Genomic DNA, 71,907 nt, shown 5'->3' with positions numbered 1-71,907 from the left:
TTGTGTCAGTAAGACCTAGACCCATGCCTGGCTCCAGCAGAGCTGTCTCGGCCTAGCTTTCCCTGGAAGACCCCATAGGGATGAGCCCTTAGGAGACTCAACTTCTAGATGGGGACATCCTGATTGTGACCTTCAGTGGGTTGGAAGGAGAGCCAGTAATAGCTGCCTCTGCCCCTCCTTCTCCTCTTCCTCCTGCTCCTCCTCTTCAAAGTGGAGGATAAAATCCAAAAATCGTCTGGCTAATCTAGGCCTGCAAGCAGGCCTGTTGGACAGTTGGGAAACCTCTCACGTCTCAACCCCCCACTGTGTGGAGTTCCACAGATTTCCTCCAGCTCTATTTAAGTGAGAAGGTTTTGAGTGGAGAATTATTCTGGTTATTAAGACAGGCTAGCAAAGATCTCTGCCAGTCTTTATTTCGCTATGAGACACACTTACACACGAGGGCTCTTTCCAAATAGGAAGGATAAGTAGAGCCAAGCTTCATGACTTGTCTGATTGCCGAATGGCCGGCCACACAAACATTTCCTCACGCCAGCAAACGGTCACAACACAGTACAGAGAGCCGCTGGTCAGTTCCAGTGGCCACCATTAACCACATTAGAGAAAAGAGCCCTGAAGAGTTAGCCCTCCGTGGTTTTAACTCCAAAAGATGTCACAAGAAGAGCCACAAATTATTATTGCTGACAATTTGTACAATTTGTCCCTGGTGAAATGTGTGTGTCCCTACACTGCACCGTTTTACATAACAATATGAAATATTAAAAGCGAAAACCGTTTTGTAATAAACAGCAGTTTTGCTGATTGCGGCTGATTATGTTAAGTAGCTTGTTCTGCGGGTGTCAGAGGAGACTCAATAGCTCCCGTAACTAATCTTCACGACTGACCTCTCCCCTCCGCTGATGAAGTCTATTCAGAAACCTGCTGCCCTTTGCTCATTTGCCAAGCGGATATTTCTGAACTGTTTTGATCATGCATATATTTTCTGAAGTTGTTGTGTATGGGATTTGCGTGTGTGTGTGTGTGTGTATGTGTGTGTGTGTGTGCGCGCGCGCGTGCGCTTTTAAAGACATATAACACGAAGAAAGATCCCTGCCATGTTTGTTTCATGCATTATTAAAAGAAGAAACCCACTGTATAGATGGTAAAAATCATGGGCATTTACAAACTTCTCATCAGGTACCAACAAGTCTTTCCGTATAGCTAGAGACGGCTCTCCTGCCCTCTGTGTGAGGAAATAGGGTGTTGATTTTTTTTCTACCTTGCTCCAACTTTCAAATAAAGGGCATGTCTTTCCAGGGAAGCACGCGCTCCGGCCATTTCATCAGCCTCGATGGCTGGTACTTAGGGGAGAAGAGCTGTTCAATCACGAAGCAATTTCATTTTTCTGATAAAAGTTTTTGATTTAAATGGGATTTCATAGAGAACATTTGAGAGTGTAGAGAAATCTTCCGCCGGTGAGTGCAGCTAAATATGTAAGCGCCCGTGTGGAAGTGCCTGTAATTCCTAGTTTGCTGGTCCTCTTTTTCCCCCCAATCCAGAGATGTTTACAAATCCTACGGGTGGGGGGCTGGTGGAGTATCGCCGCCGAAGGAAAGCAAAGCTTTAAAATGGGCAGGGAGTGAGTCTAGCCCAGATTATGCAAATCTAGCCATTCCGGGCAAATACAATAATAAAGACCGAAGCGGGGTGGGATGGTGGGGGGCGCAACAAAGGAAAAGTGAAGTGCCCAGACCAGGCTTGCTAGAGGGAGGAGGCGGGTCCGGTACAACTAGGTCACAGCTTTCTGTGGCAAAGGCTGGCTGAGGCAGGTTGATAAATATTTCCCGGAGGATCGGATGCGGGTTGCCACCAGCAAAAAAAAAAAAAAAAAAAAAATCCCTAGGGGGCAGTACATAATTAACAATTTGAAGACGTGGCCGCTCGTCATTGTCTCAAAGGGAGCTGGGGAATCCTGTCTCCCAAAGCCTAAATCGCGAGTGCCCATATTAATCTCTCGATAAAGGATCTTGGCCTTTCTCCAGAAGCTGGGAGCCACCTTTACTCTTGGCAAGGGAACGCCGCGGCTACAGTGTCATTTTTCTTTGGTTTTATATATCTGCGCTACCAAACCTGTCCCTCTAGTCTCTGGGAAGCACCTGAAGACCCCACTCCTTAACAAAGACACAGATAAAAATCAAGACTGGGGAGAAGAGAGTCGTTTAGGCAGGGCGCCTGGCTGAGTGTTGAAAGACTTTTAGGGCAGGGGCATTCCTACAAACTGATTCACGAATGAAAACAAAAACCTGAGAGAGATTCACAGGGGTGGAAAAGGAGTCAGAAGCTTAGGTATGGTTTGAAATGCAATTTGGTTTGTTTAAAGACATGTTGGATTTCGGTGTAGGGGACACGGTTACCTACTAGAGGGACGGGAGAGGGCAGGAGCAGAAACGTTACATTTTTAAGCCTAAATCTTGGAATGAGGCTGCCATTTTTTTTTTTTCAACAGAAGTCAGCAATACCTTCCAGCGCATAGATTCAGAACTGCCAATTTTCAGTTTGCTCTTGGCTAAACCTTAGGAGCTGTGTTAACCGCAGCTTCAAGCCACGACGGGATCGGGAAGGAAGACCCTGGCTCCCTCGCTGACAGGGGCAGGGAACCCTGTACTGCCGAGGAGTTTCTTAGCCTCTCTCACGTGTGTCTTAGCTCCACTACCTCGGAGTGACTTCAGATCCCTGCCACCTGCCTACCTAATCAGAATACCGCGAGGGTTAATGAGATTGCGCTCCGAAGTGATTGCTTCATCACACAGCCCGCAGTATTATTATCCCACATAAAGGCACAGCTGCAATATTGTATATTGTTACATACCAGACGCTAGGTGTCTATTTTTAGCGCCTTGGAAATGAGGGCGTCTTAGAATTATACGGGGGAAGGGACCCGGTGATACTCCTCGAACCAGGCTCTGGCCTGAGGCAGGTGGATGCCCTATCCACTCAAAAGGCCCAAGGGTTTCTGCACATCTTCACCTGGAAGACAGGGATTGCTTTGGTGCTGCCTCCAGACGACAGTCCAGTGTCACCAGGGCGTGGGTAAGAGTGACTGCCTAAATCTCTCTCTTTTAGCTTAAATCCACCTTTCTTCTTATATTGAAGATGCGTGTGGGTCTCTACATGGTGGCGGGAAGGGATGGAATTCACATCCTATGAATCCTTGTATCCTTCAGGCCACCTCCTCATGAGGCACAAGCACATGGGGTGGCAATTCAGTCGCTGTAACCTTGTACGAAGAAAACACAGCTCCTAGCACGGTTCCAACCAGCTCGGGGCCTGTAGTCTCGGTCCCTGGAGCCCCAGATGACATCAGTCCATGAGTCCTGCAGTATAGGATATCATTATTCAGAAAGTCACCCTCCTACCTTCTTCTCCACAGGCACCTTAAAAACCTCTGGTATTGGGATGGGGTCTGAACGTTCAGACTCTCCCCAACTTCATACATAGAATGGTAAGATACAGTCGGGGGCTTTGAGAAGTAATCGGACCACGAAAGTGAAGCCCACAAGTGAACTGGAAAGAACCTGTTTGCTCCTTGTCTATCTCCTGGCAGCTCCCAGAACTCCTAAAGTCCGTGGAATCTTCGATGTGAGGGTCCTCACTGTGCTAATGAATGGCCCAGAAGTATGGCAGGACCAAGGTTTGACATATTAAAGAAGACAGTTGGCGGAGAGACTGGAAGCCCTTTCCCACCTGGGCTTCATAGTACAAATGGAGCATGCTCAAGAAAAGCCCAGGATCTACAAATATGGAGGGGGTGGGTCTATGTAATGTCCTGTAAGAGGTCATGAGCTCAGGTCCAGCACTTTGGGGCTTCTCCCTCCACTCACCACCCCTCTCCCGTTTGGGGGCACACTTTCCCTTTCTTCAGCGGTTTCTGTTTCCAGTTACACTGTCGCTTTTCCATTTTTAATTATGTGTTTCTGTTCAGTTCTTTGCCATGAAATTCAAGAACCTGGATATTTAATCAGGTCCCCGGGAACTCAGAGGAATACCAGCTCGCTCGAGCACGTGGCTCTGGCAGGCCTTACCTATCTTCCCTATTCTCTCCGCTGTGCTGAAAACCATTAGATTACATTCCGGAAGCTAGCCGCCAAGGTCTGTTCCCTTCCTCCTCCGGAGGCTGACTACCAAGGTCCAGCTATGGAGGTATTGAAGTCCAGCAATCGGAAGCTCCTTCTGGCTCATCTAATTAACATGCCCAATTAAAATTAAACATCTCATCCTTTACCTTTATAAACCGCCATTTGCCTATGCGCCACGTCTGACCCCTCTATCCAGAGGCAGTCCTTTGTCCCTCTGGGACAAATACCGCTGCCCACCTTCCCCTGTCCCCCTCCCCTCTTCCTCGCCCCCATCCCCTATCTCCTTTACCACTGCATCCTAGCCCATTCTAACACAGCCCTCCCCTCTTCCTCTAAACAATGACACCTGCAAGGTCATTTGCTGCTCTTGCCTGCCTGAGTCAGAGAGCAGCCCCTTTAACTTTTCTTCTCCACTTAATAAAGGGCCTCTCTGTGAAAACAAGTGTTTGGGTGTGGTTCGTGCCTAGGAGGGAGGCCACTATATGGGGTGGGATCAGGGGGGTGGAGGGACGGGGGTGTTTCAAAGTCCTCCCTATAACAAAATCTAATCCCACGTATCCCTGTCTCCAGGTCCAGGGGCTAGTGGAGAAACTGACCTCTAATGGTAGGAATTTAATAACCCCTGCATTTGTAATGAAGCTTTTCTGAAACCCCTAAATGTTGACAACTTACCCTAATGGGGTGTGGTGAGGGTGGGCTTCAGGGGGTTGGAGTTCCTGTAGAGGACTCTAAAATTCTCTGCCCTTCCCTCACAGCTCACTTGTGCGTGTCTTTATTTGTGTTCTCTATAATAAACCAGTAAAAAATTAAGTGTTCACCTGAATTCTGTGAGCCCCCCAAGGAGGGGGTTTGGGAACTCTGATTTAAAACCACTCACAAGTACACATAGAATAACCTAGGCCTTGCAATTGGTTTTCAAAGCATGGAATGAGGGAGGGGAAAGTCTTAGGGGCTGAGCCTTCAGCCGGTGGAGTCTGACACTACCTCAAAAGACAGCGTCAGATGAGAACTGGATTACAGAACATCTATCTATTGTCCATAGCTGCAGAACTAATTGCTTCCTTGCATGAGAGGAACTCCCCATCACCTGGTGTCAGAAGTGCTGTGTGTTGTGGACTCCAGTAGGAGGAACCGAGTTTGAGTTGATTTTTTTCCTTCTATGTCAACATGCCACTTGAATGGAATTAGTGAGTTGTTGTCGGATGTTTTTGTTCTTACTCTCTTGTCTTTTTTTTGGGGGGGACCACCAACCAGCTCTCAAATAAAGCACACATGGAGCCTTATTTTTAGGTATGAATGCCCAGCCTTAGCTTGGCTTGTTTCTTGCCAGCTTTTCTTAAATTATCCCATTCATCTTCCGCCTCGGGGCTTTTATCTTTCTCTATTCCTGGCTACCTTTTCTTTCCTTCTTACTCCGTGTCTGACTGTGTCGCTGGTTGGCTGGGTGACTGGCTCCTGAAGTCCGCCTTCTTCCTTTCTCGTTCCCTGATCCTTAGATCCTCACCTTCCAGTTTTCCCTTCATGTTTATCCTCTCTGCCTGCCAGCCCTACCTATTCCTGTCTTCTGCCTTGCTATTGACCAGTCAGCTTTTTATTAGACCATTAGGTGTTTTAGGCAGGCACAGTAACACAACTTCACAGAGTTAAACAACTGCAACATAAACGAAAGTAACACTTCTTAAAATAATATTTTTAGAAGGACAGTGAGTGTCCTTCTAAAAAGACACAAGGCAATATACTTCCTCCATCCAAGCCTACAATAAGCTATTTCTGTTCTTTTCTTTTTCTCAATGGACCCTGTAAAATAATTACCTTGTCATTGTTTCTTTCAAGGCCTCAGAATTGTGGTAATAATATCATTGGCTTGTATTTGTGCTCAATGTGTTTTGTACAACAAAAACATGAGTCATGAGTGGGTGGGTTTGGCCATTGTCAATAGTTATTATGAAACAACTTCCCCTGAACTTGAATGGTGGCTCATTAAGACTCAGAAAGGAAGTACAAGTCACAAGGTTAAGAAGCAACAATCCACAAGTCTCAGGAACTTCCTGAAATTTACAAGGTCTACAAAACCCCTTCCCAAGATCGTATAAACAGTGAGGACCAGTGGCTAGAGACTTTCAGTGGCTTGTGCACTAATTTTAGTTTCTTGAAAGTCATGTGTAGAACTCTGAGGATGCAGTTTTTGTGTTATTGCCAGTTTCCTGAAAGTCATATAGAAAACCTCAGGGATGTAGTCTTTATGCAATTATTCAAACTCAAGTAGGTTTTTTGGTGATACAGCTGCCTTGGATATATGTCCCTGGAAGTAATCCCAATAAATGTAATGTTTTGCTAAGCTAGACTTGGGTGAAATGATTCCTTTGGTGCCTTATCTGGAGTAAATAGATTTTTATTCATGTCTTCCCAGGAAGGGAAATCACATAACTGTAGCTCACCTGAGTTCACAGTGATGGTCTGTCGAAGAATGGAAATGGAAACTCAGAATCTGCCTTCCAATAAGATGTAAACTTTCAGTTGATAGTTCGTAGGTCACAAGGCTCCTGATCTCACAAGTCTTCCATGGACCTTACAGTGCATTGGTAGGTAGCGCTTATAAGCTAAGCTACCGTATTTGCTTCCAGAGTCCGCCTGTGCCCACCTGGGCTTAGGCTTAAAGCCTTGAAGATGTTTCATCTTACCAGGCATCACACCCTGGCCTTCTCAGTTAGCTCCCAAGTCAGAGGAGAAAGGAGGAGTATCCTCTGCTGGAGGGCGGGGGAGCTGGAGATCCATCTTAAAAAAAAATGTTGGAGAGCAGTGAGGAGTCCACTCTCAGCTTATAGTCTCTTAGCTTTCTTAACGATTGTGATGAGGGGAGGGGGGGTTGTCCCCAGAGACCTTTCTTTGTTCACATATTTCCTGTACTTGCATTCCCATAGTGCAATAGGGAGTTATGTCCCTAGTATACTGTGTCAGAAACACAGATGAACACGTGTGTGTCTTTCTGCAATATCAGAACTTATTGAACAATAATTCCATATGATAGGGATGTTTCCACGGCAGCAATTAGCCAAACATTCCCACTTTCTTTGGCAATCCTGGCCTAGGCAAACATGGGTTCTTTTATCCCAATCTGAATTGTTAATAATGATCAGATCACATATTATATAGTAAACTGTCTACAACAATAAATTATCTATCATAGTAGACTATTTGTCTGTCTATCCATCCATCTTGCAGTATCAGTTCACCTGGACAAATTTATAGGGTGATATACGTATTTCAGTCATTTCTCAGCCCGTGCCATGTGGGAACCCTTGGACAGTGGTGTCCACGTGCCCATCAGGTGTGAAATCATCTTCCTCCTCAAAACAGAGTCAAAAACTGTTTGGAAAGTGGATTTCCTGAGGACAAATCACAGTCCAAAGCACTGCTGTTAACACAACATGGAGTAACTTAGGGCAGGGCACAGTCCGATCTCCACGACAATACTGCTTGTCATTTCCTTCCATTGCACAGCTGCTGTGTTTAAAGAGTTTCACCTGGGATGGCTCAGTGTGACCCAGAGTCCTTCTTTCTTCAGTCAAGGGAATGCACTCTTCACTGCCAGCAGGGTACAGCCAAAGTCAGGGAGAGATGCGCATCCCTGCTACTGCCTGCAGGGGCCCAGGAGAGCTTGCAGCACAGAAATGAGGGCTGCAGGTGGGGAAAGAGGACAAATTAGAAACACCCTTGCTCTCGGGCTGGGCTGCGCCTCAGTTATAGTGTGTTTGTCTCTGGGTTCAGTCCTCGTGGCCCCAGAAAAGAAAGAAATACCACCAGTATTTAGAACCCTTTCTTCTTGGGAAAACAACCTCCTTCTGGCCCAGACCATCACACTATCTGTGCGTCAGAGAAAACTGTTCTCCTTCCTCTCCCTCTTTTCGTCCAGTGCTCAGTTTCTCCCAAGGTCTACAGCTTCTGGTGTCATAGCGCTAGGGGGCCACACACTCCCACACTTGAGAACCCTTCCCAAAGCTGCTCCGTCCACCTTTGGCACCAGTGGCAAAGGGACACAGAGAGGGTTGATCATCGCTGGACCCCATTAATGGCGTCAGTTTTGCATGCTGTGCATAACAATGGAAGCTTAAAATAAGTACAGTCTGTGTGCTCAGACCCAGGCTCAGTGCTGGTGCTAACTGTGGATACGCCATCTAGCTGCTGTTATGGGCATTGCTCCCTCAAGTGAAAAAACTAAAGACTGAAGCTCAGAGAGGTTAAGCAGCTTCCCAAGGATCCACAGCAGATTGGCGGTTGGGAGATGATTCACAACCTACTAAAGATGCTGTGGTCCCTGGCAGAAGCCCATGTTGCTCAAGGATGACCTGGGGGGGGGGGGCAGCCTTTGGTAAACATGGCTGGGTGTTTGTCTAGAATAGCAGCGGCTCCAGAACAGTGGTTCTAGACACTCAGTAGCTTTAAGGTCCGCCCCCCCTCCCCCACCCCCAAGTGAGCCTTGAAGTACTTCTGACCACATCCCAGGATTTTCCAGGCCACAGACTGCTTCTAAAATCCAGCATGTATTCGAGGCTTCTGGGCCACATTCAGCTCAGCAACGTTCATCACCGGGTTCTCTGCCATCACCTTCAGTCAGGCAAGGTAGAGCTGAGACTGTCTATAGCCTGGGGTAGGAGGGATGGCACGGAGCTTCTCCGTAGTCACCTTGCTTTTCTTCGTTCTCAGCTTCTATCTAGCTGGAATGGTCTCTTGGGATCCTGTTGCTCACTGCCCTACACTGCTTCCAGTATCACTGGTAACTGGGATCCAGCAGAATGGTATCTCGGGGATCCTGTTACCCACCACCCTAGGCTTCTTAATGAGATTGATCTGAGGACAATCTGGCTAGGATTGAAGCCATTTGCAATCATAGGGGCAGGTAAATCTTACTCCAGTGTCAACGTCCCGTCTTGCCAGCACATTCCCAGCCGCCTCAGTGTAGTCTGCGTTCCCATGCGTCGGAGTGTGTTCTGAAAGTCCCGTCTCGCAGACGGCGGGAATGAGAATGTGACAGCCATCAATTTTAGACAAAACCAGACAGCGTGAGCCTCTCTGAGCCCCTCATTTCCTTCTGAGAATTGAACGAGCAGTCTTCTCGTGCTCGGGCTTTATCCACCATTCCTTCCTGGAGTGACTGGTGAGCAGGACCAGGAAGAGCTGAGGTCTATCGCTGTGGGACCCAAAGGAAGCCAGAGTTTCAACCAGATGACACATCACTGCAACAGCATCTGCTGCTTAGCAACCAGGACCCCTGGGGGTCCTAAGGGAGATTCTTGGTGTAAGGACCATCAGGGGGATGTGGTGAGACACAAATGAGCAAGAGCCCCCATGCTACTGTTTGCTCATTTTCTTGCCATGTCCCCCTGTGTTTGGTTGTCTCTGGGGGGCCTGCTCTTTTCTGATGGGCGGTGGAAGGAGAGTGGGGTCACTGGGAGAAGTGGAGGGAGGGGAAGCTGTGGTTGGAATGTATTGTATGAGAGAAGAATCTATCTATCTATCTATCTATCTATCTATCTATCCGTCTATTATGAATCATAGATGGGTAGATAGATGAAGATAGGTAGTTAAGTGGATGGATGGATAGATAGATGATAGATAGATAGATAGATAGATAGATAGATAGATGAAAAAATCAAGTAAACAAGGCCGTAAGAACAGAGCAGGACTCCTGGCTCTTTCAGCTCTTTGTGTTTCAGACCAAGTGTGTTTCTTTGCCTCTTTTCAGAGCTCTCTAGTACGGAAAAGGCTATCACGAGTCTTCTGTAGGTCAGACCATTTCTAAATACTTGTTTTCTTAAAGCCTCTTACAGATACGGTGACTGCAAGGGCAGCCTTTTTCCTTTGTCTTTGTCCGAGAGAACCATCTCAAAGCTGTGAGTCACCTAACAACTGGGGTTCATTGAGAGTCCATTGCTAAGGTGACTCATGGCTGTGTGACCATCATGGAATGCACTGTCACAGAGCTACCTGGCACAGCCTTTTGGTGCAGTTGTCAAGCGCCTGAGGAAAGACCAACCCTTTTTGATAACTGGGTCTCTGGCAACTGAGCACACACATGCTGATGACTGGAACGACCCACATCTCCCTCAGTTACAAAAACTGGTTCAAACTAGATTAAAGATGTGCCCGGAAGACCTGAAACAGGAGACCTTCTAGAAGGAAGCAATGGTCAAGGGAGGCCACAAACACAAAAAGTAAAAGCAGGAGGGAGGAGTATTGTGATGGACCCAGCCGCGGGTTTTTATGCCTCTGGATTATTTGGGTCTAGGATTGTGGAAGATCTTGGAGTTTTGCATCAGAAGAACCGTTGAACCTAAAGAGCTATTGTGGGAGATCAGAAGCTAGGAATGCTGGGAGAAAAGCAGACAGCAGAGGTCTTGTTTGTGGGGGTTCATAGGGCAGCAAGGACCTACAAAAGAACTGAGCCAGAAGCCACCTTTGTGATGTGTTTTCAAAGTATTTGTCTGTGCTGGTCGTTCTAGGGCTAGGGATTCTTCAAAAAAAAAGCAAGAACCGATGACCTAGCAATTCTATTAGTGTATATGTGCAAAGGCAAGGAAGTTACGTGCTGAAGGGATTGCCACATTGCAGCAACAGTCACAGTTGCCCATGGCATAGAACCAACCCAGGTGTCTGCCAACTGATGAGTGGATAGATAATATTTGGTTCCTACACAAAATGGAACATCACTCCGCTGTAACAAGGAACGAAATCTGTCCTTTGCCCAGAAGTTAGGTTAAGTGAAGTAGGTTATGTACAGAAAGATAAGTTATACATATGTGGAATCCAAAAGTTGATCTCAGTGGTTAAGATTACAGGGGTGACTGCTAGAAGCTGGGGGAGGGGCAGTGGGCAGTAGGAATGAGAAAGGTTGATAACGTTTTCTTCTTGATAGTTGAGTCACCCCATCAATTCATCAAGCTTTTTCTTTTTCTGGTAGACTGTCCTCAAACTCACAGAGACCCACTTATCTCTGTGTCCCTTGGTGCTGGGATTGAAGGCGTGTGCCACCAGCGCCCAGTACATTTATTGAGCAATTTCTATATGCTGTCATAGATGAGCGGACAATGGCGCAGTTCTTTCCCACAGTGATCTTCTAGTCTGAGGAGAAAGACTAGACACTGGCCACATAAACACAATGTGAGGTAGAAAGTCTCCCGCATTCCAGGGAGCAGAGGAGAGTACCTGTAGTCCACAGGATGCCGGAGAGAGTTGCGGTCTGAGATGGACCTTGAACGCCACGGAGATGTGGATATGTTGTGGTGCTCGGAAGAAGGAACCATGTAAGGAGTGAGGTGGGATGTTCAGAGATCCACAGTTTGCAATGTGAGCTAGTGAAGGGCCACACCAGGACTGCCCACAACGCTGGGTAGGTGATTCATTTGCTGAGATATAGTTTACTGATGATAAAACCCAAAGAATAAACTTGACCAACATTTAGCATACCCAGAGACACAGACAGCCAACAGCACAATCTAAGTTTAAAATATTTTTTATCGCTCCCCAAGCTTGAAACCTCATACACATTGGCAGTGACCCCCCCCCTGTCTTTTCTCCACAAATCCTTGCCAATCACTATCGACTCTATGAGTGTCCAGACTGGGACCATGATTTCTACATAGTTTTAAAAGGGGTCAGGAGCTACTGATAGGTTTAGCAGGTAAAATGTCACGCGATGACATGCGCAGATCTTAAGGGCTCCACTTGGTGACATCTGGAAGCCGTGATTTCATTGTTACCGTTAAATAACATGAATGAGCTGTGTGGTAAGTGTGTACTCATCTGCTGATGGACGTTTGAGGGGTCCTCAGTTTATGAACAATGACAGAGGCAACCGGAAACTTTCACGGGTGTGACAGGCGGTGAGTGCTCGGCTGGAAACAGCCTTAGCCTGGCAACACTCCGAGGGTAGAGGAATTTACTAAGACAAAGGCCAGAAGTGGAGAGTTTGTTAACTACACTGTGGTATGCCTGCAGTGGGCAAGACAACAGAGAGAACCATCTTCACAGAGGCCTCTGAAGGGCAGGCACACAAGCAGGCAATGTTTCAATGTCGTGTGTCCTGAAATAATTGCAATTGGCTTTTACTGTAGCTAACAGCATCCCAGGCTTTTGGCAATGACAGTTCAGTCTTGTATCAGAAATGGCTCAGCACGACGCGTGTCCTAAACTGGCATCCACCTTCTGCTGCTAGGGTCTGTTATGGTTAACTATTCTTGATGGGATAATGGTCCTACACAGAGGCGGCCGCAGCCTTGTTCTGACCCCAGTCTGCTCGGAGACACAAGCAGCCTTAGTCCGAGTCAACAATGTTGGAGCACAACCATCCATCCCAGAACAGAATCCGCAGTAAACTCCTTGGAATGGGATTTCTGGTCAGGATTAAACACAGAATAAGTGAGTTCAGCAGGAGAATTCAAGGGTCAGGAATGGCAAAGCTGTCAGCCATGCCCTTCCTCCTGACTGTGAACCCAAAACACAAAGAATGCGAACAGGAGGCTGGGGATGACTCGTTCAGGTGCTTGTTGTGAAGGCGTGAAGACCTGAGTTTGGGTCCCCAGCTTGTTGTGGAGACACAGGCCTGTAATCACAGGGCTGAGGAATTAGACACAGGTGGGTCCCTAGGGCTTGCTGGGAGCCAGCCTCCCCAAACTGGCAAGCCCTAGGAATCAGTTGAGAACAAAACTGGTGGAGAGCAATTGAGGAAGACAGTTGATGTATTTATCACTCTCTGGCTTCTGAGTATACCAGCACACAGATGTGTGCACACACAGAACCTGGGAAATAAGTGATGCCTGCCACTTGGTCAGTTAAGCTGCACACAGATGTACACGCACGCGCGCACACACACACACACACACACACACACACACAGAACCTTGAAAACAAGTGATGCCCTCTACTTGCACATTTGAGACAGGGGTTTTAGTAGTAGTGCCTTGTTTCTGCATACTCATCAAAGCATCCTTAGACTCCAAGCAGACAGCAATAGGATCACTGTCCCCAAAGGTCATTTCCCAGCACCTCCCAGAGTGCCTGGCACTGAGCGGCACTAGACAGAACGGCCTGCTGGCAGCCATTTGAAACTTGGGAAGAAGGGCATTGGGGAGAGTGGGTGGGCCAAGGCAGAAGATCAAACACCAAAAATTAGCCCATTTACTGGACTGGTTGATTAGATTAGTTACTTGTGTAATGAGGTGGAGAATTTTATTCATCAGAAATTCTCCTCTAGAATTGCTCTCAAGAAAATCAGTCCATGCATGCCCAGTGGTCCCCCCACCACACTGCCCCACCTCCTTGGGGAATTGTCTGACTCTCCCAGGACATGTTTATTCAACGAGAATATTCATGGATGCACACAGCACAGGAACATCATTGAGCTAAAGTTTAAGATGTGTGGGTGGGGCTTTCTGGGTTGCTATACTGGCTGTGAACAAGTTCACCATCCTCGCGGTCTCTTTCTGGACAACAGCTGAGGCCAACACATAGCCTTTGCTTGCCCACAGCCACACTGGCCTTTGCTAATCCCTGGACCTGTGAAATCCCTGCAAGGCTTGTTGCTCACAAGGACTTCGCAGTCTTTTTACACTCCCCCTCCTATTCTGTGGTGTGGGAAGCCCTTCTGTATATGTGTTGCTTTTATTGGTTAATGACTAAAGAAGCTGCTCTGGCCTGTGATAGGGCAGAATAGAACTAGGCAGGAAAACTAAGCTGAATGCTGGAAGAAAGTTGGTGGAGTCAGAGGGATGCTATGTAGCCTCCAGAGGAGACAGATGCCAGAATCTTCCTGGTAAAACCATGAGCTTTGTGGTAAATATAAAAATAATAAAAATGGGCTAATTTAAGATGTAAGAGCTAGCCAATAAGAATCTAGAGCTAATAGGCCAAACAGTGATTTTATTAATGCAGTTTCTGTGTGGTTATTTCGAGTCTGGGCAGCCGAAAACGAACGAGCAACCTCTACCAACGATTCTGCTCCTCATTGGGATCATAGCAGAAACCACATGCTCTAGAGAGTTAGGTAAACTGAGCCCATGCTCCTGCTTCCTAGGGAACCACAAACTCATGGTCTTTGTGTCTTCAGTTTCTGCTCTCAAATGTTCAACTCTCGGTGTCTTACTTTTTCTGGAGCCCTTACTTCTTTCTGAAGGTGTGGAGCACACCCCATTCTCCGAAGGGGGGAATAATTTCTCACCGTACCAGCTGCTGGCAGGAAGTATTTGTGTAAACAGTTTGCTAATGAGTTCAGGCAGCAGAGGGAGTTTATATTCCCATAACACTGTGTGTACTAGATACTCACCTGTATCTATTCCCCATCTTGGAAATTCCTTGGCCCTCTTGTTTTAGGACTAGCTTCTGGACTCTGTATTCTATGGGTAGATCCCCTGCCCTCTGACCTGTGCCGTTCTCAACCTCTCTTTTTGCTCAATTTCTCCTCCTCTCCCCTTTCTCAATTGCAAGTTCCTCATAGTTCTGTTCTCCACGCAGAACTTGAGTGTTATGTCTCATCCTCACTCCTAGAAGAGCTTGCCTTGGGTTGTTAGTTTGGATTTTTTTTCTCTCTCTCTCTCTCTCTCTCTCTCTCTCTCTTTTATTTATTTTTTTTTTTGCTTGTTTGTTTGTTTTAGTATATGTTTTGTTTTGGTCTTGTCTGCCTAAAGAAAAAATTATTTCCTCTTCAAAATGTATTTTCCAGCTTTGAAATACTTATTGTTGGGCTTCTGAGAAGGCTCAACAGGTAAAGATGCTTGTGGTCAAACCAGACAACCTGAGTTGAATCCCTGAGATCATGGTAGGAGGAGAAAATTGACTCTTACAAATTGTCCTTCGCCTTCCACACGTGTGCTGTGGCATGCATGCACCTCACCTGTTTGTATTTTTTTTTTTTTTTATTTTCGAGACAGGGTTTCTCCGTAGCTTTTTGGTTCCTGTCCTGGAACTAGCTTTTCTAGACCAGGCTGGCCTCGAACTCACAGAGGTCCGCCTTCCTCTGCCTCCCGAGTGCTGGGATTAAAGGCGTGCACCACCACCGCCCGGCCCACTTGTATTGTGTAAGGGTGTTTGTGATTGTATCTTATAGCCCTTCCTGGATATACGCTGCTCTTGGAGAGGAGAAATTCTGGGATTCTTGGCAAAACTGAAACCCAAAACCTTGCATGGGATAGAGCGTCAGTGATGAACGAATCTTAAGCAAGAAAAAAAAATCAGCCGGGCGGTGGTGGCACGCGCCTTTAATCCCAGCACTAGGGAGGCAGAGGCAGGCGGATCTCTGTGAGTTCGAGACCAGCCTGGTCTACAAGAGCTAGTTCCAGGACAGGCTCCAAAACTACAGAGAAACCCTGTCTCGAAAACCCAAAAAAAAAAAAAAAAAAAACCCAAAACCAAACCCTCAATAAAGAAAGAAAGAAAGAAAGAAAGAAAGAAAGAAAGAAAGAAAGAAAGAAAGAAAAAAGAAAAAAAAATCAGACAGAAGGAATTCATGTTCGCGGAGTTAATAAGATTCAATCACCACTAGATGAGATGGACCTAGACTTTGAGGGCTGCTTCTGGCTGACTCTGACCCTGGTGTGCGGGTGAGCTGGACCATGTCTATACTGTCTCATGCTGTGCCCGCTCTGAAAACCAATGCGAAGTGTTGGTTTTCCCAGAGAGCCTCCAACCTCTTGTTGAGTGGGGATAGGTTATCACCTTCATCATTGAGAACTAGAATGGCCTATGACCAACGGGATTTGTCCTCTCTCTCCTGCATGTGACCCTTCTTTCAGATCATAGTTCCTCCAATGAAATCAGAGTTTTTACAAAGGTGGGGCAGAATCACAAATGGTTATGCTCACCATTAGAAGCTTGAAATATGTATTTTATTATAAACACGTTGCCGTTCATCTTAGTGAAAAATGGAGGAGGAATAAGGCTGTTTAGCATAACCATAATACTCTTTGCAGCAAAGAACATGCTCTTGAAATCGCCATAGAACCCTGCAGGTCTCCAGATGCCGGGAGTCAAAATGATGCACTTTATGGGGCTCGAAGCACACTAGAGGTAAAGACGCCTGTGGTCTCACCGGATCTTCTCAGCTTGTCTACACAGTAAGAATCATTATACCTGCACTCCAAGGCTGGGTCGACAGAGACCGACAGAGAACACTTCTCTGGATTCCACTGCCTAGCAAGCACAAATGGGAAACAAGAAGCCTGTCTTTGGACTCTATGTTTGATTTGTTTTCCCCCGAACCATGCCACCTTTCACACTGCGAAAGGACAGCAGAGCTCTGGCTCTGTGTTCGGAATTAAAATGGCATTTGTTTTTCCTTTTTCCTTTTTGCAGTCCTGGGACTCTACACCAGGGCTTCGTGCTTGCTAGGCAAACAGTCGACCACAGTTTGACTACAGCCTTAGCTCCGCTGTTTATTTTTATTTTGAGACAAGTTCTTTCCACGGAGTATAAACTAGTTTTAGACCTGCAATCCTCCTGCCCCAGGATTACAGGCCTGTGTCACCAGGCCCAGCAAAAACTACATGTCCTAGGAGTAGTGACAGTTGACAGTGACGTCAAGCGGCAAATGTGTATGAAAATGCCATAACAAAACCTGTTGCTTTATAGTCTTACCCATAAAGTTAATTTTAACAGATTAAATAAAATAAAAATCCATTAGAAAACAGCAGAGGCTTCACTCAGCCATTCAGCCATTTTGCTGGGCTTCAATTTGCTCCTGCAGTGAGCAAACCTGGGGTTTGTAGCATCTAGTCTAATTAGAATCTAATCTAATCTCGTATGAAGATCGTGTGCAGTCTAGAAAGCTGGTCACTGAGGGCAAGCTTGAGTCACGATTACTCTGAGTGTCCAAACCTTGGCAGAGAGGGAGAATCGGGACCTTGGTGGGTAGTCTTTATTTCCAGAACCGCATGACCTGAGGCAAGGACCACTACTCAGAGAAATAGTGGAGAGTGAGTGGTTTGGGAAAGGGGGATGGCAAGACAGATTTACTGTAGGGATTCAAGCCCCGTATTTCATGAAGTGCTTTCAGTAGTAAAGATGTAGTAAATTTAAGTCGAGATTGGGCGTGTTCAGGGTAGTATGGCCGTAGACAGTAGTAAATTTAAGGTACATGCAGAACATCTGACTCTCTAGGGGTGCTAGACAGACACACAGTGCTGTTGGAAGACCGGAACAGAGGAGGTTTAGGAAGAACAGAACAACCTAAGTAGAAAACGCTTCCAACAGAGGAAAGGGTCTGGCAGGTGCCTTGGAGGTGGGGCAAAGAAGAGGCCCCTGCTTCTCCTCAGTATCACAATCAGCCCTAAAACACCACAGTCTACAGTAAAGCATTTTCTATTTTTTACAAAGAATACCAAGGGCACAGGCAGCCTTGAGAACTGGCAACAACCAGAGACTTTCACCGGCTGACCCCATAGCAGGCAGATGCACATACCCATGTTCTCTCTCTCTCTCTCTCCTGCAGAGAACACAAGTGGCTGGAGAGGCGACATGCCAATGGTTAATTTTCAGAATACCCAGTTTTAACAATGCAAGGAATGGAAAGAATCTTTTATCATTATTACCATGGAATCATTTAGAAATTACAGTAAAATGCTTTTCGCTTATTCCTCTGTAACGGGAATGGACTGTATTGGCAGTTAACAATTATACTCTGCTATTCCCGAGTTCCACACTAACTGCGGTGGACATTAACATTGATGTGTTACCGTTGCCGTTACTGCCTGGGCCAGGTCTGGTCCCCTGGTCCTCGTTTCTCTGTTCTGAGAGGCATAAATGGGAGTTGCAGGTGAGTATCTGAAGACACATTTTCAACCGCTGTCGTTTGTCATTCTTCTGGTTTATGTCCTGAGAGCTTCATAACCGTGGCCAATCAACTCTCACTCTGGGAATGGCCTTAAACAGGTTGGAGCCCATAAGCTGACAGGCAGTGCCGAATGCCTCGGAACCCCTTCATATTAAACAGGCGGGCACAGCTCTGCCGTTCCGACAGCCATCTGTTACTTAGATTATGACTCTGAACAAAACAGTAGCCTGCTATGTACCTACCACTTTACCTGTTATCTGACCGTCCGCCTGACCAAAGGGACCCAGCTTCAGGAGTTTGTTTGGGGACCACCTTGCTGCAGAAGACGGGTCCTTTTTGGTTCTCGGGTTTGCATCTAACTCTTCTTTAGATGTCTTCGTACACAGAAACAAATGCATCCCTTCGATGGGCCTTCTCCTCTTAGGTGACCCATCCTGCTACCATCAAATCTGCTTTCGGGAATTAGGAGATGCCTACATTCTAAATAACTCAGCCTTCAGAAATGTATTTTGCATAAATACTTACTTTATATTATGCAAATTCTAAAGTGTAAAAAGTTGTTGTTTTTTATTTTTTTTAAATCTTGAGTATTTACAATGGGCAAAGGCCACCTTTTACTTAAGAAAAGTATCGTTAACTCAAAATGATTTTTAAGTGATATCATATGTTACTGTTCTAAATTAGTAAGTTATGTCATTTAAAGAGACATCAGACATAAATAAACGGGTTTAAGGTAAATAATGGGAACTATGCATAATGCTTGTTTTATTCAAAATTTAACATATGTCTCAATGGTCATTTTATAATTTGTTTTTATTTTTAAAGCATTTTATTTATGGAAAACAATGAGTTGGACACTTACGAGGCATGGGTAGATGGGTCTCTGGGAAGTCAAGGCCAGCAGGGTCTACTTAGCAAATTTAAGATTATCCAGCGCCACACAGTGAGAGCCCGTTTCAAAAACAGAGCAAACAAACAGACAACAGACAATAAAAGCATGAAAGAATAGGACTAAACCCAAGAATAGGCGATATGGATATGTCTGCTTTATTCAAGTTTTGTGTCTTGGTGCTCCACTTATAATTTGTAAGTGTTGAGGGTTTGGAAAACCTCACTCTCGGCAGCTGCTTTAAGGGATTCACGTGTGAGCGATTAACGTGGATGAACATGCAAGTGCGCTTGCTGTACAGACATGTAGGTGTGCTAACCAGCATCCCTCTGGAGAACATGGCCCCCATGCATCGAGCCGGCTGCACTGCTCCAGTGCAGCTCTTAAAATTCTGGTCAGCGTTTCCCAATCAGATCCTGGAAAGTAATGAGGCGTCGTGGCAGAGCGACACCAAATTAGTAGCTTATAGATAAATATGTGCTCGTCATTATCCGAAAGTAATAATATACGGGGTAAATAAACAGCATGTCGGATGCGCTAATCCATGAGGTATTTGAGATGTTGCATATACGCGTAGTCATTTCTTTAGAAACAACACCCCCAGGGTTGTCGGTGAATAGGTGTATAGAATATCTAAAAGCAAATTAAATAGATAAAACATTCTCTATAATTTTTCAAAGTATGTGAGGAGCCAAAGTAACTTCCCTGAAGAATTTTGATTGAATCTTTAATGGAGCCTGAATCCCAGGGGTTTCAGCATTTAATGCTTCCAGTGACCACATACACTTTCAATTGGCCCAATTCATAGGCGGTAAATACATCTCCCTTTTCTCCGCCACTCTGACTCTTGGTCGTCACCTTTAGCCAAAGGAGGCCCTGGGTGTATGCTCTAACACATCTCTATCATGTGGTGAGTGTTGAGTCTAAAGGATCTTTATACTGGAGCAACAGAAAACAGAAGCGGAACAAGAGAGGAGAGACTAGGAACTCAAATCATCGTCAAACTTGGGTCACATCCAGGGGGATGCAAAATAGTGTTGGGGAATGAGTAACAAAGTCAAGCTACATACTAGGTGTGAGGGTCAGTGGTAGAGAGCTCATTTAGCATGTGTAGGGCCCTGGGTTCTAGCCCCGGCATTTAATTTAAAATTGAAGCATTTAGAGACCCCATAGAATTTAGTTTGATTAGTATTGATTTAAATTTCTTTGGGTGGATTTAGCAATTCCAGCCATTGTCTTTATTTTTGTTACAGAAAGAAGGACTTAGAATATGTAGGTTAGAGGCTGGGGAGATGGCACACACACACACACACACACACGCTTGCACACACATACATACAGAATATGTAGGTTGGTTGAGGGGTGTAGTCCAGTTGGTAGGTGCTTGTCTGGGGTGCACATGACCCTGAGTTCAAACCCTAACCCAGGATAGACTTGCCAGAGACAAGAAGATCAGAAGTTCAAGGTCATCCTCTGTCACGCACCACGCCCCCGTGTCTGTGCTCTGTGCGCTGGCACCCAGTTCGCGAGCTTCGGGCAAGTGGGCTGGAGGTTAAAATACAAAGACACACACAGACAGACAGACAGCGACACGGGGTCATCCTTGAATTCCCCAAGAATGCCCCCTTTATTGTGTTCAAGAGCAGATTATATAGAGATAGCCACGCCCCAGCCAAACCCACCAGAAACCACTCTCCTGCCATCAGGAATTCCTGAAGGTCTTGTGCTCAGAGCAGCTGTAGGCACTCAAATCAGGGGATTACAAAAAATTCAGGATCTGGGGTCTCACTGCTCCCAACAGTCCTCAACTACATGAAGTGTTGGAGGCTAACCCAAACTACATGAGACCCCATCTTTAACAAAATGTAGATAAATTGTTCCAAAGTCATAGCAGCCTTATAGTTTGGAAATTATTTCTTAGGGTCTTGCTATTTCTCTCAACTTATTATGGGTTTGGTGGTCATATATGGCCTTAACCCCAGTTTATAAGCTATTTATAATTCTGTAATAACTGTTTACCAGATATCATTATATCCATAATCTTTTTTAAAAGATTTATTTATTTATAGTGTTCTGCCTGCATGTTTGCCTGCAGGCCAGAAGAGGGCGCCAGATCTCATTACCGATGGTTGTGAGCCACCATGTGATTGCTGGGAATTGAACTCAGGTCCTCTGGAAGAACAGCCAGGTTTCTTAACCTCTGAGCCATATCTCCAGCCCTATATCTATAATCTTACTATATTCATAAAAAAAAGAAAGAAATTCCTGCCCATTTCCTTGATACTGTCTGTCTGTTTTCTAAAGTGATAGAACTTAAATTCAGAAGGGAAGTCTGGCCTGTGCCGCACAACCACCTGGGCTGTTGAGAACAGGGTGTTTGGCCTTGGTGGCCTTTGCTGCCATTCTTGAGTGAGAGAGGTGGCCCTTCATATTTCTAGAAAGAATCAAGAACTCAAATTGCTTTCTTTCCTTTTATGTGTGAGATGGCCCAGTTGTGCCAGGGTGGCTCCTGGGGCTATTAGGGTAAACTGAGTCAGTCAAGCACTGCTGGGCGGGGTTCATCTGCCAATCATGCCCCTGCCCTGCTCTGCACAGCTCACTGACACGGTTAAAGAAATGAATGATTGCTGGATTCATGAAAACGTGTGGCTCATTCCTTCACACGATCAGCCGGGCAGAAACCTTATATACCGAGGCCGGATCATTGCATAGGGACATCTACCTGTCTCCTCCCTGACGCATTGTACCACTCGCTCACAGTGGAAGATGCATTTCTCTCTTTTGCTTTTAAAACCTTTGATCCGCTCCCTCCTCTTTAGCTGGGCTTCGGCACACCCAGCCCATTCATTATGCCTGCTAGTGTGGTCCCTGGGCTTGGGCCCGAGTCAAGCACTCATTTCCACACACTGTGCTTTCCTACCTGGCTGTCCTGTCCGAAGTCCTGTGAGTCTCACTGACAAGCCCTGGGTTTGTTCCCTAGCTCACTCTGTCACACTTCCAGGTTCATCGACCAGACATGGGGTGTGTTCCCCGCAAACTACCCAGGACAACTTTCCAACCCTTTCATCCAGAATGACTTTGGCGTTGTCACCTTCTGTACTTTAAACATTGGTTTCTGTCCCTGCTGGTATCCTAAACAGCCAAAATAAGCATCTCTGATCTTTCTCTGTCACCAGTGTTGCTTAGTTCTGCTCTGTGTCCAAAGCACTATATGTCCATATGCTTGTATGTGTGTGTACCTGCATTTGTCTGTCCTTGCAAGTGTGTGTACCTGCATGTGTGTGTACCTGCATGTGTGTGAGTGCCTGAAAGTGTGTGTATATCTACATGTGTGTGTGTGCCTGCATGTGTATGTTCAAAACAACCTTCAATACCTTCACACAGTCTCCTATTTGTCAATACAAAGTTTCTTTAAAAAGTGCCCATCTCTGAAATGTTGACCAAAGCCGTTAACATCATCATCCATCTGAGTCTCAGGGTTCAAATCTTGGTTGTTCCAGTACTTCCTAGTTCCATGCCTCCCATGACTCCTTTGGTGTCTTTAGTCTTTAGTCGAAGGAGTAGACAGATCCTTCCCCAGAGAATAGCAGGGTCAAATGAGATAACCAACCACACAGGGCCCTGGAGTGCACACAGTGATGGGCAATTCTGGCTATTACCAGACAGCCTTTTTCTGTCTTCACCATGAAATGCTAAGGGCAGCGTAGTGAGTGGCCCGCAGGCTTACATAGAAAAACACTCAACTTCTTTGTTCAGAGTGGAAGTCTTGGGCAACCACAGGCTTTGGTGAGTATTGTCGGAGATGGCACGCCTAGCTTGGAGCTGTTCCACGTTCACGGGGCTGAGAGCTGCCTTCTTTCATCCTCTGTGTCTAATGGGGCCTGAAGGGGCACAGGACAGCTCTCTGGTGATACAGATCCGTGTCAGGTTCTTCTGAAACACAGTTTTTCCAAAAAAATGCAGAAGTGGGTTTGAAACTCACATGGGACTCGGTTGTCACTCCGGGTAGGGTAGGGTTTTTAACGTCTTCAGACTGGAGGGTTCTCTATCAGCAGCTGCTGTTTAGAACTCCCTGTTGGACCACATCCCATGCAGACAGAAAACCCTCCGGGGCTAACGTCTGGCCTGGGAATGCTGCTGTAACCGGGGACGGAGCTGCTCTTTTGGAGGGGCAGCAGCATTTGGAGTGCAAATGGCATCGTTCTCACCGCAGCTGTGCTTCATCAGGGTGATGGCGGCCCACCAAGGCGAAGGCGCCCTGCCAAAGGTGACTTGCTGGAGAGCCACACGGTCCTCTAAGAGAATGCAGCTCCACAAAGGGCTGCTTAACCTGGACCCAGGCTTTCAGGGGCCCGGGAGTGGGAACAGAGCCGCAAAGGCTGCAGTTGTTTTCCCTGGCATGAAAAGGGGTATTCCCACCCCCACCCCCAGATCAGACCGTGACATCTGAACAGCAGCATTCCGTTCTGTGCAAGGCGACCGAGAAAGGTAAGAGACGGCCGAAGCCCTCTGGTATTTTCCAATCTAGTGACGAGCTAAAACAAGGGTAATCACAGATGATTTCCGCCAGCTTTCCTGTGCTCCTGGGAAGGGGGCCAGACCAGGGAAGGCAGGTGTCTTCAGTCCTCCAGGGAGCAGACAGACTCTCCCCCACAGGACGGCAGGATGCAATGTTGCAACCCTTTAGAGGCCTTAGAGCTCCTGTCAGTGGGCACACCACTGTCTTCCTCACAGTGAGCTTTCCCTGTCTTCCTTGTGAAATATTCACTCCAGCATGGTGGGCGGCGAAGGTTTGCTCACACAGAAAACCCTTCCAAGTTTCTCTTTAGAGTGAAGGTCTTGGGCAGCCGCAGGCTTTGGGGGGCACTGTTGGCCATCCCACTGGCCTTGGACTCTCCGCCCCCGAGGAATGAATCGCACGCAACAATTCCCTTTGTCCTTTTGAACTTTCAATTGTGAAATTGTTTTAAATTTATGGGAAGGGAGGAAGAAGAACATACCCTCTACCCCTAACCTAGATGTGTGTGGTAAATTCTATACAGCACTCTGTTCCCATGTGCGCATGTTCATTCTGTTGTATGAATGTGTGTGCATGTGCGTGTGTGTGTGTATCCACACGAATCAAATGAAAGCTAGCTGAAAGCTTCTGAATATCCCCTCCAATGTATCCAAAAGACAAAGATAGGTTTCCATTGAACCACAGAGCAAACATCAAAATCAATACATTAATGTTGATACGTTTTCTCTCCTAATCTAGGATTCCATTTACATTTCATTAATTGTTCAATAATAGTCATAATAACAGAAAAAAAATCTCCTCTGTGTTCCTTTAATTCAAACTAGGATAACACGTTGTGTTTATTTATCATATATATACATATATATTATTTTTATTTTTTGTTTATCTCTTTGGTTTCCCAAATCTGGGACCACCTCGCCTTACTCTCTCCCTGTCTTTTGTGACCTTGATAGGTTTGAAAAGCACCAGATAGTAATTTTGCAGAATTGACCTCCATTTGGTTCCCCTGATGCTTTCTTCTATGACACCGAGGTTATGTATTTTTACATCGAAATATCTGAGTCAAGCTGTCTCCCTCAGTCTCAAGGCAGAAAGGACACAACGTGGTGAGGCTCTCTGTGGTCACTTAGTCAAGGTGTTTCTTCAGTCTAAAGCCACTGCTCTATTTCCTGTGTAATTAATATGTAGATAATCACAGGGAAAGTGACCTTAGGTAAACACTTTACCCTTCGAATGCAACTTTGTCACCCTGGACCGTTCTTGCACAGAGAGAAAGTTACCATGATAGTCGCTGCCTGTTGCTATTTCTGGTTTTACCATTATTCTGCCTTTGTTACTTGACTTTTTGCTGAAAAAAGTGATTTTTTTCCCCCTATTCTCCTATTCTCTTCTGGCTTCCACGCTAGCACACACATGGGCCCATGCACTCCCTGTCCCCAAATACGCTACCCCACGGGATGTCACAAGCAATAAAAAGTTTCTGCATAGCAAAGGCAAAACTAGGGAGAAGGGGAAAACCACCAATCGGGGGAAAAATATTTGCGAACCATATATGAGATCAGGTGATGATATCCTGCCATGGTGTGAACATGTGGTGCCCCCCCCCCCCCCGCCCCCCATGCTCGTATCTTAAATGTTTGGTCCCCTGCTGGGCTGTTTCAGAGGAGAAATGACCTAATTGGAGGAAGTAGTCACAGAGGTGTGTCTTTGAGGGATATACACAGTCCTTGGTCCCCTATCCTCCTTCTGTGCTAACTGTCCATCATGAAATAAAGATGCCCCTCCACTAAACAAACGTCCGCACTGCCATGGTGTTCTACTCCAACACATGAAGTCAAGCGACCATAGCCTGAGCTCTCTGATTGTGAGAGCCAGAGTGTTGAAGGGGCTGCTAGTTAGTGGCTGTGGCTTACCAGCTAAAGTTCCGAGTCTGTCTCCAGCAGTCCAGCAGGGTTACGTGGCTTCTCTCTGACACCGCCTCCTTTCTCCCAGCATTCAGTTTAGTCATGTCGGTGTGTCCTGTTCCCCTCCCCCCCCAAAGCAAGTCCTTCCTCCTTTAAATTGGGTCTGGTATTTTTGACAAAGTGAGACAAAGGTAACTAGGAGAGAAAATCGGTGACAGAGAAGAAAGGTCACAGCTGTGTGCCCGACGCTATCCCAAGAGTGTTATAAGATGTTCAAGGCTTAACACCAGGGCTGATGCGTATATAGATAAATTGCTAGTTGTATATATCCAACTATTGATATTTAATATCGCCCATATAAAATACCCCCACAGGAGAAAACAACTGTGTGTCTCTCCATATGATCCTTCTGTGTGGCTGGCCTATATCCATATGTATCTGTACGAGAAGATGGTCTTATGGCCTCAGGAGAATTTTTACCAGTTTATGGAGCCCCTTTGAGTGCATGAGAGATCTCACAGAACCGGACTGGACCAGTCCTTGCACTCAGCTGGTCTAGTTTAGCTGATAGCAGCAGCTTCAGAAACCTAACAGAGAAGGTTTTTTTTTTTTTTTTTTTTTTTTTTTTTTTTTTTTGTTCCCAGAAGAAAGATATACACAGGATTGGAATGTTAATAAGAGATTTGCAAATGTATATAGAAATATGATAATTCATACTATTTTGTGGTAAGGATCTTGGCTGGCATTAGTGATGCATCATATGATTGCATTAATTGCTGAGAAGAAACTCGGAATGGCATAATTGTGCTTGATGTTCAGGTAATAGAAATGGAATTTAAAGTGTCATTAGAAAATGGAAAGCGTTACTGAGTGAAGAGACTTTAAAAGCACAAGAGTAGAAGCAAACAGCACCGGTAACCCTTTTATGGGGCCAAGGGGTACAGGGAGAGCCCTCCACACCACCATTGACCCAGACTTGGAGGAGGAGCAAATACAGGGTCAGCGGGTCAGCCGCAGCCTGTGGCAGCTCTGAGCCCTTTGGGAGGGTGGCTGCATGAATCACAAGGCTGCAAGCAACTGGACTGGTTGGTGGCTATGGTCCTTCTGCCAGCCTAGCCTGGTGGTGGTGTGCCTGTCTGTGCGTGTTCAGGAGTGGGCTCTCTGTGTGTCACACTGCTTGAGCTTATACTTGTGCTGCTGGCCAGCGAGGTGCCGCTGGCCACCACTGCACTCTCTCTGCTTGACGTTCTTGGTAGGCTGTGGAGTCATTCACTGCTGCCTGCTTCAGCTAGCTGTAAGGACGGAGTAAATACATCTTATATCTCTTGGGATAGCGTCAGGCACACAGCAAACCTGTGTTTTCAAAGTTAAAAGAAATAGTTTAAATTAGGGGTGGGTATGTAGCTCAGTTGGTAGGATGCCTGCCGGGTGGGCATGAAGCCCTGGGTTTGTCTAGTACTGCAGACACCAAGCAAGGTGACAAATACTGCATAAACCCAGCAACACGGGGGGGGGCGGGGGGGGGGAGGGAAGTGTCAAGCAGAAACTCCTGGGGTGGAATGGGAGGCATTTCCAGCATCTCCTATCATTGTTCCTTCCATCTCCCAGCTAGGAAGAGAAATGGGAATTTTTGTTGCACCTATTCCCATGAGCCTTTGCGTTCTATCCATCATTTCAGAAAGTTGCAGAGAAGGAAGGTCTCGTTCAGGAAGTAAGGAAGAAGAAAGGGGGAACAGAAGAGAGAGGGGGGAGAGGCTCTGGGTTCATCAGTTGCCAAAGTCAGACTGGAATCCTTTCTCTGGTTGTTTCAGTGTGGCAGTGAGGTTTGTGTGAGCGGGGGAGATACTATGGCTGTGTGCATCCAATATGCCTTGGTGCCCTACTTGGTGCCACCGCTCCTGTGGTCACGAGCACCACACTCGCATGGACCCTTGATGTGCAGGAGGTCACCAAGACTGATAAGGAAAATCCTAGGAAAGAGCATTCTTCCCCATTGCACCGCTGTTTGGAGAGGCTGTTAATGGGTCCACGAGGTCATACTTTCTGTCTGAGATGAACTTTGCTTCTAACGCAGGAGAGAGAGAGAGAGAGAGAGAGAGAGAGAGAGAGAGATTGATTTCCGGGAAGGTAAACGGGCTGATCAAGGAATAGTTCCATTTTCTTTCTTACCTGAGCTATTTAAGTTCTCCATCCACTTCTGCTGAAAATGACGGCATCAAAGGAAAGAGAAAGGCAGGGCAGCCATAGCTTTGTATGCCTTCTGTCTGTCCTTTCTCAATAGCAAGCTGAAGACAGAGGGTTGGTAGAATGCACACTTACCAAGCAAGAGGCAGAAGGAAGACTCGAGGTGCTTGTGGGACTGCGTGCAGTTTTCATCCGGAGGTAAGAACAAAATACATATGCATGTAAGAGCTGAAAATACAAATTGTGTCTTTCCAACGATTGCACATCCGTGGTAAATATTCTGATATTTGCATTTAAAAGTGACATCGCCCAATATAAAGACGAATGGTAAGACTCGTGTCAATAATTTGAAATTTAGATTTTTTTCTTTCTCTAGAATAACATTAAGCAAATAAGAACGACCATAATGAGACGAGAAAGACCTTGGGATAAAGGAAAATTCTTCATGTTTTAGTGGGTTTAAAGATGTTTTCATTTTGCACAGAGACCTGCAAGTTAGAGAGAGCTAATCTTGGCCCCAGAATTCCTCGAAGGCATCCTCTTGGATTGGAAGACGTGTGAGCGTTAGCACTGGGGATCATCCGGCATACCAGAGAGGGTGCTCTGAGCTGTAGTCCAAAGAATATATAGACACTGTCCCTTAGACAAGAGGATGGCCTTTCTGCCCAGGAGAAAGGATTTGAACAAAGTGAGGATTAACAGACAGATTAATGAGGTAGACTTAGCATCCTCCACCTAAGGCTGGCAGGAACTTAGGTCTGTCCTCTTGAAGACTGACAGGGACTGAACAAGCTTCTTAGATCCTCATACTGCTTTGACCTCCCAGTCAGAACTGACCAGAAACTGGATAGTATTTAGTGGCCTTTGAAAGCTGGGGTGGGAAGGAGCATCCTAGATGTGGCCACGCTCAGCTTTCATTCTCTATAGGAGGAGACTAAGATCCTATGCTTGAACAGGAGAGAAAAGTGACCTGGTCCTCATTTCCTTTTGGGTTATGTGACACCAGACAAGTTACCTGCCCTTCCATGCTCTGTTTAGATAACTTCAGATCATGGTTGTTGGCTCTGAAGTCCCCCAGTGCTGGTCCACTTCTGAGAGCTGGCGTTTGAGTGTGTTTCATTGACCCCGGGTATTTTACTCCAGGTGCCACGGGGTAGAGCTGCTTTAGGAAATCCTTCTCACAGGCGGCAGCTGCATTGAGAGGAGCGGGCTGGAAACCCCAACTCTGCTCTGTCTCAGAAGAGAAGCGACCGCAGTCTGAGCTCATTTGGCAGGATTTTGTCTGCACTTTGGGTAGTTTTGAGCAATGCTGAACCTGACCTTAACTTAACCTCCTGTAAGGAGAGCAATGTTTTATGTAGGTAGTATTTGTATTTATAGTGGTACTTCTTGCTTAGCAGGAGAATAGGAAGCCACTAATTAATCCCCACAAGGAATGAGGTGTTTAGAGTGATTTGGTCAAATATTAGAGCACCCTCAGATTCTGGTGGTCTCTGTAAGAAACCAAATAATGAGCCTTTTATCTGGGTTGTCCCACATGCTGCAGGAAGGATAAAGGAACAGGGGCTGAATAGTGTACCTAACTGGCTAATTTAAAAAACATTGCTTTTATAAGCAGAGGTGTAGGAGGAAGAGGAGAATGAGGAGTTGCAGACAAAGGGGCCTCCTCAGAAACCTGGTATCCATAATCTTAGGGACTCCTTTCATGATTGCCAAATGATACCAAGGAAATCAGGGTTCCCTTTTGGGGCTCTTAGTTTTCTTACTGAGAGAATTTAAGAACAAACTCAAATGGTACCTTAAGAATAATTTTTACTAGAGTTTAAAAGAAACATTTAGAGCTGGAGAGATGGCCCAGCTATTAAAAGCACTTGCTGCTTTTACAGAGGACCCAGGTTCTGTTTCCAGCACCCACATGGCAGTTTACAACCGCCTGCCACTCCAGCTCCAAGGAACCCAGTATCATCTTCTGGCCTCCACAGGCACCAGGCACACACGTGACACACACATGTGCATGCAGACACTGGCACATAGCGCATACAGCCACCCAAAGGGAGGGGAACTTTAGAGAAAGCATAAAGAAGCCCAGAGCTGGAGAAGTGTGCTTAGAAAAGAGAAGAAAGAGGAGAAGTTTTTTTTTTTTTGAGAAATTCAGAATCCAGATTTTATCCTCTTGTTGAGAAGATGTTTTTCCTTTGATGTGCTTTTATTGCTGTTCTAATAACAAGGCAGCTCTCTTTGCTCCTGGATGTCCAAGAGCTGGAAGAGGTAGGCCACTAGGAACAGGTGGCTGGGAGTATGTAAACCTTGGTCCCTTCCTGCTGTTCCCTCTGCTTCCCAGTCACCAAGAGATAAAGAGGCTTTCCCACTACCCCCCACCCCACACTACCACCATCATCCCATCATCACCAACACCCCACCACCAACACCACCAACACTAACACCACACCACCAATACCACACCACCAACACCATACCACCAACACCACCAAAAATACCATACCACCAACACCCCACCAACACCCCACCACCACCACCACCACACTACCAACACCATACCACCAACACTAACACCACACCACCAATACCACACCACCAACCAACACTACCACCATCCATCACCAACCCCACACCACCACCACCACCACCACCACACTATCACCCTATCACTAACACCACGCCACCAGCACCCCACCACCACCAAGATGTTCTGCCTCACTATGGGCTCAGAACCTTGGAGCCAAGTGACCATGAACTTAGCCCTCTGGAACCATGAAGCAAATTCAATCTCAGCCTTTACATTGTTCCTGTCAGGGATTTTTGTGACACTAGGTACAAAAACAGCTAGACCCACAAAGTGTCCCCACTTTCCCCTCTACTGACAGCCTGTTCTTCTCAAACGTGGACCATGGTAGATTGAAGGGGAAACCCTACGTTTCTGTCCCTTGTCTCCTTGTTCCTAGAACAAATGTCTCAGGTGAGCTCTGGTTAAGGGGAAATCTTCCTTTTTCTCCGTGAAGCTCTCTCAGTAAGCGTGCTGTACTTTGATTTAATTTACGATGCTCTTTCCACTGTGAGAAGTTGACTACAAGTCAAGTAATTCTAAAGAAGCAAGCTAATAAACGAACGAGCCAGCACACAGACATGCTATGCCCTCAAAGTCAAGTATCTAAGTGGCGTTGTGTGGCCACTGTGTCGGATATTATGAGCTGAAAACCTCATCGAGTTGAGTGAGTATTGCAGGAAAGTTTCCTCCTTAGGCAAATGGTTTCCTATTTGGGTGAAAACGAAAACAGCTCAATCCCTCTCGGCGTGAAAAGTGTCTGTGTGGGATACATTGCGCTGAAGAGGGTGAAGTCAAGTGTCGGAATCTTGGGTTCTGAACCTGGCTCCGCTAATTACCAGCCATAGACCGTGAACGATGTCCTTATCTGGAGAGGGGAAATGAGAGCCTGTTGGTTTAACCTCTTAGGGCTGTTGTGAGTTTGGAATGAATCGGTATGTGTAACGTGCTTAGTTCCAATCCTTGAATGTAGTCATTACTTGATAAATGTGAACATCATCGTCGTCGTCATCGCTGGCTTCATTTTTATTTTATGGGGTGTGGGGGGGGCGGAGACTGAAGTGGAAATTCAGAAACTCCAAAGAAAGGTCTTTTTCAAGTCATGGGAAAGACTTGGGAGAAGAAATAATAGAGTAAGAATAATATGGAAGAAATATATGTATTATTCTGTTTATCAAAATTTACTGGTCATTTCAAACTCTGAAGCCTTCCTTGGCCAAGCGTGGAAAGCTAACTCTCCAGTTCCCTGAAGGCCTCACTTCGCAATGATTGTAATTACAATCAAATTGGTACTAAGCCAATCGAATGAGCCTGGCACGCCAGTCATACAGGGCTTTTCAATGTCATGGTCTTATTTTTTTTCATTCCTTTAATTTATGGTAATCTAATGTGTGCTCTGAGTACTCTATTAAGCTGGTTTGGTCAAAACCCTTTTAAGAAGTTTCAAGCCCTTCTCAAGCATTGGCTGCACCCACCGGCGAGGGCGGCTGGAAGGTGGAGGACGGACGAGAGGGGAATGCTTCAGAATAGGGGGCCATTATTCCCTTTGTCATATTTTGGTTCCTTTAAAATTGCTCACTTGCATTTAAGTTCCCAAGAGCCATGAAAATTATGCGGAACAATAGCAGAGACTTGTGAAAAGGCTCCACAGATAGCCTCTGAAATACACAAGCCCTTAAACCCTCTTGCGTCCAGTAGCCTCTGACAGACTTTGTGAGAGGCGGCCACCTGCAGGAGTTCTAAAATAGATGCTTCCAGAAAACAGAGAACTCTCAGAACTGATGTGTTAATATCATGCTCACAGCTACTTGACCTCTGACCTAAGTGGCAAGAGCAAGATGACTCAAGCCATGGTGAAAGGGAGAATTGAGCTGTCGTTCATATATTCTGGGCCATGACTGAGAGCAGAGCGGGGTGGGGGGGACAACTACGGAGGGATTTTTTTTAATGGTATCAATTTGGCAGATTGTCTACCCAGCTGAAGTTTACCAAGTCATTAGCTGATCTCTGCTTCACTTTGCCTGTGTGTGTCAGCTTAGATTTTCTTTCTTTCTTTCTTTCTTTCTTTCTTTCTTTCTTTCTTTCTTTCTTTCTTTCTTTCTTTCCCTAGAATTTCAACAGTTTACTTACTGTTTGGGTGTGGTGGGAAACCAGTAATCAGGGTCAGGGGTAAGGAAAATGTGTATCACGGTGATATTGTTTATGGAGAGTTTTTAAAGCATGGAATAAAATATGCAGAAATAAATACTTTTATTTTATTTAAAAAAATGCTTAGAATCCCTGGTAAGAAGGAGAAAAAAATGCTCCAACATAACGAAAACTTCATTAAAGCTAAAAATTATATATAATTCACGATAAACCAATAACTTCTACTGATCAAACCAAAGCGCCTTGTGAGGGTCACATCCCAGCTGCCTCTCTCCCTCCCTCCTTCCCTCCCTCCTTCCCTCTCTCTCTCTCTCTCTCTCTCTCTCTCTCTCTCTCTCTCTCTCTCTCTTCCCCCTTCTTTTCAAACTGTCAACACTGTAAAGCCAATCCAGCTGTGGGGAAGGCAGCTGTATGATATTCTGCCTCCCACTTCGTCAGCCAAATTCCCTGCCCAGTTTTCCTTCTTTGCCTCGGCTACAGGGTTAGAATGATTCCCTGGCCGGGGATGGCTTCTGCCAGCTAACGCCGAATTAGCGGGATCACACTCTCCTAGGCTCTTTGCTGCCATCTCTCCTCCTCATGTGGTCTTTTGTCTGTTCTCTGGTATCTTCTCCTTTTTTCTTTTTTCTAGAAAGATCATATGCACGAGACAATTCAGATCCCTGATAACGTCCTTAAAATATAGTCATCAGCATAATTCGACAGTTCCCAGTTCCCCTCCTCCTCTTTCCCCACTTCCCGTCCTTCTTTTCATTCTTTGTTGACGGCTGTGTACATCCCTACATGGAAGGACACTAGCTCCATGTAACCATTTTTGGACTTAGCCATAAGCAACCGTACAATGAATATCTCTGCACGCATCCCTGTCTTCTTTTTGACTATTTTTCATCAGCAAAACTGTAAGTGGCTAATCACTTTTTAAATTTTATTTATTTAACTAATTTATTTATTTAAATCCCAACCTTAGTCTCCCGTCCTTCCCTCTTCCCACTTCCTCTGCCTGCCCCCAATCCACCCCCTCCATATTTGCTCAGAAAGGGACAGGCCTCCCTTGCTCATCAGCAAGCCATGGCCTATCAAGCTGCCTGCCATAAGACCGAACACCTGCCCCTGTATTCAATCTCGGCAAGGCAATCCAGCATGAGGAATGGGTTCCCAGTGCACAAATACCCCACAACAACCAAAAGTCAGGCAAAGCACCAGGGACAGTCCCTGCTCCAATTACCAGGAGTCCCACCAAAAGACTAACTACACAACTGTCTCATATATGCAGAGGGCCTAAGTCAGTCCCATGCAGGCTCCCTGGTTGTTGGTTCAGACTCTGTGAGATCCCATGAGTCAGGCAAGCTGTTTCTGTGGGTTTTCCTGTGATATCTCCGACCCTCTAGCTCCTACGATCCCTCCTTCCTCTCCTCAGCACTACTCTTCAGGGTCTATTCGCTTTCTAAAGGCTTGCGAATAGTTCCAAACAGTTTTCCTTTCAAGATCTCTGAGTGTCTGACCATCTAGGCCATTTCTTCCTGGTGGAGCCACAAGGATTTCCTTTTTCCTCAGGGATAATGGGGAAATCACTGCAGATCTCCGAATCCCTGTTTCCCAGTTGCAACTGCTGCAGTTTGGAGTCATGGTTCCCTGCCTAATGATGCCAAGGCAATGGCCGGGATCAGATCTCAGGACTTGGGGCACTAGCAGGCTCCTCAGGGATGCTCATAGCCAAGAAACAGAAAAGGCGTCCTTGGAGATTGTGAGTGTGCAGGGTGAGAGGAAGAACAGCACACAGGATAAGGGACGTGTCTCAGGCTTATCCTCTGAGACAGTGGCAGAGGGAGGGGCCACCATGTCAGCTTTGATCATCCATCAGGCTGGTCCCTAAAGGGAGGGGCGGAGGTTAGCGAAAACAGAGACTGTCATGCTGAAGGTCACAGAGAGCAGAATCGTCAGCAAGGCTCCAAAGGAGTTGAGCCGAGCTTGCTGGTTCGGGACCTAAGAATTGTTTTTAGTTTTCAGTTTTTCCACACATTTGAATATCTCCAGTTATTTTTAGGCATAGGAGTCTGTACATGTGCATATGTGTTTATAGATTTAATATGGGGAATGTCCTCAATGGCACCTGTGCAAACTATATAATTTAAAGTAGAGATAAATCTAACTTCCTGTCAAATATAAATTCCTTGTTGGTCATTTCGGTAAGAGTCGAGTGCACATTTTGGAGGCTTCTTCTTTCATAGTTTGAGGGGATGGGCATCTCCGGCAGGGTTTTCTGTCCCCTCTGCCCCTCCAGCAACATCGACCAATGCTGTAGAGAGCCCAAGCCTTCCGGTTGACTCTGTGGCACAGCCCACTTATTGTGTTGGGTATGAAAATAGATCAAAGGCCTGACCTATGACCTTGGTCTTGGTTGGTTGTGTGGTCCTTAATTGGAGATAATCTTTTCCGAATTAACTTCTAGGAACTTCCACGTAAGTGGCTTAAAGTGAAAGCCTTCCAAATAGCAACTCCGCATCGATAATCTGTGGTGATCTCTTTCACCAGGATGGTGGCTTTGGGGAGAAGAGCTTTAGACAATCTAAGCAAAGCAGGGGCATGGAGAAGTCTGACGGAGGAAGAGCGCTGGCCTTGGGTTTGACCTTCCGATCCCTCAGGTGAGATGAGACCTTTGTTCTACCTCTCGGGACCCCATGGTGAGAAGGACTTTTATGTAAGGCCAACCGTTTGAAGGTGAGTTCCCACCCTACGGTTTTCTAACGGTGTCAGAGGCAGAAAGAGCACAGCTTGCCTCTTGAATGTCAGGTGCAGACCATTTCGGAAATAAGCGAAAAGAAAAGAAAAGGAAACAAGAAAGAAGGAAGGAAAAAAAAAAGTCCCTTTGGCTCTCAAAGTAAGAATCTTTGAAATGAAAGTTGAGCAGGGCGTAAACATGGGGGCACACAATGAGCCCAGAGGCACAATTGAGAACACAGGCCACTGCCTCTCTGTAACAGAAAGCCAAGAGATATTCTGTTCCTTAATTAAAACGGAGCTCAGGAGTCGGTGGGAGGCACCTGCACAGCCCCTACCTGAAGATACCAATGTACAGAGAAACCTCCAGCCGGGGGATTCACACAGAGGACATGTGGGCAATTGTGAGTTTCTTTCAAACTCGGCCTCTGTCTGTCATACCTATGTAGTTACAAAATCAAAGGGGATAATAAAGTTCAATTGTATATTCACAGTTTGATATTTCTATTGATAGGTCTCCCACACAAAAAAACCCTCCATTTCGGGAAACTGAATCTGTGTCCCTCCAAGAAAGCTCTGAAAGGCTCTCCCGGGCAGCCAGTCCCCACCCAACAATCCCATCAAATCTCAGCCTATGAGGTGGGCCCGGCGAGGTTCAAAGGTGTCAAATTGGGCCTCCTCTCCCCAGGTTCTGTCCGTAGTTTTAAAATATCCCTCTGATGGTGAAAAGGAAAACACCCTGGCCAGGACAGAACTGAATTAAAATCCAGCTCCTGAGTAGGGGGGGGCAGGAAGAGAGAGAGAGAGAGAGAGAGAGAGAGAGAGAGAGAGAGAGAGAGAGAGAGCGCCATTAACCCAACCATCACCAAATGGTTGAGGGGGAGCCAGAGCCCCTGGAGTACCAGGCAGGGCTAGGCTGAGAGCCACCCTCCTCCCTGCCTTGCACCCATGCCTTAGAAACTGAGACACTGCCAACTCTGAAGGGTTTTCTCATTTTAAAGCCATCAATGTATTTTGCTACTACGGAAATACTCTTCAGAGGCGCGAGAAAATCAGCCCGCAGGTGCCTCTAATTTTTTGAGATTTTTTTTTTCTTGGAAAAGAGGAGTGGGTGTTCGACTCGATTCAAAACCAGCCAGTCTGTTCTCGTGGCAGTGTATGGGACTAGGCTCGTGGCAGAGTGGAGTGTATCTGAATGCAAAAAAATTAAACGGAGGAACTGGGCGGGGGGAACAGGTGCTCTTTTATAAAGGCTAAATTCCATATTTACCAAACTGATTTGCATGAGGCATGTTTTCAATGAAAATATTGCTACTCATTTTGCTGCATTTGTGCAACAGAAACATAAGGACGGAGCAGCAGAGGGGTGCGGCTCTCAAGCTGGAAGCGTGCACCTTCCCCTCAGCCCGCGGTTCCGCAGCACAGTCGGGAGGGTAGCTCTCCCACGTGCTGCTCCCACAGCCAAGAAAGCAGGACTTGGAGAGTCCTGTGACCCAGCCAGCCTCTGGGTCAAGAGCTGGGTGAGTCTGTGAGGGTGGGAATATCTAATCCCAGCTCTTGGATGCTGAGGCAGGAGAATAGTGAGTTTTAGGCCAGCAAAAGGGTGCGGGGATGAGAGTTGTTCATGGATCATTGTCAAGTTAGAACCCATAAAATAGCTCAAGAAAAACTTCTAAATTAATTCCATGGCTTAGTAAGCCAAGCTAGCCCTGACTGTTATTGGCAAGGCTGGGTTTCTCTGGTCTTAAACCTGATACTTTATGTCCCATTCGTGTAAATTCTTCACGTAAAGGAAAAGGGCTGCCTACTAGGTGGCATCGGATTGCCATCAGAAATCAAACGTATGAAGAAACCACCCTCATTTTATAGATAAAGAAGTGGAGGCGGAGAGAAACGGGGACCCTGCCCTGTGCCACCGAGGCCACAGTGAGTCACTTCACCACTGCATGCATGCTGGGTGCTACCTATCCACAGAACACCACAGACGTGCGAGATGAACAGAAATGAGACAGAGGCAGAATAAGGTTGGGAGAATAAGGAACTGAAGCAATGCTCCCGACGGCCATGTTAACAACTGTGGGAGGTGGAGAGCTGACTGCGTGAGTAAGGCTGGTCGCCTGAGTGCTCATATCTCTGTTCCCCAGCAGCAGGGTGAACCCAGTGATTTTAGGTGATTCTCCAAGGGGCTGAAGCGTTCTGAGCTCGTGGAGTATGCTCTCCAGAAGGAACTGGGGGGAGCATTTTACAAAGAGATGGAGGGGCTGGAGGGACGGCTCAGTGTTTAAGAGCACTGGCTGCTCTTCCAGAGGACCTGGGGAGACTCTCAGCACTACATGGTATCTCACAGCCATCTTTAACTCCAGTTCTAGGGAGATTCGGCACCTTTTTTCTGGTCTCCTAGGGCAGCAGGCATGCACATGGTGCACAGACCTACATGTAAGCAAAATACCCATATGTGTAAAAATGATATTAAATCTTTAGAAGAAGTGAAACTCCAAAATATCTCTCTCATCTATATCTATCTATCTATCTATCTATCTATCTATCTATCTATCTATCTATCATCATCATCTTCTTTCCTTCCCTTCCTCTCGCTTCTTTTTTCTTTTCTTTTCTTCTTTGGAGATAAACTCAGAACTAGTCCAGGCCTCCTGTGTGGTTTGGCGGCAGCCGGCGTGTGTGTGTGTGTGTGTGTGTGTGTGTGTGTGTGCCTTGCCTTACAGATGTAGAGGTTCCAGAAAGAGCCTCAAGGGTAAGTTCGTGCCCAGCCTTTGCAGACAGCAAGCATGGCGGTCCTTCCTAGCAGCCTAAGGGAACACAGTGAGGATGTGCACAGGGCACAGCCTCGAGAATGTCATGTGGATATCTGGGGCCAAAGAGAACTTGGATGTCAGAGGCAGCCATCTTTCTTTCCAAGGCCCATTGAGCCCACTCATTCACTGTCTGGCCGATTTTCATAGCTGTGCAAGCTCCATGCTGGGAGCCTCGTTGGTGTAAGCTGAAAGCTTCTTTAGTCTCCCATCTCCGAACATTTGTGCTTACATAAGCACCGAAGCCGACCATGGGGAGAGTGGGCACTGGACAGAGAGAGGGCAAGACCTCCCCAGGGGGGCTCTAATGCTCTCAAGTGCCCTTGGGCCATCAGGAATTTGTCCTTTGAGATTTGCATACTGGATCTGGGGTCACTTAGAGAAATTGTTAGGATACTGTGTGTGTGTGTGAATGGTGTTGAAGGTACATTTTCAGGGTCAATATTTGAACAAACTTCTACTTAATAGGACACCAACAACAGATCAAGGGAGCAATTCCATTCATGTATAGACAGGAGAAACAATGAGTTTCCTTATAGGAGTGTGGGGGAGGGGTTCTTTATAGACTGGGGGCTCCTTAAGGGCTACTACAAGAGAAAAAAATGCTCTCTCCCCCAGCAATTGTTAACTGTCCCTAAATCCATAATTGATGGGGCCTTGTGAACCCTCCTCCGGGATGATGGAAAGATACTAGATCCAATCTTGTGCTGGTTTCCTTGGGAGACTCAAGATTGCTGATGGTTCAATAGGGCAACAACCATGTCACGCCCAGAGGACAACGTTCCAGGACAAATGGGAAGAGTCAAGCAGACAAATCAGGGTCTCACTGGGTGAGCTGACATATGCCTGTGATCCTAGAACTTGAGAATAAGGCAGCAGAATTGCTGCAAGTTTGGTGCCATCCTGGGCTTCATAGCAAGTTACAGCCCAAGCTGGGCTAGAGAGTAAGACCTTGACTCAAGCCAAAGCCAAAACCAAAACCCAAACCACAACTGCAAACATTTTCTAGCTGCCTGCACCCTGTGACCAACAGTTTGGAGTCTCTAGAAAATCCCTGAATTTTAACAAAGCAGGACTTTAAAGGTCCCTAGGCTTAGGAAATCCTTGCAGCCCTCAGAGATGCCCCCTCAGAGATGCCCCTTCTTTCATGATGTATACAGCACAGGTTGCAACCTGTGGTCGCACTGTTTGTTTGTTTGTCTCTCTGTTTCTAAGCCGGTGCTAACGGGATAGGAGTTCAAGTGTGCCCATGAAGAAACAGAGAAGAATGAAGCACCATTAGGATGTCTGCTTCCCACTGATCACCAACCCCCAGATCACATCACCCCAAACAAGTGTTATTGTTTTACATTTGTTCTTTAAGAGCATAAACTTTTGAGTTGGTGTTCAAATCCCAGCTCTGCTGTTAGGAGCTGTGTGGCCTTGAGAAAGCTATTTAGTCTCCCTGGGCCTTCGTTTCTCCATCACTGAAACTCGGGTGTTAATGGCATAGACTCTGTGTGATATAATGACTGAACAATCAGGAGATATGAAGGATTTGGAATCCTGCCTATAAAATAAATAATAAATTTTAGTTCAACACCTAATTAATGATCTTGGGAACTTTTCTAGAAGCTGCTCTGTTCTTAGTGGTTGAATGCTGTCCCGTTATATGGAAAGACAAGAGTATTTTAGCTGGTAGCCTATTGGTAAACATTTGAGTTGTTCCCAGTCACTTGCTGGCAGAACAAGACTGCCTCTGTCACCGAGCATCCACCTGGGGCATGAAGACTTCCAGAAACTAAAATTGCTAAGTCTACTTCCTCACCCTTAAATTATTATTATTATTATTATTATTATTATTATTATTATTATTATTTTTGGTTTTTCGAGACAGGGTTTCTCTGTGGCTTTGGAGCCTGTCCTGGAACTAGCTCTTGTAGACCAGGCTGGCCTCGAACTCACAGAGATCCGCCTGCCTCTGCCTCCCGAGTGCTGGGATTAAAGGCGTGCGCCACCATCGTCTGGCTAAATTATTATTTTTTTGAGATAATATTTCATTCACTCTTAACTCTTATCTCATATTGACCTGGAACTCATGTAGCAAATGCAATGTTGTCTCAAACTTAAAGCAATCCTCCTGTCTCAGTCTTTCAAGTACTGGGATTGCAATCATGAGATACCATGCTTGGCTTTACACTTAAATTTTTGATAGACATTGACAAACTTCTAAGCAGCACCTCTCCCCCTTTTGATGTGTCTCCTCGTGAAAGCATGCGAGATCTCTGCCTTGTCACTCCCTGACCTTTACCCTGTCAGAGAGCAAGAGTGGTTGAACATTGTTTTGAAATGGGCCTCCTTTTTCTATAAAGTTGCTGTTTTTTTTTTCTCATACAGCCCTCTGTTTTTTTTTTTTTAAACCAGAGAGCCCTAGTTACATACTAAGCCTTCTGTGAGTGATTAGAGCTGCCTCCTGATTGATCACACTTAAAATCTCATTAGCCTGTGTGAAAAGGTTTTCATGATGGTAATTTTCTTCAAAATGTTGAACAGAACAAATTTGATCACTGCAAGGATCCGTTAACACTCAGGCAAGCTTATCTGCCGTGCTGGGGAATGAGAGTTTATTGCATCATAAAAATGTTACCTTCCGCTTGTGTTAGGTGAGCGTTGAAATTTTTATGAGCTCTTCCTAACCCAAAGTTATCAATAAATAATATTCAAATCTTGACTGGACTAATCTTAGATTGATGTGACTTATTTGATAAATCAACACCATAAAGAAACTCACGGCTGAGTGGCCAAGGAGAGAAGGCAGATTCTAACTCTGCATTACTGAGTCAGAATCCAAGGATAAGAAGTGGCTGGTGTTTGACCTTCCAAGAGTGGCCATCGTCAGGAAGGGAACAAGCAGCGAGTTCTCCCTGGTGTGGCTCTGATGTCATCCTTCACCTGGGACACAGTCTCTGGCAGTCTCCGATCCACATTCAGAATTCCCATTCCTCTTCAAAGAGACTAGGAATCTTCCAGAAAGAATAATGGCTGGCATTGATTTACCCCAGCCATGGTGTAAGCACCCTCACTCACACTGCAATGACCCTCAGAAATATTGCCATTTTCATTTCATAGAGAGAAAACTGAATTAGCTTGCACAAATTGCACAGCAGGCAAGTGGGTGAAAGGATCGAGCCTGTCACTGAAGTCCCTACTTTTTCCTTACTTGCTCTTCTTATGGCTCTATGCCAGTTTGGGAAGCCTTAAGCGCACAATCCCCCCTCAGCTTCCAGAAGCCTGGAATTACGGACATGCATTCCCCGTGCCTGGTTCCCCACTCTTCATCACACATAGTTGCCCACTAGAAGTTTCTGACTCTTACCACTTAAATTTTGAAGTGTCACCTCACGCTGAAGAGGTGAAATGACCTCGTGGAACACAAAGATGCCAGGCTGGGTATGCCACTCAGTAGTATAGCACCTGTCTAGCTTCTCTGGGATCAGACCCCAGCACGGCAGAAATCTCCAAATCAGGAGCTCAGATATCAAAAGCTCTAGGATGCTCCTGACTCTGAGACCCTGTACCAACAATCATCTTTTTCTTTTCTTTTACTGGGCCTGTATGTACATGTTTGTATGTATGCATGCAAATGCATGGGCGTATGCAGGTAGGGGTCAGAAGTCAACCTTGAAATGCCATTCTTCAAGATCTGTCCATTGTGTTTTGTAGACAGGGGCTAAGCTGGCTAGCTGGTGAGTCTCGAGGACCCATCTATCTCCACCTCCTGAACACTGGGACAAGAATGTATCACCAGCCAGCTTCTTACATTGGTGCCTGAGATGAAGCCCAGGTCCCCATGCCTTCATGGCATGCGCTATTCCTTCAGTTCGTTTCTTTCGTAACCTTCTCTATACCTAAGAATAGAAATGGTACTTTAGGTTATTGATAAAACTACCTTGAATAATTGTATATGTGTGTGCAAATATAATCTATTTAGTTGAAAATGTGTCTGCCAGAGGGATCAAGCCTAGGAGTGGTGGGGAATTCCCTAAACCACTTAGAGAGTCACAGGGCACAGGAGGAGCTTTTTGTCTCATCTCCACCAAGGGCTCGTGTGATGGACAGTGAACTCTTATGACTTCAATTCTTTCTTAGAATCTGTTGCACAGTGAGAAGAATCTATTACACAGTGGTCACAATGTTAACATGGTAATGTGTAAGAATTATCATCATTAAAGAGGACCTAATCACAGTGGATAAAGTGACAGTCCTGTGACTTCCCAGAAATCCCTTGAGTGGTGACTGTGTAAACATTGACTTCCACATTCTTTATTTTTTTTTTAAGAAACAAATTATATACAAATTCTTTGGTGTTTGTGGTTGTTTGAAAGAAAATGGCCCCCAAAGGGAGTGGCACTATTAGGAGGTGTGGCTTTGTTGGAGTAGGTGTGGCCTTGTTTGAGGAAGTGTATCCTGTGGAGGTGAGCCCTAAGGTCTCCTATGCTCAAGCTACACCCAGCGTGGAACACCCTTCACTTCCTGTCGCCCGTGGATCAAGATGTAGAACCCTCAGTTTCTTCTCCAGCACCATATCTGTATGCAGACTGCCATGTCTCTCCATGACCTCCGAACTGTCAGCCAGCACCAATTAAATGTTTTCCTTTATAAGAGTTGCTGTGGTCATGGCATCCCCTCACAGCAATAGAAACCCTAAGACAGTGTTCTTACATAGATGATTGTAGTAGTAGTTCTTATTCCACTTTTAGATATTTTAAGAAGCCACTGAAAGCTAAGGTTTCCCTCCTCTTCCCCTAAATGTATGTGCAAATTCAGGAATGTCCTTCTGCCAATTGAAACTCACTCTCCGGTTTCCATATGGGAATTCCAGGCCACGAAACTGGACTATGGGTCTCCAGTCCAAAGGCTATGGCCTGTAATTTGAAATGCAACACCATTTTGTGTCTCTCTGCTCTCCACACCAAGAGTCTGTCCGCATAAGAACATGCTTTAAAGATGTCTCTCCACTAGCCTCCCCACATCACAAAGCTCAGTTTGCTCTCCATCCACTCTTCACTGTGGTACCCAGTGGAAACTCTCTCCTGTCTTTTAGCTGTTTCTTTGAAGAACACCCCTCATGTTTCTGCATAATTCTCATAGCTGGTATCTTAGTTAGGGTTTCTATTGTTGTGAAGAGACACCATGACCACTGCAACTCTTATAAAGAAAACAGTTGATTGGGGTGGCTTGCTTACAGTTTCAGAGGTTCAGTCCAGTATCATCATGATGGGAGCATAGTGTGCAGGGAGATGATGTGGTGCTGTAGTACCTGAGAGTCCTATCTACAACTTGCAGGCAACAGGAAGTTGACTGAGAAGCTGGGCAGTGTCCTGAGCACAGGAAACCTCAAAGCCCCACAGTGACACACTTCCACCAACAAGGCCACACCCACTCCAACAAAGCCACACCTCCTCATAGTGCCTCTCCCTATGAGATTATGGGGGCCAATTGCAATCAAACTACCACAGTCGGCTTGTTGGAAAGGCTCCATTTGATCTCTATTCAATATATACAAGCAGAAAATGCCTTCAGTTCCCTCCAGATGTGGGCTTCAAAAGGCACCACCACTAACAATCCCTGAGGCATATCCCAACACTTCCAAGATGAAAATTCCACTTAGCACCATTTCAAGGATCAATTAATCTAGATCTATGCATCTACTCCCAACACATTCCATTCTGAGATTCTCCCTTTTCTCTGCTCATGGCTGGTCTTTGGTTGATGGATGGACAGCAAGGTGGCCTGTACATCTTGATTAGAGGCCATCATGTCAGTCTAAAGCTCTTTTCTTTGTCTGCTGCCTTGCTGGGTTGAGGAGCCCAGAAGCCCCTGGCAGTAAGCCCAATTCCAAACATCCTGACATCCCTACCATACTCCCTGATGCCAGGTACTCAGCACAGGCCTGGCTAGTGTTTAGCCAAAGTTGCATGCTGTCCAAATAGTTAAGAGCCTTCTCTGCCCTGGGACACACAACACTTGGGAGTCAGAAGCAAGCAGATTTCTCTGAGTTCAAGGCCCAGTCTGGTCTCCATAGCAACTTCCAGGGTAGCCAAAACAAAGATCTCATGAGCCCATCCAAGAATCTCCACAGGATGTCCTGTCCCTGGTACTGCAAGCTACTGGCCACCCAGTCCATCATTGTTACTGTGATGAGTCCATGTATAAATATCCCTCGCTAGAAGTGCTCATCCATGTATACTGGCAACTCTGAGTGCAGGGAGGCTGCTCCTTCCCCAGTGTCCCTTAGAACTACAGGGAGAAGTCAAGCACGAAGAAGGTTCACTCTCCATACAAGGCCACATCCGTGAATGCAGCCTGTCTATCTTTCTTGTTCATTTGGGCAGAAGGGGTTGCCAAGATGCCTCTCTGTTTCCCCAGAATTTCCCAGCCGTCATTCACACACTGGAACGTGCTCTTGATTATGACTTCGCTTTTCAGGTGAATCCAACCATGGTCTCACACCATCTAGGTCTAGGAAAGCCTGGCCCATGATTCCAGCTGTTTCTCCCCCTGCCCTGGGTCACCCCGCTAGTAAACTGGAGCTTCAGTTGGGGCTCTGTGCTCTGCTTGCTTTTAGCTCACCCCAGTATGCCTTTCCCTTGAGTGGGGAGACGTTTTCTTCTCCAGATGGGTTTTCCTCTGAGCCCACACACATCTCCGGTCCTTCCTCTCCACGCCACAGCTTCCCAACGCAGCTGAATTACATTCTCTGTAAGCATTTGCCCCGTTGATCGGGACATAAAGAGATGAGACTTTCTAGCTCCCAGGAAGCAGAAAGCCAGCGTGAGAGATATTTCTTTTCTTCTGCTCTCACTTGGGACACGGAGTGGTGATTATAATTACTTGATCACACAATAGGCTGGATTATTCTAGCAGGACAAAATGTTCCAAAGGAGTACTTAAATCCATCAAAGCCTCCCTGCCCCACATTTGCTAACTTCACTGAGAATTGTTAACAACACATTCGCTTTCATTTGTCAAGTGTCCTCCCTGACTTCCCATTGTTTAACACTCTGAAAGGAAATTAAGGTGAAATTGTCTGAACTACCCATCTCTGGACCCAGACCACACCATCCCATACACATCCTGGGCCTCCTCTATACTGGGGTGTCTCTGCCACCCAGATTCTCGCTCAGTGAGGAACCCTGGGCTCTGAGGCACAGGAATGGGTTCTGAAAAAAAAAAAGTGTCTTCAGAATTATAGGATTTCCCTGGGAAAAAGGCGAAGTTCCCCATGCCTGTGGATCCTAAGAATTCCATTTCCCTTAGCATGACGGTGTGTGGGGTGGGGAGCAGCATCAGAGAAGCCTCCTGAGAAGAAGGGTAAGGAAGGGTCTCAGAAGCTGAGGCAGCCAGGGCCTTCTAACTTAGGAAAACTGGGAGGGGGGGATACATTGAGCTGGGGGAAGGGATTAAAATCCCGAGGGTGAGAGAGAGAGAGGGGAACAGACCAGGGCAGTGTGTGGCGGTGTTTCTGGGCCAGCATCTGGGAGTCCCTGAAAGTTTTTTGAGAGTGGCGTGGTCAAGGGAGATTCTGAGGTGACCCTGTGAAGAGGAGTCAAGAGACGTCAGAGGCAGGAGGCCAGTCCATGGCACTGAGACCCTAGGGTATGGAAGAGAGTCTGATAGGCACTGTTGCAGGTGGATTGAGGTTCTCCTACAGCATCCTCCCTTCCTCTGTGGAGAGGCCAATTCCAGTCCTATGACAAAAGGACTGGCTCAGGGTAAGGGCACAGAAGAGCCAAAGCCAATCAAATTCTGAGCAGAAAGCCAAAGCCAACCAAATTCGGAGTGGACAGTCAAATTCTGAGCAGGGAACAAGCAGAATAGAAGGCTGAGAACCACTCACTGCCCTAGAGGATAAAATATGTCTCAACCTCCTCAGAAGACAACAGTGTTATGTCATTTGTGACCCCTGACATGAAGGTCTTTGCTTTAGTTTGTATGTAATCAACATTTAAGATGGGCCCAAGCAGAAGGAAACCATGAGATGTCGCCTAGCCTACTGCCAGGAAGCTCCCCGGGCTGGAGAACAATAATGTTGGTGCTGAGGTACAGGCCTGTGTTCTGCCATACCATGAGTAACTGGAAGTCTTCCCCTGGGGAAGGATGGCTTATGTCTCCTCCTCTTGAGCTTGAGCAAGAGTCTTACTTAGCTGCAACCAATCAAGCGAGGTGGCAGTGAGCATGCGTGGTTTCTGAGGCCAGGCTGAAGAAGCTGTCACAGGTAGCTTTGGGCTCTGGCAACACGGACACTGGCCCTGTTCGCTGCCAGGGAAGCAGGGTGACTGCCACCATGCTGTCAGACACCCAAAGAAGCCCGTAGCATCATATGGAGAAACTGAAGAGCATACGATTCGAAAAAGAACAGGACTTGTCTCGCCTGGCTGTGCCAGAGATCCCGCTGGAGGTGAGCAGGATTGACCTATCTACACCTACAGACAAAACTACCTCATCAATCCCTTCCTGAACCCCCAACCCAACAGAAATCATGAGGCAGCTGGGTACTATAGGGCATGCACTTCTAGGCTGAGGGAAGAGAATTATATCATGAGTTCAAGGCCAGCCTGGGTTCAATAGCAAGACCTTGTCTCAAAAAACCTGAAACCAGATCAAAAGGAAAGAGACCAAGAGATCTCTTGTTCTGCATCAGCAATGACCCGAACAGACTGCGGAGTCCTCAGACAGAGGTTTTGACTACTGTGGGCTCTTTGGATAGTCTGGAAAATTGTCAGACCCCCAGATCTATTTTGCCAATTCCTGAGTGAACCTTTCCTCACTGTAACTGACTTCACCCTCTTCGAAGAGCAAATGCTTTGACTTTTCATCTCACAGAGACACTCGGAGAAGCCTGCTCTTCAGCACCCTGCCTCCAAAAAGGGCAATAAAGACCCAGGCTGGCTTTCTCTCGAAAGATATAGCTCTGTGCAATTAGCAGAACTCAAATTCTAATGTAAATCGCTTGCATTTGGTTTTAATCATTTCTCTAATGGAGAGAGAAAAAGAATGAATTATGTATTATGCTAGCTTTAACCAGGGGAAGGGTAAGACAGTCACATATATACCAATGTGAGGCTTGTTATGGTCTTAATTTTCCAATAACAATGAAAAATTTTTGACAGTGCGCAGATTAGGCGCTGGATAAATGTTCCAGGAAGATTACATTATGTAGCTTTTGTAACTCAATGTGGTGGAATATTGCATTTTCTGGCCACTGAAAATAGAGTGAAATGCAGTTATTAGGATCATTGCAATATCTATATACACGTTCTCAAATATAAATGGCGCACTATAAACATAAATCATCCAACTGCGGCGTGATTATGTTGGAATAATACAGCGGAGACACAAATGAAGAGAAATGCCTTCGAACTGCTCTTCCTGCTATGAGACCGGTACCTCTGGCACGGAGACCGGAATCATAATTGGAAAACTGAGTAAATACTGCGGCGATAGTTTTAACCCGAGAAAAGCACCAATTTCTTCTAAAGTGAAATTGAAGCTGCACGCTCCTATTTATCTCGCCAGGCACCTTCCTCTGCACTGTATAAAATAGCCAGATCACTAGCGGAAACGAGCTAAGATGGTAGCCGCAATTGGTGATAAAATTTAAATCTGGCAAGGTGGTTAAGACGAAAGAGAAGCAACGGCTGAAGAGCTCCAAATAAGAGGCAAAATACAGGGATCTGTTAATGTTTCATTGTCTCCGTCAGCCCTCAGGAAAAGCAGAGGCCTTGGTGGCTGGCAAGTGAAATAGACAGATTTTTGTGCAAAATCTGTATTTCGTGCAAAGGGAGGGAACTCCCTGGCCTCCGCAGCGTCCCAGCTGTCAGACGCTGGTCGTCATACATAACGGGCTGGAAAGTGTGGAAATTGCTCCTTGTCTGGAAGCGACCAATTCCAACAGGACCGTTTAGCGTGGCCAAAGCACTGTGACATTTTTACCAAGGAAAGCAATGGAGATCCTGGACGGGGGAGGCAGGGAGAGAGGAAGGGCGCAGAGGGCCACTTAACACTTGCTGTTAAACAAACCCATCTCTCCCTTTCTCCGGGAGGGGCCCATGAGGAGCCTCCAAGTTTCTGGACCCATCAGGCCAGCACAGCGCCTCTCCTTGGAGAAATCTCTTAAAATACATTCTTTCCACCTTCAAATGTGACCTTCAGTCACAGTGAAACCGAGTATAAAGAGGCTCTCACAAGCTTCTTCTTACTTTAATCGCTTCCTGGAACTGTGACAGACGCCTAAGGTAAATCAACTTAAAGGGGAGATAAGTTGATTTTGGCGTACAACTTCCTTCATCGGCGCCATCCATGGTAGCTTGGCTCCATTGCTCTGGGCTCGTGACAGGGCAGATCACCATAGCAGTGGGTATGTGATAGAGTAAGAGTTTTTTTTTTTTTTTTAAACATCTTTTCTGCCTTAGTAACTAACTCTTGCCTCTTCCATAGTAGCTGTCAAGAACATGGTCTTGCTGAGTAGTGATGGTGTATGCACTCAAGAGGCAGAGGCAGGTGGATCTCTGAGTGAGTTCCAGGTCAGCCAGCAATACACAGAGAAACCAGAGAAACCCTGCCTCGAGAAACCGAACCAAACCAAATCAAGCAGCAACAACAAAACCCCACAATCTTTCATCTTGGAGGAGCCATGGGCTCCTCATAGGTTTCTTGGTGTGACTCAGAGACTGGCAACAGGAAATGTATTCATTGGATATTTTGGAAACAGCAAAAACAAAAACCAAACAAACAAAAACTCACAACAACAACAACAATAAAAGCCCCCCACGACTGCATGTTTGAGGTGCCACAGACTGTCCCCACCCTGCTCCTGGGTCATCACCAAAAAGCAGTGACCTCCCAGAAACAGAAACAACTGAAGGGCCCTGAAGCTCCCTAAAGTTCTGCCGTGGGGGTTCTGGTCTTTCTACACAAGGACAAGATGCTCAGCCAGAGACAGATGGGTTCCTTGTGTTGCAGAGGAGGGTGAGAACCGACTACTGTTTACAGGACAGGGCATCTGAATGGACAGAAGGGCCAAACAAAGAGCCTGTCTTCAGCAGGCCAGGAGCAGTGTACGCACTACCTGAGACCTGGGAAGGAGCCACTCCGGGATATTGCAGGACCACACCCAAGGCATAGACGGAGCCAGGAAGAGTGGCTTTTCCCCACTCTGTGCAGGGGCTCTAGACACGACACACACATAGACCTCAGGCATATAACACAAAGGGGCCTTGCTTCAGGAAAGGAGAATAATACCTAGCCCACACCAGACATTGTTCTACTTCTGATCTCACAGACCATAAGCGTTCGTGCCTCCAAAAGATTGAACTGTCCGCGAGTAACTTGACGTCAAAATCAAAGCTCTATAGTATTGACAAGATTTTGTAAAAGAGACCTCAGAGACACACTGGCTCCTTCTGCCATGGGAAGGGCAGTAAGGAGGTACCACAGGGCAGTGAACTTGCTGGCTTCTGCTGCTAGGCTTCCCAGCCCCAGAACTATGAGAAATAAGTGCCCGTTGCTTCAGTGCCCCTCAGCTTACGATGCCTGAGTGGACAGAGTCCATGTCGACAAGAGTCCCACCTAGGCTTGAGAGAAACCTGGCCGGCTGCTGCTGGATGGTGATACCGTCACTCTCCAGGAGGCTGACAGTGCTGTTGAGTGAAGGCATGTTCTCAGTGATTTCCTGACCCCTTCTTCAATCAGTCATTGAGAGGACTCCCTTGAAACCATGGAGCAAAGCTAAAGATCTTTCTGGCTTTCCTTGAAGTCTTTGCAATTTTTGCTTCATGGGTAAGTGATTGAGGCCATAAACATCCAGAATTTTTATGCTTTTGAAGGAGCTTTATGAAAAGCTCCATTTTAGCTCTGATAACAGTTATCCTTTGTTCTGAAATCTCCATTGCTTTATGGCAAATATAACCAATTTACCTTCCATCATAGTGCTATGAGCAGGTTGTGTCTAATTCTTATGCCATGGTGTATGTGGCGTCCCAGAGTTTCTCTTTTTTGGGCTTTTGTTTATTTTCAGATTGATTAAATTCATCACTTCAGCTACCACCCTGGTCTCTCGGGGAGGCTGTGAACTCCCTCTGCACTGCCTGTTAACCTAGCGAAAGCCCTTCTGCTTCCACCGCCAAGCTCCGGGATCGCAGCCGTGCACCAGCACGCCCAGCTGTGTGTTTGCTTCCAATTCGCGTGTCCTGCGGTTTGGATGTGGTTTGAATTTGCCCACAAAGGTTTCGCCTGTTGAAATTTGATCCCCATGGTGAGGTACCTAGTGGGTGGAAGTGTAATTCATTGTATCCTGTAGAGCTGGAGGTCTTTGAAAGAGATTAGGATTAGATAAAGTCTTCAGGATGCACACCCCAAGGCTTTTGGACTAGGAAAAAGAGGAAGGAGATGGGGAGGAGGAGAAGGAAGAGGAAGAAGAAATAAACATACCCTGGAACCGGGGTCTCTTACTATGCTTCCTGTGCCTTGTGCCTCCTACATCTCCACCAGCAGGAAAGCCCTCTCCAGCCACTCCGGTCCTCCTGGTCCTCCCCTTACAGGCTCGGCTACACTGTGTTTATTTAAACTGTCAAGTATCTTTTTTTAGCTCTTGGGAAGGGAAGTAAGCCTTTGGACCGCATTCCCTGTGAATTTGTGTCTTCTCGACCGGTGTTCCCCATGGCTTCGTGTAAATGCATATTTCTATCTAGAATAATCCTCCTTTGTTTGAAGGGTTTTTAAAGTACCGTTTAATAGTATGAGTGTGCTAATCGTGGGCTTTTGGGCGTTGTACGGTTGAAAGTGTCTTTATTACTGCTACACAGGCCCTAGGTTGATTCTTTCCTCTTTCAGAGCTTACAGGCTGCTTTGTGGCTTTTCCGTTTGCAGGGCTCCTGCGGGAGAGGCTGCCTCGTTCCACTGTAACTCTCTTTTCCTTTTCTCTTTCTAACTTTCTTTAAGATTTTCTCTTTGCCACTGGTTTTTAACAATACGATGTACCGTGGTGGAACTTTTTTCTTATTTCTTTGAGTGCTTGGGTTTTGTTCAGTTTCTTGCTTCTGTACGTTTATAGATTTCATAAAGCTTGAGACATCTTAACGTGATTAATTATTGATTCAAGTACATTTCCATAGAGATTCTGATTGCTTGATGTCTTAAAGCCCACTGAAATTCTATCCATGTTTTGATTAACTCAATCCTCTATCCACTGTGTTTTATTTTTGGTACTTTTACATTTAATTTTAATTTATTTATGTGAACAACTCTCATATCTTGAATTCAGTCGTGGACTGGGCAGTTTGAAAAAAAAAAAAAGAAGCAAAGGCCTAATTATAGAAGGACACCTGCAAAGTGACCTTAGCCTACTGACAAATGCTTTATACAGAGTAAAACTGAATCTGAAGGAAGCTTCTAGAACTAATTGATTAGAGGCATATATATATACATACATATAGACACATATATGTATATACATACATACACATATACACAGAATTTCTATGTACTAGCAAAGAACAGTTAAAAAATTTAAAAATTTTAAGCGTACTTAGAAATTGAGAATTTTAAAGCAAACTGTTTATAATAGTCTAAGGTTGGCTGAACTGAAGTACAAAAGGTCTATGTACTAAACACTGTAAAACCGGGCCTGGGGTGGTAAAAGCACTCACTGAGGACCTGAGTTTGAATCCCTGGGACTCAAGTAAAAAGCATAAGCATCTACCACACCCACACTCCTGTGGGGAGATAGCTGGAAAGTTCCAGGGCCTGTGGGCTTAGCTATCCTGGCCCACCCTGCAGAAGAGAGCAACACAAAGAGACAAAGTGGCAGATGAGGACTGATACCCAAGGTCATCCTCTGACCTCAATACCTGTGCCTGACAAACACATTCACACACGCGAACACATAGACACATACACGGAGTAAAGCCTCTCTCTGAGATACATTGAAATACTCTATTCATGAGTCAGACTGTTCAATCATCAACGATATCATTCTCTTTAAACTCGTCTGAAGTGTCAAAATAATCCTAGGATGTGAAGGCGATCTGGCTGTGACATCCGTCACCCCAGTGATCTCCAGGGTTGGTTCGGCTGATCTGGCTGGCTAGGCGGGTGTCCCCTTCCTCCCTCACCTCTCCATGTGCGTCCCTCCCAAAGCTGTGTGCTTGGTCGAAGAGGATGACCTTCCCCGAATAGAGGAGGACCGGTCTTCAGTCAAGGCTACAGGAGCAGCTGCGCTTCCCTAGAACCTCCAAACAAGCTCTCAAAACGATCCTAGGCCAATCCCAACAGGCTTTGCTTTAGTAGAAATTGACACTCTGATTATGAGTTTTTATGTGGAGTAGAAATACAGAGGACCTGAACAAGCTCACTGCACCGAGAAAGCACAGAGCTGGATGCAAGCGTTGCTTGACTTCAGAATGTGTTATGAAGACATGGAGTTGCTTTGATCAGTAGCAAGCTAACAAATAAAGTTGGTCAATTTTAAAGCAGAATATACAGAAGTACGAATTGGCCTAGGTGGTGGCAGCAAATTCAGAGAGAACAAAATGATTTTCCAATTTAATGATCAACTTGCAGCTGAGGATGGGGGTGGGCAGATGGTCCAGGTCAGAATCACCAATAGCAATTCGGATCCATGGTGTTTTTGCTTTGGGAAGAATTAGTTGCTGCAACAGCACATGATACACAAGTGACCTAAATGGATGTTCAGGAATCAAAGGGGTTGTGCATATGCCAGTGTTGTGTTAGAGTGGACCACTAGGGAATCTGTGTCAAGGATGTAGGGGGAGAATGGATGCTTATTTTGGTGACTCAAAACCTTAAGATAGAGTAGCATGCTTAGGGTGTTTTGACTGTCCATTGTTTTGTAATAAGGGGGACAGAGGAGACAGTGGAACTCGGTGGCCTTGTCCCCAGGCTCTAGAGATCCCAGCTCTTCTACCTCCTAGGTGGCCAAGAGAACCTCGTTTTCCCATCAGCCTCATAGACGTTCCAGCTGTTATCTGTGCCTTGTCACGGGGATAAAAGGAGATGACATATGGATTTATGCTTTCGAAGAAGTCACATGTTACAATGATGCCTGATTAATTTTAGGATTATATGGGTTCTTCGTCAAATAGAGAACTCAAACAATAAATAAGAATAATGGAAACTCATAACTGACGTGGGCCTTAACGACCACAGTCCTGCTTCTCATACAGAGGTCCTCCCTGCTGGAAGTTTGCCCCACATAGCAAGCTGACCACAGTGGCTTAGAATTCCTCATCTGGACCCACTGCCCATTGTGCGTTCATTTATAAAGCCTCCACGCACAGCGGCTCGGGTGTTTTAAGCGAGTAGGAACAGGCCAGCAGAGAGACGCTCACCAGGGTGCCCAATGAGCATCACCTGGTGATGATAATTACAGGACCATGGAGGCTCCAGGCAGAGAGTAGCTCCTGAAGCTCCCCAGGGGGAAAATGAGTCCCTTTCTCTCCTTCGCCCCCTCCCACCCTCCCACACGCACCATGTGTGGTCCTTTCTTCTTTTGTCTTTGTTTTCCTCGTCCAGAAAACATTTATGAAAGTGAAACCAAGTTCCTCTCCAGTTAAAATGTTGAGCGATGTGCTTTACTGTTAAACTGCTTGTGTGTGAGCTTATGGTCTGATTACCAACCTGTGCGGCAAACACATAAGCAGTGCGGTCTTACATGAGTAGGGGATAAAATCCTATTTCTCTCTTCTAAATACTGGAAGGGCATGTTGGAACTTAAATGTTTGTCAAGTGAGCTGGCCTGTTTTCTTCTGTGTTTCCTTTAACTTGGTTCAGAACCTTCTGCCTATTCCCTGAAGTCTTACCTATAGCATCCCTACTCTTCGGTAAGTAAGCCCCTCATGGTGGACTTCTGTACATCCAGCTATCAAGCAATGATGTGCTGGGGGGGTCTTAGTCAACCCGAGCACCGTCTACATCCATTCCTGTCTCCAGGAGGGACATCTGATTTCAGGTGTAGACTGTCTCTCCCTAAAACACTTGCTTAGCACGTTGTATATAAGACCGTTGAGGAATATTTGTTTACACTGTGTGAAGCTTTGTTACTGTGATTGGTTTAGTAAAGAGCTGAATGCCCAATAGCTAGGCAGGAAAGAATGGGTGGGACTTCCAGGCAGAGAGAGGAAATGGGAGGGATGGATCCAGCTAGGCGCTTGAGGCTCACCAGTGAGACGGGGAAACATGATGTGCAGAACAGAGATGAGGTATCAAGCCTCATGGCAAAGCGTAGATTAAGAAATATGGGTTAATGTAAGTTGTGAGAGCTAGTTGGAAACAAGCCCGAGCTAAAGGCACAGTTATCATAATTGATAATAAGTTTCTGTGTCATTATTCACCAGCTGGCAGTCCCAACAAGAAAGTCCTACTACATAAGAAAGAAGAGCAAGAAACCTGGTCCTCAAATGTGCCTCCATTCTTTCTGTGGCAGCCTGGTTCAAACCCAAGGCCTGCACCTGAGACTCAACTGGTCTATTCCCAGCATGCAACGGAATAAGGAGGGGTGCAGTCAACTGGAAAAAATGGACAAACTTCGGGCTTCTTAGTGGTTTCTATTATATGTGGCTTTAAGACAAATACCTTTCAGTTAAAACCATGCACTGGAGGCTGGGGGTGTAGCTTAGTTTGTAGAGTGCTTGCCTAAAATCAACCCCAGAGTTATGTAACCCAGGCGTGGTGGCCCACATCTGTAATCCTGACATTAAGGAGTTGAGGCAGAAGAATCAGGACGTTCTAGGATATCCTCTGCTCCATAGAAAATACGAGCGCACCTGGGATATATGAAAACCTATCTCAAAAATCAATGAACAAATAACCATGGAGCCAAAGAGTGTTCCAACCAGATGTATTCTCAGACTCTCGGCCGTTTTACGCCGTCTGCACATTTGCTCTTCTCCCTGCTTCTTAGACATTATCAAAACATGAGTCGTCTGCAATCTACGGAACTCCCCTTGCTCCCCCAAAGTTTACTTCCTCTTCCTGCTGTACTTTCAAAGGATAACGGAAAACAGGGTGACTGCTTTCTAGTTCTAAGTGCGAAGCTAATCAACTCCTCCCAGGGCAGTTCCTAATGGCATCCTGACCCTTGCTGGGACTGTTCAATATTGCAATGAGAAGTGCAGATTATAGTTCAAATACACCCCCACTCTAAGTGCATTGGGTCATTTACCTTAACAACGTGAATGTGCACTTATTATCATGTTCGGTGTGATTAGTGCATGGTCTAACATTTAAAAGTGCACTTCAGATAAAAGAAAGTATAAATGCATGATTGCTTCCTAATAAATTGAGCAACCCCTTAATGAACTGTGAGCAACCTACAGAGGAACTATTATGCACCAGTCCCAGAAACGGCAAACCAGACAAATAGGGAGAGAGAGAGCATGTGGAGAAAGAAGGGATCTCCCCACCTTTTATGATATGCTAACTTGGTTGGAAAAAGACCTGAAAGAATTCAGGGCACCCAGATAAGTTTGTTAATTTAGCATCCAAACATACACGAGCTCTGTCATTTGGAAGACGTTCAGTATGGCTTAGCCACCATGCCTAAGTGGCGTTCAGGGAAGCATGTGGACAAAGATCCTCGAGGAAACATTTCGCTGTCTGCTAGGTGAGGCACGGCCAATGCAAAGGGTAAGTCTTAGCTATTTAAACAAATGAAGTCCCTCTCTCCTATTCCCATCTCCTGTCCTTTCTCTTTGGGGGTTAGTCAATACATAGTGTGTTGGAATAAACAAAAGCATCATAAAGAAACTAGTTCAGTAAGAAGCATCCTACATCTGTTTTTGATTCCTTGGCTCTCTGATAAACTGAGGTGAATTGTAAATATGAACTAGAAAAGTCTATGTATATGATGACACGGTCATCCAGTAAGAAGCTAAGGAAAAGATGTGCTGTGCAGACCAACATCAAGAAATAATGTGTTGAGAACATACAAGAGGCACATAGATAAGAACGAGCCAAGAATCCTCACTCTGGACAATGAAGCACCCACCCCAGCCACACCTATGCTCAAGACGATGGACACAAAGGGATGGTTTACTTCACACCAGGAAGGAGAGGGAGAGTTCATCAAAGGGATGAAACTCCTTTTAGTTTGGACTAAAAGACTATTGCTAGGCCAAGATAAAATCAGAAAGAAAAAAAAAAGCAGACCAATATCAGGAAGTTCCAGTAGAGAAAGAACACCTGCTTGAGGTCTACTGAAGAAAGGAGGAGGGCCTTAGGGGAAGTCCATGGGGTACCATTGTGACCTGAACAGTAGGGAAGCCTAGACAACAGCCCAAGGATAGGGACAAACCCCTAAAGGAAGACAACGGCTCCTGGTTGTAGGCTAGGCTGCCACAAGGGGAAGGTGCCTGCAGAGGGTCCTGGGAAGGATAACGCCAATTGGGCACATATGTGTGGGCAGCAGAAGAGAGTCCTCAGGACTGAGTGATGGAAAGGCAGACATTCTCTAGATCCGATTTCCAAAGACCAAGTGTCCCTGTGTGTAGCAACCACATGTTCTTAAAATGGGGCATTGCTACCCTTACTCCTACAATGGGGGTCCAGGTTGTCTTCCCTGGAAATGGGGAGGAAATGTGCAACTACTGCAGCAACCAGGACGGAAGAAGTGGCACTATGTAGCTTGAAGGGTGGGGCCACAGAAGGCCGTATGGCTTCACACCACTCCATCAAACCTTCATTTGTGTGCATTTGTATGTCTCCAAAGAGGAGTTGTGCAGTGGTCACGTGAAGAGGGTATAGAGAGATGCCTGTGGAGCCCTCAGCTTCTTCGTCTTCCAGATGGGACTGCCCACAACATGATGCACGTACCAGACAGCCCCTCTGGGCCCCTGTCCTGACCAGAAAAATCCAGAAGGAAAAAAAGGTCATTTTCTGCCGCTTGTTTAGCTATGAGATGACTTGTTTCACATAATTCTACCAGTCCCCTTTTCAGCTCCTCCTGGCCTTTGTCATGCTCTCTTCTAACATTCAGCAAACTGTTTTCCATAAAATACCAGCAGTGTGGATGCAGCCGTAGACAACACCCAAAGAAACAAGGCTGGCTTGTGTTCTAGTAAATTTTTACTTACAAACATTGGCAGTAGGCTGAATGTGGCCTTTGGAGCTGGTCGGATGGCCCCTGTTCTAGATTTAGAAGTCCTTAGCAGTAGGTCTTGTGATGGTAGCTGCACCAACTTTGTTCTCATGGCTGAATCAGAATGACAGAGATGGAGCCTAGGGACCGTGGCCAGGACCGAGGCACACAAGCAAGAGCAAACCAAAGGTCTAGGGTAACATGTCCTCCCCGATCCCACACCGCATGCCCCACCTTGGTAGACATGTCCTCAGAACTCTCCTAAGCTGGAATTCTTCTCTTGCTTCCTTCTGCTTCACTCTGTCCCTAATTGCCCCGTATTGACTCCGCTCACCACCGTAATCTTGAGGGTTTTCCTAGCAGCTCAAAGCATAGCCGGTTTGTGAAAACCGGTCCCCTGTTCCTAAGTGCTCGGAATTCATCTCAGACACCACGAGGCTTCTCTTCTCGCATGATACATGGAGCTCAAGGATGGGTAAGAATGCATCCCATGGTCCAATTCCTATTCCTTGAAACACCACCAACCATGAGCCACAGAAAGGGACGAGTAGACCCGAGTACAATGGCGGATGCCTTTGTTCCTGCCTCCTGAGAGCTGGTTGCCATTGGGTCCTTGATAGCTTGAAGTACTGATGGTGAAGTAAGCCGTATCGAGTTCACAAGTTCACATCACAGAACACACTGAGCAGGAAGCCTTAATGAGAGGCAGAAGGACTGTGAGCTAGCCAGAAAGCTTGCCTCTCCTTCCTCCTGGTTTTAGAGGATTCTCTAATAAGGAGATAGATAACTGGGAGAAAAAGGAAAGAAACTCAACTCAGTGTAACAGCAGGAGTCCCCCCAGCAATCTTCTAAGCACCTTTCCCAGAAGGCCTCCAGCCATTCCTGGGGACCGAAGACTTAATGAGCACAGCCCTCCCTGCCTGTGGGGCTGTTTTCCCTTGGGTCCCTGCCCTCTGAGATCAGCCGGCCACTCAGAGGAAGCAGAAGAGGGAGGGATTCTTGGCAGCCTTGACCTAGCTGTTGCCTGATGAGATAAATATATCCACTTTGTCTTATGTAAGGGGGTCACTGGAATGTAGGTAGCTAAAGATGCTAACGGGATGATGCCTTTAGTTTCTAGAAAAAATGGCATGTGAGGACAGACTTAGGAACAAAGTTTCTCTCCCTTCCCTTCCTTCCTTCTTTCCTTTCCTTTCCTTTCCTTTCCTTTCCTTTCCTTTCCTTTCCTTTCCTTTCTTTCTCTTGCCTTCTTTCTCTCTCTCTCTTCATCCCGTCTCCATCCCTTTCATTTTCTCTTTCTCTCCTCCCCTCCCTTCCTTCCCCTTCCTCCCTCCCTCCCTTCCTCTTTTTCTTTCTTTTCTGAGTCAGGGTCGGTGGACCGAGCTAACCTCAAACTTCCTTATGTAGCCAAGGATGTCCTTGATCCTCAGATCTTCTTGCCCTCCTCCACCTGCTGAGTGCTGGGGTCACAGGCACACACCACCACACCCCACTGGTGGAGTACAGGGAGATAGAAGTTAGGGCTCCATCCTCTACAGTGAGCTCCACCGCTGGCCCCGAAAGCTCCTGTCACATCAGTTCGCAAAGGAATCACAAGAACAGACTGCTGCCACCCACAAAGGTGGACCAGAGCCTGTCGCTCTGACCTAAGAGTGTGTGGGCATTCAGCAGGAGGCCATTTGGTAAGCCCAAAACACCAAAGTAGGAATGGTGTGGGAACTATCTGAATGTGGGAAAACCTCTTTCTTTCCCTCTGCCTGTCCCCTCAGTTGTGGCAGATTTATAAGAAAACAAGACACTGTTCACCATGAACTATCACCTCATCTCTGAGGAACTGACAGCTTCTTTCAGGAAACGCTGGATTGAAAGGTGGTTTGTGCCAGAGTTCAAGCTTTCCAGTAAAAATGTGTTCAAAAGAATTACTTTGAACTGTAAAAGACAGGGGCTAGACCTCTGTCCTGCAAAACCGCAGAAAGGCCTTCTCCACAGTCAGGGAACTGTTCTGACTGAGTGCTCTATTTGAGCCAGGTGGGGAATGGGTGATCTGGGGAGGCTCACTGGTCTCCAGCCAGCCATGGCCTGCTTGGGGCACCAGCACCGAGCCATAGACTAGCGCTGTCCTGGTCCTGCCATCTGCAGAATGGACCTAATCAAGCAGCAGGGACTGCCTGCCTGGCTGTGAGGAAGTCACTGAGGGATCGTAGACACCAAAGCGCTCAGTAGTCTACAGTGGTCGTTTCCCCAGCATTCGGTACCACTGTAAGCAAAATTCAACAAGGGAAGAGAGAGAAGGGAAATAGGGGTGACCTGGTGCCGGTGATGTCTTTCTCCTTAAACATCCAGGGGTCTAGTAGGCACCTTCACAGAAGATCCCTGCACCATCTGCCTCAGAACAATTACCTGGCCGAAAGAGACCCCAGCTGGAAGAAATGGCCTCTTCCCCACTTGCAGCTCCCCTGGAGTAAACAGTGTTTGCCAGCCACAGATCCTACACAATTCCTTTCTCTTTATTAAAACCCAAGGCTAGAAGCTCAAATTTTCATAATCATGAAGCCAACCTACCAAAGTCCCAGAGGCTCAGAAAATATCATATCCCTGGGGTTTGCTGTGGGACAGCTAATCGCAACTTTTTTATTGCTAGAAATGGAGGCTTACATTGAAGGTCAAAGAGCAGGAAAGAAAAAAAAAGGCTCCAAATACTTTAACAGACCCTGCAAATATGGAACTCAAATCCAGTTCTGGAATGGGAGACACGGGGCTGGGAAAAGCTAGAGTCGCCTGTGAAAGTTTGGTTTGGACTTGGGCTGAGTTTCAGCAACTTGTGCCCTATCATAAGCTCTGTAGGGGTGTTCTCAGGTGCTGATGTGTGGAACAGGGGCTAGGAGAGCAAGCCCTCACTGTGGGTCGCACCTTCCAAAGCACAAAGGCCACGGGGAGAGCAGCATGTGCCCACCTGCCTTCCTTCTGAGCTCTGTGCCAATGACTGTTGCTGTCATTAGACTCCAATCTCTTCAGCCACACATGGGGACCCAGCACTGGTGACCCTCCCCTTCGCCGGTGACTCTCCCCTTCGCCACGTCCAGATATCTGAGTACAGGTCTGGTTTTGGGAATCGCATGGATAGAGGCTCTCAATGGCGCAGGGTCAGAGGAAGAAGGGAATAGGATACTAGTGATCAAGATGGCCAGCAAGGCCGTCCCAGGAAAGGCCAGGCTATTGCACCATGGGAAGAAGTCCCAGCTATTCGTGAGTATCCACTGTGGCAGCCTAGAGGCTTGCTGTCTGCAGTACCTTTGCAAGTGAAGAGACTTAGTCTACCTTTGGGTAGAAGAGCCGGACTTACTAGATCTAGAAACAGGCAGGATAGTGAAGGGTACAGGGCTGAACGCGACCCTAGGGAACAACTTACTCATCTTCCCCCACCCCCAGTAGAGATAAGAAGGCAAATTTAGAGAAGTTCATCTATTTCCCCCAAGTTGCCAAATGTTCCTACTTATTTATATACTATCGGGAGTTTTCCTGCTGAAACCCACTACTCCCTTCTCCAAATAACTGACTGGGTTTTCTTACTCTGTTTGTTCCCCAAACTGCTATACCTGTTGCCTGGAAGCCTGGTCAAAACCACCCAACCTAGCACAGTGATTCCTAGAGCATGTATGACTGTGCGCACATGTACACACACACACATACACACGATTGTGCTGGCTTTCCCCACACCACCCAGCTTGCTTCAGGCCCCGCCCCATCCTAACAAGCCTTTCTGTTTTTAAGACTTTCAGTGACGGCTCTTGACAGTTTTTCTAGCTGCTGAGTTTGCCTGCGGTCTTTAAGAAGATTTGTTCATTGCCTTACCTTTACAAAAGAATATGCGCTGAGCTCTGCTGTAGGTGACAGCCATTGTTCAAGGCATCATGGTCATTGGGACAGACATGGTGTATTAGGCAAGGGTCTTTCTAGAAACAGAACCAGTGTCCTATAAGTAATAAACCAGGATTATTAGAGTGGCTTGCTTACCCAATAGGACATACAGTCTAACTGCGGTGGTCTGCACCCTGGAGAGACAGAACCAGTAGCTGTTGAATCCCAGAAGCTAGGTTTCTCAGCAGCCTCAAGCAGGTTCTGAAGGGGTGAAAGACGCCCAGAGAGTTGCTGGAATTGAGTCCACACTGAATGGCCAAAGTGGCTGGAGTTTGGAGTGTGGCCAAAGAGGTGAAGGACAGCAGCAACAGTAATGGACACCGAGCTCAGAAAAAAAAAAAAAAAAAAAAAGGCGGATGGGCACACCCTGCTCTCCCATGGACTTGGTGTTCTGGAAGGTGTGCCCACAGTGAGGTCTTTCTCTCCTAGTTACTCTCCCACGTCTCAAACCTCTCTGGAAACGCCCCCACGGACATACAAGGGAAACTTGACCGTCTATGGTATCTCTATATCCAGTCAAGGTGGCAACCGAAACAAACCGTCACACATGATAATACACAGCACAGCTCTTGAGGGGTTTCCACAAGGGGTCTGCAGCATCTCCAGCCTGATGGGTGCTAGTTAGCACCCACAGAAATTCAGCCTTGAGCAGAAGTAAGCAGTTTGGTTTCCTTCACGCTAGGCTGAGTCTCTCTCTGCTCTCTCTTTTGTTCCCTTTAATCAGAGAATTCTTTGTCTTCCTTCTCTAGCTTCCGCAGGCATGATTGGCACAGGAAGTCCCACCCCCTGAGATGTCCGCCCTACCAGGGAATTCTGCTGCAGCTCTCTTTTCCTGCTTAACTTCTAGGTACCAATGCAGAAAGAAGGCAACTCATTCAGCTGAGGGTGGCCAAGGTAAAGGACTTGTTTTAGGAAGTTAAGTCTCGGCTACACCAAGACCCAACCGTTTTGAAAATAGAGATTCAGTGAAGGACCTCTCCAGGGAAATAAAGAAAATTCAGGAAGCCAGTGGACTTGATAGGCTCGAGTTGAGAAGAGCACACATGGGCCACCAATGTACCACCTCTCCGCTCAATCCTCCTGGAGACTCTCAAGGCGACAGGAACAGAACTTCAACATGATGTCAAAATCAAACGAGAGGGAGGCTTGCGGCCATGTCTTTCCCTTCTTATGGCCTTGACATTGAGGGACAGTCGTATCACCAAAGCTTGCTACACTCGTCCTCATGGAATCCCCTTGAGTAGGGCAAACACCCTTCAAGGGCTTCCCAGATCCAAGGCCTGGTGCCAGTCTGTGATTTCTGGTGCCTTGGGGCCCCCGTAAGTCAGTCACCGCCATCTGAATTCCACTGGGCAAAGCTGGTCACTGGCTGGTGACCTTAGCGTTTTTAATGAAAAGACAAACTGGCCACATGAAATGAAGCAAGCAAAGAGATTTCTGCAGTCATGTTCCTTCCCCGGGATGTGCAAAAGTTTGCTTTAACTGGCAGTATTAATTTCAGAGTTTGAAATGGAGGCAAAGGCAGCTAGCTGGTGTTTGAATGCCCTGAATAAGCCCCCAGTTGGAAGAATTCCTGCGTGCGCCTGTAAAGGCAGCGGTGCCCAGCCAGGCACAGAGGCAGTACCTAGATGTGCCTTATTCTTGCCAAACCTGGGGAGACTCCCTGCCCCTCCCTATTTTGAATCACAGTATGCACATGTAACAGAAGCAGCTGGACATGAAGAAAATGCTTCCTAAAGAGTGGGTGCTTGCCGCCGGGACACCTGAAGGCCACCTGCTTCATAAATGGACATGACCCGCTCTGATTGTGTCTGCGACAAATCGGCGAACAGAGAGGTCATTTTCTGCCTTGATTTCTTTAAACTCTGTGTGTTTAAGAGGGATAAAATGCACATTAGGAACAAGACAGAGCACAGCTCCTGCGATCCTATTCAACTCGCCTCCTTTTCCCCTTCAGTGAGCTTTGCATAAAGCCAACCCGAACCCACATGGGTTTCTGTAATAGCCAAAAAGAATGGCGCTGGGTGATGTGCTGTAGGTGGAAGCTGCCTGAAGAAACCTAAATCGTAACAGGGAGGAAAAAAAATTGACATTTTAGATTTTAAATGTTACACAGTTTTTATAAAGCTTCAGTCAATTTATTTTATTTATTCTAATGAAGAGCATTACAACTGCTTTACCGCACCGAGGCCGGCATCGATCACACCATTAATCACACCTTGTGAATAGCCACAAATCAAGTTCCAACAGCACGCACTGAATCAGGAGCAATGAAGCATAAACTCCTTCACAATTTATGATCTCTCCAATTGCATCTTTTCAACCATTAAATTGCAAGATACCATAAATTTTTATCTTCTTCACTTCAGTCACATTATTGATTCTGCCGTGTGAAATATAGAAGTGCCGTAAATCTCCGCTATTGAATTAAATTTAAAGTCTCGACTTCAGAAAAGAAACCCCACACACTGCCACGGCTGTTAATTTACACTGAGGAACAAATGATAGAAACATTAAAATTTAACTGGACAACAGGGATTTCTAAAAGCCATAGTTACTGTCAATCCTAGTCCTTGTCAACCTTGAGGGCTTTTTTTATTATTATTAAGTCAAATTTTAAAATATGGGGAAAAAAGAATTAATTTTTTTTTTAAATGGAAGATGAGTGAGTAGCTTATTCACAGGAACGGGCAATAGAAAGATTCCTCAATGGGACTGGCAGCCAATGGTAGATATTCAAAAGGCAGGACAATGACTGCATTGTCTTACCCTGTCCTCATCCCCGTCCTCATCCCCGTCCTCATCCCCGTCCTCATCCCCGTCCTCATCCCGTGACAAGCCCAGGTGAACCCATGTGTCCCCTTCCTCTGGCCTCAGTGGTGAGTCCATGGTGGCCCTGACAGTCTCAGGTTAGCGTGCTCAGTCTGACCCCTAACCTGTTTGCTGCTATTGTTCCTCTGCCTGCCCTAGGATGTTGTCCTTGCGACCTCCCTGCTGCCGAGGCCCCTGTGGCTCTCTGACTCCTGGGTGTGTCTGGCCAACGGAGGCACTAGCAGAATAGCGAAATACAAGACTAGCAAGAGGTGGGAATTACCAACTCCCCCCAACACACACACACACACACACACACACACACACACACACACACACACACAACTTCAATCCCATGGTTTGGCAGGGATTGTATCCGGTCTTGACTTGTGGTGTGGAGGCAGAGGGGAGACTCCTGCTTGATCCAGGCTCTCACCAATCCCATTGACTGCCCCAGGCCAGGGGTTTATAAGGGTTTCTTCCCGCTGTCTCCCTCCAGGTGCCTCAGACTCCATCCATCCCCAGTTCCTTTAACCTTGTCCACAGCTCCAAAAAGTACCCTTTTTCAAAGTCTCCTGGGTCGGTAGTCAGCTTCCTCCTGGAACCTCAATGTTAAAGCACAGAAAAGATTTCAAACACCCCAGAAAGCAGCAGACAGCAACCTAAGCTTGTAGTCAAAAATGGTCTTCCATCCTCCAATGCTGAAAATTCTCCAGTAAACCCAGGCCAGACGAAGATCAAGAGCCACCTATTGTGCTTTGGTGAACAATTGTCCCTGTTTGTCATACACCGCACCCATAAGGGGGACAAACTAGGTCGTGTAAACTACCAGGCAAGCTGACTTCTTTCACTGCAGAACATGAGAGAAGGGAGCTAAGCAAAGCCCGGGTGGGCGTACACCATGCCATGGCTGGCTTTGAGGGTCAGGCTAGCTGGGGACAACACATGGCAGTAGACCACCAGAATATTCTCCTCAGAATTGAACCAACCTGAAGGGTGTGACTTATGGTCTGAGGCTGGCAGCCTTATCCACTTACTAAGCTGCATGGATATTTTCCTTCCTAACTTCTGTGGGAAAAGTTAGGCTGTTAGGAAAGTCACTGCCGGAATAACAGTAGTTCAAGAAACTATTACAACGGCTGCCCCACGACCTACCTCCTCGTCCAGCTGAGGACTCACGAAATTAAATATAGGAACTTTATAATGGCCTTATAGTGACCCTGTGAACTAGCAGGATTGTCTGTCTCCACTAGATGCTGGTAGAGGCCAGGACATTCCTGAGAGCCAGAAAAGCCACTCTGGGTCAAACGTTGGGCTTCAGCTAACCCTACAGGAGCCATCCAGGCACGTCCTGGCTGAACAAGATTTCTGAGATCATTCTTGGCTTGCTTGAAATCCAAGTTAAAGTAAGAGGAGCGAGGCTGAGCGTGGTGCCCGAGAGGCAGAGGCAGGCGTATCTCCACGAGTTCAAGGCCAGCCTGGTCTATGTAGTGAGTTGCAGGATTAGCCAGGGCTATGTAGAGAGACCTTGTCTCAGAAAAAAAGAGGAGAGAGAGAGAGAGAGAGAGAGAGAGAGAGAGAGAGAGAGAGAGGAAGGGAAGGAGAAAAGGAAGGAAGAAAGGAGGGAGGGAGGACAAGAGCAACTGAACATGGTGTTCTGCTCCCGTCATCCCTTCCCATCTTCTGTCGTCCCCCCCCCCCCACAGCTTGAATTTAGGGTTCTTTCATCTCTCGAATCTTACAGAGAGCAAACTCGATGAAAACACCAACATAACCCCCAAAGAATGAATGGGTGATCAAAAGAATGAATTTTTAAAAATGAGTAAAAACAGAAGGAAAGATGCTGCCAAGAAGCAGCCTTCCCTAGAAGCCCCGACCCTGTCCCTTGGCGCTTCTGTACCTCCATTCAAGGCCCACTGTCTTCCATTTACTTCCCAATCTTAACTTCCCCGCTTGTCAGTCACAGCAGCCTTCCCCCAGGTTCCTCAGCGCCTACCTTTTCTTATCTTTTAAATTGCCTTTTCCAACCCGTTTGCTAACTCCACTGCTGCCGATTCTTTCATTCTCGATTTCAAACCAGAAGAAATCAGATTAATTTTTTATGTGTTCCTCAAATCCATAAATCTAATTTTAAATTCCAAAACAGCTCTAACATCTTTGAAATGTTAATAACCCTATAAAAATATTCACATTAGCCCAAATTATATGATTAATGTGGCATCTTCGCCATGAACGTTTTAAACGACTTTAGATACATGACTTGTGGCCGTGACTGTGGGCCACGAGTTTTGTCTTAGGAAATGAGAGATTGAATGACGTTCTCTGATAAATGGAACTTCTAAATAATCACCAAATACTCTCCACAGCTAGGCTCCATCTTGATTCATCCTATAACCGATGGAATGCCACGGCTGTGGGGAACGTAAAGTATACAGTGTGTGAGCCTGCAACATAGCAGCCTGGGTGCTTTGGCCTGTGGCTGGGGAGGGAGTCGGCATGGAGGTGGAGACGTAGCTGAGTGGCAAAGCTTCTGCCTGCTGTGTGCAGAGTTCTGGGTTCAAGCCTCATGACAGAACCCAACTGGGAACTCTGAGGTCTCGACACTCAAGGACAGCAAGGGCAAGTCTGCTCTGTGAGGAACAGGAAATGAAGCTACGGATTCACTGGATCTGGAAACCACTGGTGTTCCACCAGCAAAGGTATCCAAATCCATGTTGTCCCCTCAGCAAAGCCACACTCTCTCATCTCAGTCTCTGTATGTCTGTATTTAGGGCTGGCCATGTGGCCTTCTTTGCTTCTCCCTACGGATAAAACAAGATGGCTGCCTTGCAGTCTCTGAGTTTCCCCACCCTCTTATGTTTGTGAGAGATGCTTGGATTGTTGGGCCAAGCATCAGTTTCAGTCCAGCAGACAATGGAAGAAAGACCACCCCGCACATTGTCTGCTGTGACGTTCCCATCATAGTAACCAAGGACAGCCTGTAGGAAGTTTCATTGTGAGTTACAGGGACCATTCAGACAGTCTAGACCAGAAAGCAGTAATCTCTGGGAGATGCCTGAAGGTCTCTTGGCGTCTAGTTAAGAAGTATGGCTTCACTGCAGATTTATTCTGAATGATTCGTCTCCCTTAGTCCAGGGCACAGCATCCATGGAGAAGGACCAGTCACGCAATGTGCAGAGCCCAGATAGATCACATGACAGTGCAGAGCCCAGATCACATGACAGTGCAGAGCCCCTTCTTTAACCTCTGCTAAGAATTCAAAATAGGCCATCTGAGAATGGGGCCCTTTTTAGACCAGAGACCAATGGGACCAAAGGAACCACGTTTTTGGAACTTACACTGCCTGACAGAGAGACCCCCATAAATTGACGCTGGCCACTCCTGCACTCCCAACAGTCTCTGATGATCAAGTAATACTACTCTAAGGTTTAAATACGCCAACGGTATGCTAATTATGACCGACTCCCAGTGCAAACTGATAGATACCTAGTAGACTTTCGACCAAGATCCTCTCCGCCCTGACCATATTCTTTTATTCCTAATACATTCCCTCTTCCGCCATTTGGTATGCAGCAGGCACTTGGGATGCCGAAACTTCCAGAGCAGGTAGGCTAATAAAGTGTTTATGAATAGGCTGCTAAATCCCACATTCTCTCCTTTGATTTAGAAAGCACCAGATTTGGGTCGTAATTGAATTACAAGGCTTTTACATCCTTGCAGGGAAGGCAATCCCCCTGTGGCCGTACTTATGCAACTAACCCTGATGTAGCTCTTGGGAGTCCTCCCGAACCCCAGCCAGAGAGCCAAATCAGCCCTCATATTCCAGGGACCATCAGGCCCTTCACCACGACAGGCACTCCCGGTTTCTCTTCCATCAGGTATGTGCTAATTCTCAGGGGGGTTAGAGGGGTGCATTTCCTAACTTTTTACTTTAAATGTAATTGAATTAGTCCTGGCAGGACCATCTGGCCTTGGCCATGTGGAGGGTATTCCCCCTCCCACCAGGGCATGTCTTGCTCCAGGGTCAACAAAATAATCAAAACCTAGCCCCCAGGGAAGAAATGCTATGGTTCTCATTTATTTGATCCCCAATCTACTAAACTCCACGCCATAGTCAATCAGCTGTAAAATTAAAGAAGGACGCGCAGCTAGTTGGCGCTGGGAAGGACAAACTCTGTGGGCACCTGGACTGGTGAAGTTAGAAATAGATTGCTGGAGCCTGAGCTGGCGGCCGGTTGGGCTTCAGTGGAAAACGCCCAGGAGTAGGGAGTGCACTCATTTATTCTTCCCACAAACAGAAACTTCCTTTTGAAATGGTGAGGCGAACCCTAGTTAACCGGCTTTCCAGCCCAGGCGATGGTCCAGATTGACAGGCTCATACTGTCAGAAAGGGACAGCGGGGAGGTAATCAAGGGGACAGCACTTTAGAAACTGCAGCCCGAGGCTCGCAGAGGGCGAGTTCTGTTCAGAGGTACCAACCACTGCCCTGTGGCCACCCTGGGCCATCTCTTCAGTGACCCGCCTCTCTCTGCCCTCACATCACTGGGCCGACCTGTCGATTGATCTCTAATGCCTGCCTTGCTTAATGTAATTGGAATGTCAAAGAATACAATGTGGCTAGCTGCCCGTTATTCTCCCTCTGGTAAAACTCACCCTTGGACAGAGACATCGGCCTTTGATGAGAACTGTCCCGGGGCTTCCAAAGACCTCTTATTTCTACATATTCACGGGAGCCATTTGAAGCAATGGGGACTCCAAGTAGAGCCGAATTTAAATGAGAAATAAAAGGGCCACCAGGGTCTCGGACATCGATGTGACTGATGGCTTTATGGTTTTTTTTTTTTTTTCCCCAGGCCACGTAAGCTTTCTGCCCAGAGAGTCCACAGGTCTTTCCTTGCTTGCCACCAGCACCTGTCTCCTGGCACTTTTGGAAAGAGGAGTTTCCTGCCCAGAGTTTGGCTAGTGACACTATAGTCCCCTGAACAACCAGGGATTAGCTCGGGGATAAACTCATCGACTCATTCAGTGAATCCACGTAGGATGGGGAAAATACACCTTCATTTGATTGGTTTTAACTTCACATTTAAAATTGTTGGCATCCTAGAAGCCTGGGGCTGGGCAAAAACTTCTGAAGGAGAATGGGAACATGAAGAGAGGGGACAAGAACAACTGGTCAAAATGTGACAGGCAGTCACAGATCCTCCCTTAACGCCTGGCCCTCCTGCATACTTCCGAGTAGACCACATTGAAAACATTGTGTGGACAGGAGAGCGACTACTAGGCAGGGAGCCAAAGTGGGGACTCCAGAGGCACAGCTGGCCCTGCTCATCCCTACCTAGCTAGTCCCCTGGGAGGTCTATCAGCAGAGGACATTTAGGCTCAAGAGCAACCAGGCCATGGACACTGTGAAAGACTTTCGCCATGGAGAGGGTAGGGATTAGATTTAAAAGTAGGCCAGATTCAAGCCCACTTCACCTCAGCCACAGACTTTGTATGTATACCCAGAGCTGTGTACTGTTGGGAGCAGTGAGACCCCAGATCCTGAATTTCTTGTAATCCCCTGATCTGAGTGCCTACAGCTGCTCTGAGCATGAGACCTTCAGGAGTTCCTGATGGCAGGGGAGTGGTTTCTGGTGGGTTTGGCTGGGGCAGGGCTATCTCTATATACTCTGCCCCTGAACACAATAAAGGGGGCATTCTTGGGGAATTCAAAGATGACCCTTGTCGTTGTCTCTCTGTCTGTGTGTGTTTGTGTATTTGAACCTCCAGCCCCCTTGCCCAAAGTTCAATAACTAGGTGCCAGCACCACAGACACGTGTAATGGTTAGCACTCTGGACTCTGAATCTAGCGATCCGAGTTCCTATTTCGGTGGAAAGACTTTCGCCATGGAGAGGGTAGGGATTAAATTTAAAAGCAGGCCAGATTCAAGCCTGCCCACTTCACCTCAGCCACAGACTTTGTATGTATAGTCAGAGCTGTGTACTAGTAGATAATCCACGGGAATTCAAAATTCATCTTCCTTTGCTTCTTGTGAAGAGCACTTGGAGCATGGGATGGTTTTTCGGCTGAGTTGAAGCTCTTTCTGTGAATTACCAAACATGAAGTAGGTTACTCCATGGTAGATTACGCGTCCAAATGTCTCCTCCAGTTGCTTCTTGAAACATAGCATTGAGGCAATTAATGTAAAAGAAAGCAGATAGGGAGATAGGAACCCATCAAATAGTGAGCGTTTGCAGAACAGAAGCAGCCTGCAAACGCTGAAGCGTGGGAGAGATTTGAGGACCTGGCAGAAAGGGTTTCATGGTCAGAGCGTGTAGCCACCAAGTTTTCGAATGCAGTCTCTTACCTGATCTGGGAAGGCCCTTGAGGATGCAAAATAGATTTCTCACAGTTCAGGAGGAGAGTCCGGGGGAGTATTCTGGGCTGTCAGGAGACAAGCCAATAATGAGAACCAAGTCTTCAATAAAGACAAACAGAATAAAAGGGCCGTGTTAGAATTACTGCAGCCTTGCATAACAGCTGCCTGCAAAGATACCGCAGACATGGTAAGGAGTGCAACAATGATCTGAACTTGGAGTGTTTTTATTTAAGAGATTCTAATTAACCAGAAAATGAGCATTAATCTTGGCAACTTGGAAAATAACAACATGCCATCCTATTGCTACCAGCCAAGAAGGTAAGAAAGAGAACAAGAAAACCTTGTCTCGGGGAAATGAGCCCTTTGAAAAACTGACAATCCGAAGCACCAGCTTCCATGCGCGCTGAGATGCAGGCTTGCTTCTAGATGGTCAGTTTACGATGGCATCTTGCATCCTATTTTTGTGCACCCGGAAAACACAGATCTAGTCAGTGCTATCTTATGTTGCAAGTTAGGCACTTCAGTGACTTTTCCATTATTCAGAATTTACATGCCAGCAGGGGAAGGCTTTCTGTTCCCAGTGTCTTCAACACTGGGGAAACCGAGCTGCAGCCCGTCTCTAGGACAGTGGGCAAGCTAGATGCCGGAGGCCACCTGATTGGCGTGTTTTAAGAATCTGGCAAAGGATGGGCTGACACACTGAGGCCTCTCTTGTTGCTCTAATCAAGTGCAGAGGCTTTTGGTGGACGCACATTTCAGCAAGTACGTCAGAAGTGAGCACAGCATAGGCTGAAAGTGTCTTTAATGTAGCTAACCCGCTGAACTCCACAAACCAGCTCCCTGCAAGATGGTACCAACTAGAGGCTGGCTGGGAGATGCTGCCAGCCTGTCACCACCCAGAGTCATGTAATCCCAGCACTGGGGATGCTGAGAAAAGATTATTTAGTTTGAGGAAATTTCTTGTTAGTTTTTGAGGGTCTATCTATCTTCCCTCTGTAGCAGAGGCTCTCAGCCTTCCTAATGCTGTGACCCTTTAATACAGTTACTCGTGTTGTGGTGACCCTCAGCCCTAAAGTTATTCCACTGTTACTTCCTAACTCTAATTCTGCTACTGTTATGAATCATAATGCAAATATCTGGTATACAGGATGTCTTCGTTAGGGTTTCTATTGCTGCGAGGAGACACCATGACCACAGCAACTCTTATAAAGGAAAACCTTTAACTGAGGTGGCTCACTGACAGTTCAGAGATTTGGTCCATTGTTGTCATGGCGGGGGGCACGGCAGCAGGCAGAGGTGGCGCTGGAGCTGAGGGGTCTTACATCTTGATCCAAAGGCAAAAAGAAGTGATTTGAAACATTGGGCATGGCTTGAGCAGATACGACCTCAAAGCCTGCCTCCACAGTGGCACAGTTCCTCCAACAAGATCATACCTGCTCCAACAAGGCCACACCTAATAGTATCACTCCCTTGGGGGTGATTTTCTTTCTTGCCGTCACACAGAATATCTGATGTATGATCTCTAAGAGGTCACAACCCACAGATTAGGAACTGCTGTTCTCTAAATCAGTGTTTCCATCTGAAACCAATAGCTCTGCATCTACTAAGGTGGTCTATCTTATAATACTCTCCAGAAGAAGCCTCCCCCAGAGCATCTGTTGGATCTGCCCTGGCCACGCACCCTCCGCCTGACCTGCCTTCATCCCTGAATTTCTCAAGTTTGTTAAAATTCCAACAGTATTGAAAGACCTCCCACTATGCTGACTTCACACATCTCCAGGTTTTTCCTTCCTAGATGCTAATGTTGGCTTCATGCTTAAAATTTCCCCTTGACCACCAAGGTATCCTTCCGACCACACCCTTTATGAGCTTGCCCCATGTCTGCCTCTACCTTCTTGCTCAAATCGTGTTTGAGGCACGCTGAATATCTTAGCATGCCCATACCCACCAGATTATTCTTGTCACAGCTTCAGTAATTGAACATGACTTTTGGCAAAAGCCCTGGTCTGAGCCAA

At 46.5% G+C, this 71,907-nt stretch overlaps 2 long non-coding RNA genes across 2 annotated transcripts; both read left to right on the top strand.

Moving 5' to 3' along the window:
* The first annotated feature begins 2,876 nt into the window (after positions 1–2,876).
* Positions 2,877–4,494, top strand: LOC126489453 (uncharacterized). The gene is made up of 3 exons (XR_007588922.1): positions 2,877–3,069; positions 3,410–3,481; positions 3,584–4,494. It is a non-coding gene; the product is annotated as an uncharacterized lncRNA (long non-coding RNA).
* Positions 4,495–27,488: 22,994 nt separating this feature from the next.
* LOC126489532 (uncharacterized) lies at positions 27,489–37,350 on the top strand. The gene is made up of 4 exons (XR_007588958.1): positions 27,489–27,628; positions 34,674–34,783; positions 36,200–36,379; positions 36,729–37,350. It is a non-coding gene; the product is annotated as an uncharacterized lncRNA (long non-coding RNA).
* Positions 37,351–71,907: the final 34,557 nt, after the last annotated feature.

The sequence above is a fragment of the Alexandromys fortis genome, unplaced genomic scaffold (assembly GCF_014885135.2).
Source record: "Alexandromys fortis isolate MF-2015 unplaced genomic scaffold, M_Fortis_MF-2015_v1.1 scaffold_8_9099976_23576923, whole genome shotgun sequence".
NCBI lineage: Eukaryota > Metazoa > Chordata > Mammalia > Rodentia > Cricetidae > Alexandromys > Alexandromys fortis.
The sequence above is the reverse complement of the archived record's forward strand: the minus strand, read 5'-3'. Positions and strand labels throughout refer to the sequence as shown.